Genomic DNA, 72,089 nt, shown 5'->3' with positions numbered 1-72,089 from the left:
GATAAAAGGTGGCTAAAAAGCTGGGGGATGGCCAGTGAGGCAGGGAGAAGGGTGGACATAAGGGGGGGCGGGGGCGGGGCAGCATCCCCAGCACCATCTCAAGTTTGTGGGAAGCGTTATCTAACTGCTTATTCCAGGCCAGAAATTCAAGTATCTTAGCATTTCTCAGTGTGAGGTTGAGTCCCATCAGTATCAGCTCTCTGCTGAGGAAATTAGCCTGGGAATCACCAACCACCTGTGGTGCCTGGGCAGCCCTGGGTGGTGGGATCCAGAGTCCCCAGAACCTGGCCCACCAGCCTGCTAATCAGCAAGTGGTGCAGATCACCCTCCAACCTGGGCCTGTGCATCCCCATTGTGGGTGAGCAGGGACGACCCCCAATACACAGGATCTGTGGGTCCTGGGATTCCCCATTCACTGCGCAGCTGCTGCCCAGTCTTCTCTCCCTCTCTGTTATCGCTTCCTGGAGCTGCAGATGCTGGAGGATTCAAGGGGTGAAGGGGATGTGACCTTTGTGTCCTCCTTCAGCCTGGAACCATCCACAGAACCCACTTGGTCCGAGACATCTATTTTATCATGGACTCGCCATTCAGGTGTTCATTCATTCAACAGATCTTTCAACAACTGCATCTGTTGTTGCAGTTGCATCCTGCATCTCTTTCTACACCCTGAAGAAGCTGCCCACAGCCTTCCATCCTGCCTCACCATCCTGCCCTTCACTAGGGTCTCACACACACAGGGAGTCCCGACTTCTGTCAGTCTTCCCACCAGCCCCTCTCCCCCACATTGGCTCCCCACATCTCAGCTGACACTTATCTGTATCATCTAAGCATCTTGAACATACTGAGTGTTCAATAAAGGGGGATAAAAGTTATTAATAACTTTTTTGCATGAGATCATGCAACCTCATTTTATAGATCAGGAAAGCAAAGCCAGAGGAGAAAGTGACTTTGTCTAAGGTCACAGAGCTGTTCAGTGACAGATCCACCAGAATCTTCCGGTTCCTGGCCAACTTTCATGACCTGCTCCCATTTTACCGTGATGCTTCTGAGAACACGGAGATTAGAAAGTATCAGTAATTTCAAGTAACTAAGAGCTGGCTGATATAGGAAATATAGTGTGCCTAATAACATGAGTAATGATACCTAACACTTAGTGAACACTTATATGTTTCATGTGATCCTTCCACTAATCATTGGAGGTTATCCCCATGCAGATGAGGAAAGTGACATAGAGAGGAAAAGCAACTTGTGCAGGTTCTTGGGTAGAACTAGGATTTGAACTCAATCTGCCTGACTCCAAAGTCCACATTTAACTCTTATACTTATAGCTTCCCATAAGATACACTGATAACGATGCTTAAGAATGAGCCCATGGCCTTTGGTGGACATTTCTCTTCTTGTCTGTCCTGCTCTCTTCCATCCCACAAAATATATTTACTGTTCCTCTCCCACACAGTCCCAGATTGATATTTGGTTGGGGGCAGTGCAAGTGCAAGGCCCTTAAATAATTTCAAACTGACAAGGAATCAGTCAACAGGCTTAACAAAAGCTAAGCTTCCCTCTCCAAAGGCACAGCCTGCCACTAGCCTCTAACAGACTTCCTGCTCACAGGCCATCTATAAAGCTTCTTCAACCCCAAGTGCACCGAGAGACTGCCAACCCAAACAGATCCAGTCAGATTGCGTTTCTGAATTTAATCATCACATTCTGTGTTCTTCTTGTCCCCACAGTTCCTGTGGAATATGTGCTAAAGGTAGGCAAGCAGAGCAGGGCAGATCATTTTAAGACTGTAAACAACAACCTATTGGATTTAAATAGATGTTTTCATTTATAGTGTTTTCACATATATTATCTGAGTAGATGCTCCACCAACCCTGTGGAGAGAAGACAGCTATTTTTATTCACATCTGCTCCTGCCCCACCACCATCTTTTCAAAAGAAAGAGAGAGACAAAAAGAGATTTAGCTACTTGATCAAAATCCACAAAAGGAATGGAAGTCTGAGTCCAGAACCCTGGGAAGTGCTGAATATCATTTGACTCAGAAAGGGTCACCTTCTACCTGTGTCTACTGTTCCACAGTTCTCCAGGCACTATCACATCCACCACATCACATTACAAGAAAGGGACTCACATCTACTAAATAGCTACTGTAAAACAAACAAACAACAACAACAAACACAGGAAATAAAGTGTTGGTGAGCATGTGGAAAATTGGAACCCTGTGCGCTTTGTTGGTGGGACTGTAAAATGGTGCAGTCACTGTGGAAAATATTATGCTGTTCCTCAAAAAATTAAAACTAAAACTACCATATGACTTCACAGTTCCAGTTCTGTACCTCAGAGAATGGAAAGCAGAGTCTCTAGAGCTATTTGTACATTCATGTTCATAGCAGCAGCATTCATAATAGCCAAACGATGGAAGCAAGCGTGTCCATGGACAGGTGAATGGATAAACACAATGTGGTATCTTCACACAATGGGATATGATGCAGCCTTTAAAAGGAAGGAAGCATTGACACATGCTGCAACATGGATGATCCTTGAGGACATCATGGTAAGTGAAATAAGCCAGACAACAAAGGACAGATACTGCATGATTCCACTTCTATGAGTATCTAGAGTAGTAAAATTCATACAGACAGAGAGTAGAAGGATGATTGCCAGGGGCTGTGAGAGTGTAGCATTACTGTTCAATGCGTATAGAGTTTCCTTTTAGCAGGATTAAAAGAGCTCTGGAGATGGATGGTGGTGGTGATGGTTGCACAACATGAATGCACTTAACACTTCCAAACTGTACACTTAAAAATGGTTAAGATGGTAAAGTTTATACTATGCTATCTTACTACAATGTAAAATAATACAACAAAAAATAAATTTAAAAATAAATAAATACATGGAAAAAGACTAAAAAGTTTGGGGATATTGAGCAACTCTCCATGGAATATCATCAGTGTATAATTGAGCCTCACAATCCAAAACCAAACTTTCTTCCACCTGCCCCTTCACCCCAACTCTGCCTCCAGTCAAGGGTCCTGCTTTAAGGATCTCCTGTAGCCTTACATCAGGGTTGATTTGTTTCCCTTTTATGCCACCTGCCACAGTGATCTACAACTCTGACCTCCCATGATGACTTCTCTCCTGCACAAGGAGCTCAAAAAGCCCCTTTCACAGTTCATATGATATGAACTCAGACTAATGTTCAAATCATGTGTCTGAAAGCTGAAACATCAAATCAATACATATTTATGAAGAGCAATGATGGAGACTTTGAAGTTACAACAGAAAGACAGGACAGTTTCTCCCTTCAAGGTGATCAAAGACTAGCTGAATAGAGAAGACCTTAATTAATTAGGATTTATAGAAAAATTCAAGAGAGCATGCAAGGTCACAGTGTGTATATGGGTGGCACTCAGCTGGACGTTGGAGAATATACTAGTCTAGTGGTGAGCAGGAGAGACTGGAGCCTATCCTCATGGGAGAGAGCTTTGGGAATCAAGTCTTCTCTCAAACAAACACATAATTATCAATCTGCTAAATGGCATAAGCACAGGGAGCCTTAAGCATATATAGCAAGAGATCTCATCTGTCTGGGTGGTCAGGGAGGACTTCCTAGAGGAAGAATCACTTTTCAGCTTAGATCTGAAGAAGCAGGAGTTAAATCATCTCTGTAGAGAGTTTGGGAAGGGGAGGGGCTAGAAGTAACAGGTTCCATACAATGTCAGAAGAGGGGAGATCATCTAGTCTCATGGTCCTAGAAGTTTGAGATGAGATTTGAGGTGGGTCTTGGAGGATGGGTAGATGTAGAAAGGGGAGGGGTATAGAAGGCATTTCTTGATGGAAGCACTGTGCAAGTAGAATACAAAGGCAGTAAAGCACAAGTCCTGCTAATCCTAATAATTTACCGGGATCCCATGAGGACTGGACTAGTCCTATTTCTTGACAACAGCAAGACAAAGGGGTCCTATTGATTTCAGTCCTTCACCCCATGTCACATTGTCACAGTAGTAACAAACTAAATACTCAGGGAAGCTATTTAGATGGACAGGACAAGAAGAGTGAGGGCGCAGGGGCTCTGAAAGGACAGACATCTATCAGGCAAGCAAAGAATGTGACCAATAGAGCCATAGCCAGGAAAAGCATGGGCACAGGGAACCAGGGAGCAACAGGATCTGGAGTTCCAGGCATGCCATGCTGGAGGGAATGGGCCCCCTCACTGAAGGCCTGAGGTTCTGGGCTAGACTCCAGGTCAAAGAGAGGAAGAAGTTAGCAAAAGTAAGGAGCTACTGGAGCCGGGAAGGAGTACAAGGCCTGCCTAAGGACAGCAAGCCTCCCAAGGATGTGTATATGCTAAAGTGTATGCCCTAATATGCAAATAGGCCCTTGCTAGGTGCTTATGGTAACAGTAAAGATCCAAGTACAGTAGGTGCCTAAAGAGCTCATTTAGTTATTAAACTTGCAGCCTTTAGAACTGAGGAGGACCTTAGAGATTACCTGCCATACCCCCTCTTTTTACACATGAGGAAATGGAGATCCAGAGACATTAAATCACTTGATGAGGTCACAGCTAATTAGCCATAGAGCTAGGATGGAAACGCAGGTCTCTTGACTCTTAATCCACTTCTCGTCCCTCCACATACTTCTCGTTTTTAACTTTTAAGAGTTAGGTTTAAATTAGGAAAGAAGCAATCTACGACCGGTCCCATGACGAGCGGCAGGTTTTCTCCTCTCAGCTGCATTGGACTTTGATTCTGAGACAAGTTCACTTTTTGTCTGTGATCACTCTCTTTCGTTTTATAAAATTGGGTAGAGAATTTGTTCCAAATGTGAACAGGATTGCTTTTAAATAGCAGTATAGGCCGTTTCTCTCTCTATGATCACTCGTATTAAAGTTTTCATGTTTCCATGACTTTAGAAAGATGGACTATAGACATATGTGCTCACCTGCATCTTCACCTTGTGCACCTGGGTGAAGACCCAGCTGTGGCTAGACAGTGTCCCGGACAGTTCACTGACCCACAGCCTCCAGGTCTGTCTTTGGGTCCCAGCTTTGTCACTTTTACCAGCTGAGTGAGTTTGAGTAACTGATCTAGCCCCTCAGAGCCTCAGCTTCCCTCACTGCTAAGTGACAGTGGGACTTGCTGCTTGCCTGGTTCCTGGAATCCTTTTAGGTTCAAAAGTCCCATTTGGCCACACACTGTCTTCTTTTGGAGCAGCCCGTTGCCTAGGTCTCCATGGAGCACAGACAGGGAGACTGTGGGTGACATCAATGCCCAGCACATGACAGGCCTGCCATCTGGCCCCTGACACACTCGACATTCAGAAACAGGTCTCTGCCTTGGCTTTATTCCTATTCTGCCAGAAAAGATCAGGAAAACCTGCTTAAGAGTGAATTTCAGCAGAAATATATTTGTGAGTTAGGTCATCTCTAGATAGATTTGTATAAGGGTCTCTGACAATATCTTACACCAAAATCCGGTATAAACTGAGAAACACAAAAAGATAATTAAAGCCCTCAGTCATTGGCCAATAGGATCAGTAACTCCAAACCTTCAATCAGGTGCTTTTCATGGTGGCTGCCTGCTTAGCTTCTTTTCCAGATACATACAAGGTTTACTCACCACATGTTCAGTTGTTAAGAGCTATGGGTTTTAGCCTCAAGCTCCTCCTATTCTGGCACAGTGAACTGGACTCATTTGGAGCCTGAAAGGCTCCATTGGAGTCAGATTAGAGATAGACTTTAAAGAAGGACTTCATGTGTCCCATTCCATCAGGCCAGCTGTTTACTGAAAGATGTTCTGTGAAGCATTCGTTCTGTGAAATTTTACTGGAAAATGCTTTTTGTGATCAAGTAAGTTTGGGGAAATTAATTTTTCCATTTAATTGTTTTTAATATTTTTATTGATTTTTTTAGACAGAGAGAGAGAGGAAGAGAGGGGAGAAAGAGAGAGACACAGATGTCAGAGGGAACCAGCTTTCAGCTGCCTCCTGCATGCCCTCTATCGGGGATCAAGCCTGAAACCTGGGCATGTGCCCTGACCAGGAATCGTACCCGCAAGCTTTTGATGCACGAGAAGATACCAAACCAACTGAGCTACACTGGCCAGAGCACCCTTTAATTTTTTTTCATTTATTCAATAAATATTATTTAGTCTCCTGCTTGGTGTCAGGAACTGTCTACATACTTTGCCATAGAGACTATGACCAAGGCCCTCAAGCAGAAAGCTCATACAATAGTCTTCAATGCTGTAACTATAAGATTCTGCAAAATCCACCCATAAAGAAATGTGCCTGACTTTGTGTAATCCGGCATTGCTCCAACTTATTTGAATGCATAACCTTTTTTACTTAACATTCTATGGACACGAATAGAGGAAAACTGCCCTAGACCTCATCATTGTTGTCGCTTGGTTTTCTAAAGGGCATTTTGCCAACAGAAGTTGCCCCTAGACCTAAGTTGCTGCATCTGCATGATGGAAAAAGAGAGAAAGAAGAGAGAGGTGGGAGGAAAGTGGTCAGAGGAAGAGAAATATCCCTGTCTAATCAGCTTCTAATCTTGTTAGTCCTGTGAGCCAGCCAATGGCCTTCAAGGCCTCTTCTCTCCTTGTGCACTGTTTCAAGGGTTGCCCTGAATCCCATTTCTTGCCACCAGCAAACTCCTCACCCTCTGCCTGAGAGCCATACTCTCTCTGCCTTGTCTGACCCTTCCTTTTGCATCTGCTCTCAGACTTCTTGCTGGGACTTGATGCCGCAGACCTTTCTGGGCCCTCCCTTTCCTGGAGGCAGAATCTATTTCCACTGTACACCACCTGGTAGACGTAGGCGGATCTTACCCGCACTCTCAGGATCCCTGGCCCCTCCTGGCATGGTCCCAGCCTACTACTACATTGTCTGGCCATATTGTTTGGCCAATTTTATATAACTACAAAGTCAAACTCACTTTCCCCTAACTTGGACCCTACTTGGCCTTCTGAAGGATGGTCTCAAACATAGGCTGGGACTTCACAACCCTGGGCTACTTTCCCCTACCTTCCATTGCTCTACAGTGACTGCTGACAGGGCAACAAGAGGCAATGAATCCCTATCTTTTGTCCGCAACCACTTCCCTTGTCCATGCACAGGTGGAGCCAGGAGCTGTCATCTGAGCCCAGGACGCAGCACATGCTGGTTTCAGCAGCCCCCTGCAGCCCCATTCCTTCACCGGACACCCTTCTGTTTCTTGGCTACAGATTCACCTGTATCTGGAGGTTCACAAGGCACAGGTGGCTTTCTGGGGTTCATACTTGGTAGAGATGGATAGACCCTCTCTTCCAACCCATTTCTGATGTCCCACAGCAAGATCAAGATACTTTACATAGACGCCTCGCTCCTCAAAACACTCCTGCAAAGTGGGTTTTACTAATCCCATTGTACAGACAAGGAAACTGAAACGTAAGGTGTCCAGGGACACAGTGGTGGTTAGTGTGGAACTGTCAGTCAAGCCCTGACTCCACTCGCCATGCTGGCTCCGTGATGCTAAGCTGGAGACAATGAGAAAACTGCCCGTGGTAGGGCCTCGTAGGCTGGGGTTCGCATGTGCCAAACACATACATCCCAGATACAGCATGCCACCCCACGCACGTTTCCTATTTCTAAGCTAATTCTAAGCAGAGGAGCTCCTGTCTGCTGATCATGAGAGACTTCCAAGCTGGCAGAATGGCCTCCCAGGAGAAACCCAGGGGGGCCCACTGATCCGTGCATTTAAAGTGGGCTGGGATAAAGCTCCCAGAAACACTCCACAGGAACAAATCTGTAATTGGGAAAGAAAGAAACAACCAAAGTGGTCTTTCTAAGCTCACATGTCTGCCATTAAGTTTCTCCTGGGGGAGAGGGTGGAGAAACCAGGGCAGATTTGGGGAAAGGTTGGTCTAATTTCCTCATTACAAAAGTTGTGTAGTTCTGAGTCAGTGGGGAGAGACCACTGTTCATTGCCCGTACAGAAACCTGCTCACCTCTGTGCTGCCCCGCCACATGTCAGTTTCTGAGAGGAAATTCAAGGAGAGGATGACTTTGAAATAATCCCAGAAAAAGGAGAGAAGGTTAGTCCCGCATGGTGCATGGAAACAATAATTTGTTTCTGTTAATGTACACTAAAGTTTGCAAATAATTTTTCCTGTTCATCAGAGAAAATCCAAAATTTCCCCATCATTCTCACTCTAATAGCCTTTTGAGAGTAGGACAGAACAGAATGAAGTAAAGGTCAATGACATGTCAGCAGCTAATAGCTTTGCCCATGGGACAGTGTTGGAAATGTGAATACATCACTTCTAGCCAGATGGGAAAACATTTGAGGCCTACATAGTCTTAAAGTACCTCTTTCCCCAATACCATAGCAGCCTCTCCTTAGTTCTCCAGGACTGAATATAATTTATTTTTTAGTGTAACTTCTTTATTTCTAAATAACAACAACAACAACAAAAAACACCCAAGAGTTTCTATTTCTAGCCAAGAAGTGTAAAGGCATAAAGGTGATGGTTTAGACCCACTTCCTACACAGTTTCATAGGGTGACTTTGTGAGAGTCATTTCCTGCCTCTAACCATAGGAATTTCACCTACAAGATCTGAGTAATTGGCCATCCCCTCTGTGGATGTTGTGAGGGGGATTGCTCTGATGCTCAGATGCAAAGTAATAAGAGCTGGTGTTATTAGGAACGTACTCTGAGCTAGGTGCAAAACAGACATCATTTCAGTTAATCCACACAAAAGTGCTACCAGAGAGGGGTCATTATGCCTATTCTACAGAGTGAAACTAAGACTGGGGAAGGAAACAGGCATGAAAAAGTGCTTTGACAGGTATAGGGAGCTGTAACCCTATATAATAAAAGGCTAATATGCAAATCAACTGAACATCTGAACTACCGGTCACAATGATGTGCACTGACCACCAGGGGGCAGACGCTCAATGCAGGAGCTGCCCCCTGGTGGTCAGTGCGCTCCCACAGGGAGAGTGCTGCTCAACAGAAGCTGGGTTCATGGCTGGCAAGCACAGCAGCAGTCCTAAGGATGTCCAACTGACAGCTTAGGCCAGCCGTGGGCAAACTACGGCCCACGGGCTGGATCCGGCCCATTTGAAATGAATAAAACTAAAAATAAAAAAAAAGACCGTACCCTTTTATGTAATGATGTTTACTTTGAATTTATATTAGTTCACACAAACACTCCATCCATGCTTTTGTTCCGGCCCTCCGGTCCAGTTTAAGAACCCATTGTGGCCCTCAAGTCAAAAAGTTTGCCCACCCCTGGCTTAGGCCCTCTCCCACAGGAAGCAGGCCTAAGCCATCAGTCGGACATCCCCCAAGGGCTCCCGGACTGCGAGAAGGTGCAGGCCGGGCTGAGGGACCCATTACCCCTCCCCCGAGCGCATGAATTTTGTGCACCAGTCCTCTAGTTAAATATAAAAGACATGGCTACTTTGTGATTAGCAGCAGCAGCACCATTATTGACACTGTCAGCTACACAATGGTCTAAAAATTATGAATTGAAAATAAAACATAGTTTTCAAACATAAATGAAACCAGTCTGGAGAGCCAATGAAACATGGGCTGTGGGGAAATATTACAGAGGTTTCCTGCATTCATTCTTTTATACTCCGCACTGGGGTCCAATAATGAATATAACTGGCCCCAAACTCTCTGCCCTTATAGAGCTTACATTCTTGGCATGCCCACAGAAAATGAAATAAGTGCATTCGTGAAAATCAGAGGGTGACCAATGGTAAGAGAAAAGCAGCAGGAAACGGGAGAAAAAGTTGCAAGTTTAATAAGCGGTCAGGAAAGGTCTTCCTAAGAAGGTGTCACACTTGTCACGTTCAGGTGAAGGAGGGGTGGTCTGTGCTGATGTTAGAGGAGAGCCTTCTGGGCAACGCTGCCGACGCAGCTCTTCCCAAGGCACTCGTTGTCCTGGGACAGAGTCGCGGTGAGTCCTCACTGCTGCGTGTTCCGAAGATGCAGAGCGTAGTAGGAAGAAACGCAGTTTGTCCACTAATGAGCCTACCGTCCCTGGAAAGTTTTTCACTTGCCCTAGCGTTTGTAAAACAGATATCATCCCACGTATTGCTGAAGAAGCTAACAGTGCTTATTTGAAAGTCTCCCAAACACAAATGACTCACATTGGAGTCCCATTTCAAAGACCCACACAAAAAATAAACATTACTTGAAAAATACACAGACACGGCCAAGTTTTCCCTGCAGCTAGCTGATGTCTACAAAACTGAGTGGAAGTGCATGCGCTCTGGGGCTGACGGAGCTGGCCTGTTGAGAGTCTGTTGCTAGACAGGCTAACCTGCTTTCGAACCCAAAGCATTTCTGTCCCTATGAAAGCCCAACCAGACTTGCCCCGCCCCGCCCCTCACAGCTTGGGTGTCCTGCAGGGGGCAGAGCCGCTGTCCCAGCCGCCTCCCTTCCCCCACTCCGTAGTAGGTATGCATTTCAGATTTTGAATGGATCTCCTTGTCTGGCGTTAATTGACAGTGAAAGCCGGGTTTTCCAAGCCGAGGTACAAGCACCGAAGGTAAGTGATCAGAGGACTGCCCTTGTAATAAATCACCACAGCGCGGGTCACTGTTTGGAGTGTGAATGCAGTGTTCAATAAAGAAACACACTCCACCTTTCAGCTTCAAGCCGACCTGCCTAATTGACCTCATTGTAGTCTCGCCATTAATCATTCTGGCACATGGGGCAAGAGGCAGTTTCACTGCTTAGGTTTGCAGGGAGGAGGGGGACCAGGTCCACGTGGGGGTGGGTAAGGGTTGAGGGGGCAGTTCTAATGTAAAAGGAAATCAGAGACAATTCTCCCTTAATTAACTCATTGCATTTCCAGGTTGGCCAGATAGGGTTTACTAGTACTTTGCTAAAGGAATGTGGGGAATAGGGACCTTCATTAACTTCCCACCAGGACGCCGGGGTTTGGGTCTCTAACAAAAGCAGATGTGAGCATCTGTACCCCATCCAGAGAACAGCTCTGCCAAAAGCCAGGGGGTTGGCCTAATGCTACATAATCATTCAGTGTCATCGATCTCCCCAGACCCTGATTAATAAATTGCAGCAGAAGTCTTTACAGGGGTGACTACAATTTTATTTCGCCTATTTAGAAGCACGGTGCAGCGTGCCCCAACTGTCTTTCCTTCCTCTTACATCCCGCGCCCCCTACACACACACACACACACACACACACACACACACACACTCACCCTTCTGATCCTGTCCATGGCCCTGTGCTTGCTTTGCTGGGGAGCCTCCCATGGGTTTATTTTGGTTGAGAGACATGGGACACTTTTTGTCCAGCCCTCCATCCGGCGAAGCCAACTCAAGCCGACAACAGTGAACAGAATGGGAGCTCCAACACAGGGTCAGTTCACACTGCAGCTCAAGGCTTGTTTCTTCAGTGCAATTCAACAGACATAACCTGGGCACCTGTTCTGTGCCAAATGTTGCACGGCACTGGAAACACACACACACATACACACACACACACATACACACACACACACACACACACACACAAGGAGTTGGTACTGGTCCTCAGAGATCTTGTCTGCATTGATCCATTTATATTTTTAAAATGCAAGGTCTGCCTTTCTGTGCCAAGCTGCTTTAAATTAGGCCTGTTTAAAACAGTCTTTTCCCCATGATTAGTCACTATTATTCAGGAACGCAGTAGTTTCACAGTTCACAGGGGTAAACAAAGCCCAGAGGGTCAGCCACTTTCACTTTGAGAGGAGAGGGAGAGAGAGAGGAGGTGAGAGAGGGTGAGGGGGAGTTGTTGCTCATTTTATACTCGTGCTTTTCCCTGCTGCTCATCTTCAGTTCCATTACTGGTAATGAACTTAATTGTTTGGTTTCAAAACGACAGCCTGAAGGCAGCACTCTCCTCCCCTCAGTGTGGAGACTCAGTCTTGCTGATCTCCAAATTAACGCATAAGCGAATACTTCAAGTCCCTGCCCTTCCTTGGCTGACAAGCACCTGGAGGAAGAAATGCAGGCCAAGATTCCAAGACAAATTCAGACAGAGCATCCAGAAAGACAGAGTGAGCATGTTCAGATCCCCGTTTGATAGCATGTGTAATTCAATTCCACTTAACTATATTTATTGCGTGTCTACTATATGTCTGGTAATTGTGCTAGTCATTGGGTTTAGAAAGTTGATAAAACACAGTCACTGACCTAAGGAGCTCACGGTTTCCAGCCCACAAAACGGATCACATTTCCTTGGTTCTCCCATCAACAAGACAACCACATCTACAGGACCTGAGAGTTAAGGCAGCTCAGCTTAATGGGAAAACCACAGGCTTTGGAGCCCTACAGATGAAGAATCCGAAGTCTGTCCATTCACAAACTACGTGGCTTGTTTGTAGTATGTAACCACGCAGAGGAGGCATATGTGTTTATCTTCCTGGGAAGATTGTATGAGGTAACATATGCAAAGTGCTGGTACTGCCCATTGTGACGACTGCATTATGCAGAAAGTTCCAAAGAATTATTGTAAAGACTCTCCACACAGATAATAATACCTTGGACCAAAATTTAAAAATTCCCTCTAATATGTCCCCTGCCTTCGTCCCTCCTCTGTAAACAAATCAGTTTGTCAACCTTAGCATCTGACCCAGAAATGGCACACACAACACCCAGCGGGAGCCCTCCCCACACTGAAGGCCCTCCTGTCCAAACCGGACCTTCTTCCAAGCCCATCACCTGCCCCGTCTGCTTCCAGCCTATCTTTCACTGCACTCAGCATCTACCACATTTATTTCTACAGGTGCAGGAGCAAAAACTTAAAAATGTTGGCACAGTGCCAAGAATCTTACTTTGATCTTCTCACATAAGGAAACTGAACCTTAAAGACGTTATGAGAGTTCTTTAAGTCTACACAGGTAGTTAGGATGAGTTAGAACTCAGATTAAGCTCTATCTCCTGATATGCACTCCAGTGACCTTTTTACTACATGAGGTTGGTTACACGAAACCGAATTCAGATCGCTAACTTGTTTTATGTTGCATTAACGTGTCCTCAAATATTTTAACGTACCATCATGCTTCCTTACTAGTCTCTGTGCTTCCTCTCTTGTCTCCCCTTAACCCAAATCTGCCCATTACTCTCCCGATTAAAATGCACAAAAAGGATGAAATTATATTAGACTTCTGTTTTAAGGTAATATTTTAATGATATTTCATTCCTCAGTTTCTTCAGGGGTTGGTGTGGGGGAGAGGGGGAATGAAAACTCACAACCAGAAGAAACAAAAATCTGCCAGACAAAAGAATGTCAAAGCAGAGGGAATCCTCAAAATTACAGACAAATGGAGTTTTGTTAAATAAAATCTGCCTCATGAATTGCAATCTTGGCCTCATAAAAAGGAGACCATTTAGAGGAAGGAAAGAAAGAAAGAAAGAAAGAAAGAAAGAAAGAAAGAAAGAAAGAAAGAAAGAAAGAAAGAAAGAAAGAAAGAAAGAAAGAAAGAAAGAGAAAAGAGAGAGGGAGGAAAGAAAGAAGGGAGGAAAAGGAGAGGAAGGAAGGCAGGTCAGCCCTCCCTCACCATTGCCTCCTGGCTCAGGGATTCGGAAGTTGTAGGACCCCCAAAACAGGTGGGTGTTGCCTTTTAGTCTTGGCAGAGTTCTGTTCAACTCTGTCACATACTCTCATCCAGCATTTGTTTTACAACCATTCTGATATAACAACTCCCAGAAAACATCTGGAAAGGAAATATGGAGAAGGTGGAAACATAGTGCACCCTAGAAGAGCACTTTCCAGCAATGAAGCCCTGTGGGTTGGAGCCTAGGTGGGAAGAAATAAGGTAGCCATGACTTTTCAGAGCAGAGCAGCTGTGGGGCCATTGCAGTGGAAGTTCTTTAGATCCAAGTGGAGGGAAGGAAGACAGCACCTTTACACAGCAGCCTCACCCATGGCTTCAATACTAGCACCTCCATTAATATGTTCCCAAATATTACTTGGTCAAATAAGATAAACCTGTGATAAATATCACAGTAACAAAAGAAGGAAGGAAAGGAGGAAGGAAGGAAGGAAGGAAGGAAGGAAGGAAGGAAGGAAGGAAGGAAGGAAAACTCATATATATATATATATATATATATATATATATATATATATATGCATATATAAATAATATCATATATGGATCAGTCAAAATACATTTTTAGTAAAACTTATTAATAAGCCCTAGTCAGTTTGTCTCAATGGATAGAGCATGGGCCTGTGGACCTAAGGGTCCCGGGTTTGATTCCAGTCAACGGCATGTACCTCAGTTGCAGGCTCCTCCCCAACCCAGACTCTGGTCAGGGCACATGCAGGAGGCAATCAATGGATGTGCTTGTCTCACATCAATGTTGCTTTCTGTCTTTTCCTCTCTGTCTCTCACTCTCTCTAAAATCAATGGAAAAATATCCTGGGGTGCAGATTTAAAAAAAACTTATTAGTAAAATGAATAGAAAATACATTCATAATTTGATTTCTTTTCTTAAAAGTCATCTGTGCTTAATTCAGGAAAATATATACTGAAATTTCAAAAGATACAGTCATGGATGAAAACTCTTCATATCTTACTTTTATATCTTACTCAAGAAATGCTCATGAAGAAGAAGACAATATCCCTTTGAAAATAGCATCTAATCTATATATATATAAATGCCTAAGCAACCATCTGACGGTTCGACCATCCGACTAGTAGCTATGATGCTCAGTGACCACCAGGGAGCAGACACTCAATGCAGGAGCTGCCAAGCTGTGGTGACTTGGCAGATGCAGTCCTCAGGTGATGCACCTGGAACCAGAGAGGAGGGAACCCAATTCTGGGGTGTGTCGCCCGAGAATCACCCTCTTGAAATCCAGGATTCCTCGGGGGATATCGGAGAGCCAGTTTCGGCCCAGTCCCCACAGGCCGGGCCGAGAGACCTCACCTTCTGGAGGGACCCCTCCCACTCCACAGACGACCTTCTAGCCACAGCGTTGCCCAGGTGCAGCTGGCCAGGGAGGGACTACAGGAGGTTGGCTCCAGGGCGTGTCCAGCCCATCTTGCCCAGTCCTGCAGCACCGGCCACCTAATTTCCTTTCAATGTGCACAAATCTGTGCATCAGGGCACCAGTATCATATAAGGCAAACACATTATTTTAAAATCAGGAACTAAAACAACGTTGCATTTAACATTGTTAAGGAAGTTTTGGTCAATTTAATAAGTCAAAAGTACATTAAAGAGAGGTGTAATATAGAAAATAATAGAAAATTATCTTTCTATGCAGGTGAAATTATTGTCTATTCAAATATCCATGTGATCAATTAAAATAATTAAATCTAGTAAGACTTCAGTAAGTTGGTTTAGACCAGTGTTTCTTAACCTTTGCTTCACTTTAGAATCACCTGGAAAGCTCTTAAGAACTATGAATGACTCACCCCAGAAATTGATTTAATTGTTCTTGAGTGAGGTCTGGCTCTGTGTATGTTTAGAAAGCTCCCCAGATGACTCTATAATGTAAATCCAAGCTTGAGAACCACTGGTACAAACATAAGAAATATACAAAATCCAATAGATTTTTCGTTATGCCATCAAGAACCGATTACAGAATATAATGCAACAAAAGCTTACTAATAACAACAATATAAAATATTTATAATAATAAAATTACCATATGACCCAGCAACCACTTCTAGATCTATACCAAAAGAATTGAAAGCAGAGTCTAAGGAGATATTTGTACACCCATGTTCATAACAGCATTACTCACAATATAAAAAAGGTGGAAGGAACCCAAGTGTCCATCAGTTCATGAATGGATAAACAAAATGTGGTCTATACATAAAATGAAATATTGTCCAGACTTTTAAATGAAGGAAATTATGATATATGCTACCACATGGATGAAATTTGAAGACTTCATGCTAAGTGAAACAAACCAGACAAAACTGCATGATTTCATTTACATGAGTACCTAGAGTTGCCAAATTCATAGGAACAGAAAGTAGACTAGTGGTTGCCAGGGGTTGGTGGGAGGGGAGAGCTGTTTAATGGGTACAGCATTTCTGTTCAGCAAGATGAACAGAGTTCTGAAGATTGGTTTATGACAATGCAAGTGTATTTAACACTACTGAACTATACACTTAAAAATGGTTAAGATGGCAAATGGTTAGGATAGTTAAAAAAATGGTTAAGGTGACACTTTACCACAATTAAAATTTAAAAAGAATACTCATAACAAATTATACAAGAAATGTTATATGAGGAATATTTGAAATATTTATTCATTGCAGCATATTTATTGAAAGTCCAGCTTGCTCCTGCTGATGACACAGAGGTCAATGTTACTTCCAGACCCCAAGTCATTGAAGATGCCAGATGCAATGGCCTCGCTCACCAGCTTCTAGGCTTCCTCCTTTTTACACAAGAGAAAAAAATATTGAATGGGAAGATGAATTGTTACTTCATGAGTTGGTTCAACATTATAAATATCTATTATCTGTAAATTAATTTACAAATAGCCCAAGCCAGTTTGGCTCAGTAGATAGAGCGTCGTTCTGCTGACCAAAGAGTCCCGGGTTTGATTCCGGTCAAGGGCAGTACCTTAGTAAGTTGGTTGCAGGCTCCTCCCTGGCCCGGGCCCTTGTCGGGGCTCATGCAGGAGGCAACCAATCAATGTGTTTCTTTCACATCGATGTTTCTCTCTGTCTTTGCCTCTCTCTTCTACTCTCAAAAACAAAAAGAATCAATGGAAAAATACCCTAAGGTGAGGATTAACAAAAAATAAATTAATTAAATTAATTAATTAGTTTATAAATATGATTCATTCCCATCATATCTCATACATATAGTTGGTGACTAAATAAATTATACAGTTTATTGAAAAAAATAAACATCTATCACTAGACCCCCCCCAAAAAATAAGGCTACAAAGGGGCTTGAATTGCCCAGTATTAAAATGTATTCGAAAGATACACTACTTGAAACAATATGAAAATAGCGCAGCAAATGACAGACAGATTATTAAAGTGAAGTAAAAAGCTCTGAAATTCATCCCTAATCCATAAGAATTTATGATAAAGGTAAAAACACGGTTAGAAAGAACTTTTAATAAGCTAAGTTTAGACAATTTGTTTACCATTTTGGAGAGAATTTGGATATCTTTCTTACACCATACACCAAAAGAAATTTCATATGAGCTAAATGTTTTTCTGGAAAAAATACAGCTGGATATTTTGAGCAATAGCAGGACAAGAAAGACCTTTCTACATATTTTCTGAAAAACAGAAAACTGAAAGATAGAACAGGAAGCTTGAAAGCTGATTCTTCAGAGCTGGGGTGGGCTCTCAGACAAGGATATAGCTCTCAGGACTACAAGGGGAGCTGCACACTGATGAAGATCCCGCACATACCAGGGATCCTGAAGAGGCTGTCCCTCCATCAGGAGTGGCTGAAAAACTCCATCCCGCAGCTCAGGGGTGAAAAAGCATCTGCCTAGGGTTTGGGGAGCAATAAAACAAATCTCCTGGAAGAAAGTGAAAACCCAAGTCTATGTCATATGCAGGTGTGGAGTACAAAGGAATGCTAACTTTTTGGTAAAAAATAATTTTTTACCATACCCGTGATTTTTAAGAGCATATATGGATCTCATAAGAATTTTTTTTTTTAATGCTCACTGGATATGAGCTTCCAAAAATATCAGAAACTGAAAGAGGAAATAATCTTCCATGAGCAAGGTCATGACTCAGAAATGTTGGACATTTACTGCCCTCATCCCCCCCCCCGCCCCCGCCCAAAAAAAAAACAAAACTTCAGATAACAGAAGTTGTTTTTCAATGGGAGAATATAAAGTAAATATTTATTAAATTATTAAAATGATTAAAGCAGGTATAAAAACCATATTGAAAGAAAGGGGATGAAAACAGGATAGATTTGAAAAAAGAATAAAACAGAACTTAAAGAAAAAAATATTGCCATTAGACTAAAGGTTCAAAGAATAAATTAGGCAGCAGGTGAGTCCCAGATAAATAGAGTATTAAAGAGTTGGAAGGGAGTTCTGAAATAATTACCCAGAATGAAGCATGAAGATGTAAGAAATGAAAAACATAAATGAGTGAATAGGAGATATGAAAGACAGAATAAGAACATCCAACATACATTTAAAGAGGAATTCCAGGAAAAGAAAATAGGGAGAATGGGAAGAGGCAATATTTAAGGAAAAAATGGCTGAGAATTTCCCAGCATGCATAAATTCATTCTACTTATATATTTATGAAGCTCTACCATGCGCCAGATACTCTTTTAGGTACTGGGGAGAGAGCAATGAATGAAACAGACAAAACCCCTTGCTTTAATAGCATATACTTTCAAGAGGAAAAGATAGATCATTTTTGTTCAACACAATATATAGCATGTGCTGCCTGGCCAGTGTGGCTCAGTGATTGTCGGTCGATCCATGAACCAATAGGTCATGGTTCGATTCCTAGTCAGGGCACATGCCAGGTTGTGGGTTCAATCCCCATAGGGGGCATGCAAGAGGCAGCCAACCAATGACTCTCTCTCATCATTGATATTTCTCTCTCTCCGTCTCCCATCCTCTCTCTAAAATAAATAAAAATATAAGAACAAACAACAACAAAAATAATATAGCATGTATATTAAGCTTTTGCTGGGGGTAACAAACTATCCATAATCACCATCGTTTATAATGAAATTTATATGTCACTAATGTTATAAGAAGATTGCAGGTTGCCTGCAGCTCTGCTCCAGGCTCTGAGTTGACTATAGATCTAATCCATGCCAGGACATAGGCTGAATGAAGATCCCCTCTCTGGGAAATGCTCTGATAGTGGCAAAGGGAAAAAATATAAAATACCAAGCCAATCATGATGTTATATATAAAGCTTCTGCTTAGCAGTGGCATATGTCATGTTCCCTCACATTCTATTAATAAACACAAATCACATACCCAAACCTGACAATGGTATGAGGAAGTTTACTGCATCTAAGATGAGCATGGCAAGGGTGGGTACACATAATCCTATTGCAGGGGATGGAATAAATTATCATGAACAAAAATATAAGCTACCATAATATGTTCAGTGGAGGTAATTACTATGGAGAAAACCGAAACAGAAAAAATAGATTGCCGGGGCTGACCAGCAGACCCTGAGCGACGGATGAATGATTACTCTGACACACATTTCTGTGAAAGAGAGGGCTAAGGGACTGCCTGGCTAGAGAACCAAACAGCCCCATTCACCTGCCTCCTTAGGCTTTTATTGTAACAACAGCTTGAACTAAAATTAACTATTAGATACTATCAGCGGCGTAAGCATCCTTGAGAAGACACTGTGTCTGTAGCGTCCTTTAAGCAAGGACGTCTAAAGACTAAACATAAAGATTCCAGTAAACACCCTGGGGCTCAGACTTGTTTGGAAATGTCAAGGCAGGGTCTGTCGCTTTCGGCAAGGTCCCCGTAAAGGCCCCTGACCTTTCAGAGATTCCTCCTTACAGACTTTCCAACCAAGTCCCATGCTTCCCCACAGTAGATAGGAATTATTAGGAAGACTGCAATTTTAAATAGGCAACTTAGGGAGGGCACCATAAAAGTAATATGTGTTTAAGACCTGAAAGATGTCAGGGGGTGGACCACACGGATATCTTGGAGAAGAATGTGCCAGGCTGAGGAACAGCAAGTGCAAAGGTTCTGAGTCAGCAGCAGCCCTGGTTTGCTTGGGGAGGAGCAAGGAGGCCACTGTGACTGTCATGAAGTGAAGAACAAGACTTTCAAGGGGTTTTGCTGAGAAAGAAGAGAGGAGGATGGGGTGCCAGCTGGAGGGGAAGTGAAATAAAGGAGTTCATTTTCAAGATGGGAAAATAAAATCATACTTATGTGATAGAAAAGTTCAGTAGAGAGATGAGAGTGGATATGTAGGAGATTGGGTAGGGTTGCTGGAAGGGTGCCTGTGAGGAGGCAAGAAGAAAGGCCATCAAGTGTATGAGTGGAAGGGCAGCCTGAGCCCAAAGTAATAAAAGAGAAGGTAGTGATATCTTATTGATTTGCATTTTTCTGATGATTAGTGACGTTGAGCATCTTTTCATGCACCTGTTGGCCACTTGAAAGTCTTCTTTGGGAAAAAATGGCTATTTAGTTCCTCTGCCCATTTTTAAATCAGATTTTTTGGTGTTTTGTTATTAAATAGTATGAGTTCTCTATATATTTTGCATATTAACCCCTTATCTGATCACCTCACACCTGTTAGAATGACTATCAAAGAAAAGACAATAGATAAATGTAGAATGTAGAGAAAAGGGAATCCTTGCACACTATTGGTGGGATGGTAAATTGATTCAGCCACTATGGAAAACAATATAAAGGTTCCTCCAAAAAAAAAACAGAAATAGAACTACCATATGATCCAGAAATTGCACTTCTAGGCATATATCTGAAGGACATGAAAATAGGATATTGAAGAGGCATCTGCATTTCCATATTCATTGCAGCATTATTCATAATAGGTAAGAGGGAAACAACCCAAGTGTCTGTCCGTGGGTGAATGGAAGAAGAAGATATGGTGTATATACACATACATACAATGGAATATTACTCAGCCACAAAAAAAGAAGGAAATCCTCCCATTTACAACAATATGGTTGGACCTTGAGGACGTTATACTAAGTGAGATAAGTCAGAGAGAGAAAGGCAAGTATGATCTCATAAGTAGAATTTTAAAAAGGCAAACCCATAAAAACAGTAAAATGGAGGTTACAAGGGACAAGGGATAAGGAAACAGGAGAAATGTTGGTGAAAATTGAACTTCACCAAAAGTAAAAACTTTCAAGACACAAATTATATCAAGAAAGTAAAAGATAGCCCAGCTGGCATGGCTTGGTGGTTGAGCATTGACCTATGAACCAAGAGGTCACCAAGAGGGTGCAAACTTGCAACTGGTATATAAATAAGTCCTGGAGACCTAAGGCTCAGTACAGTGACTACAGACAACAGTGCGTTACAGACATCCAACTTGTGAAGAGGCTAGATCTTAATTATTTACATGAAAAGATGCTCAGCATCATTAGCCATCAGGGGAAATGCAACTTAAAACCACAACGCTATATCATTTCACACTTCCTGGGATGGTTATTTAAAAGAGAAAAAAACATTATCACAGGTGTTAGGGAGGATGTGGAGAAAGTGGAACCCTCAAACATTACCAGTGCAAATATAAAATGGCACAATCACTTTGGAAAATAATTTGGCCATTCCACTAAAAATGTTAAACATTGACTTAGCGTATGACGCAGAAATTTTATTCCTAGGTATATGCCCAGAGTAATTGAAAACATGTGTCCACAGAAGAACTTATACATGAATGCTCAGCATCGTTATTCATAATCACCAAAAGTGAAAACAACACAAATGCTTACCAACTAATAAATGGATAAATAGACATAGCTTATGCACATACTGGATTATTATCCTATCTAATAAATAGGGAATATGCTAATTGACTGCACCGCCCTCAAAGATGGTGGTGCCCACAGACAATAAGGAGGAAATATGCTAGTTGACTGCCCCACCCTCAAAGATGGCAGCACCCACAGCCAATAAGGAGGGAATATGCTAATTGACTTCCCTGTCCTCAAAGATGGCAGCTCCCACAGCCAATAAGGAGGGAATATGCTAATTGACTTCCCTGTCCTCAAAGATGGTGGCGCCCACAGCCACCAGATAGTGGTGCCCAGTCCCCTCAGCCCCACCAGGGCAGTAGGTGCGCAACAAGGCTCCACGCACCTGCCTCTGGATTGCCCCAGTCCCCTCAGCCCCCCAGCCACCCAGGGCTGGCCCAAGGCACAGGCAGGCCTTGGATGACGGCTGCCCAGCCACCCAGGGCTGGCCAAGGCTTGCGCTGCGGGCAGTGGCAGCAGCAGAAGTGTGATGGGGCATCACCTTCCCCTGATCACCAGCCTGTCCCTGAAGGCTCCCAGACTGTGAGAGGGGACAAGCCAGGCTAGGGACCTGCCCTCCAGTGCATGAATTTTCATGCACTGGGCCTCTAATTCAGCCATAAAAAGGAATGAAGTCCTGATACATGATACAACATGGAAGAACCTTAAAAACATTATGTCAAGTGAAAGAAGTCAGTTACAAAAGACCACATATTGTATGATTCCATTTATATGAAATGTCCAGAATAGACAAACCCTAGAGAGAGAAAATAGATTAGTGGTTGACAAGGGCAGTGGGGGGAGGAGGGGAGGATGATAATATTAATGATAATGTTCTTTTTTGGTCCTTTTCCATCTGACTTATTTCACTTGGCATAATACTCTCAAGATCCATCCTTGTTGTCTCAAGTGGCAATATTTCATCTTTTTTATGGCTGAGTAGCATGCTGTTGTATATATCTCATAGATACACAATAGGATGGTGGTTCCCAGAGGGACAGCGGAGTGGGGACAGCAAAGTGGGTCAAGAGGATCTAATATATGGCAACGGAAGGAAACTAGACTGCAGATAGTGAGCACACAATAGAGTACACAGACAGTAAACTATAATGTTGTACATCTGAAAATTATATAATGTTATCCAGCAATGTTACCCCTATAGATTTAATAATAAAACATATCCGGAGAGGGACGGAGGTGAATGGGGTGCAGAAATGGGGCCGTGGGCTTCTGCTGTATTCTATCACACTCTATTTCTTCATAACATGATGGAAAACTGTTACTTCTATTATATCTGGCAAATAAATTCATAGGTGTCTATCTTTTGTACCATTTTATGTTTGATATTTTTCTTAATTAAAAGGCAATAAAAATAGCATTGGCAAGATTTCAGGGAAATGGCATTCCCCTTCTACTAATAACCGTGTAAAACTACAATGTGAAGGGGGAATTCTGACAATATGTAGCAAACATTTTTCAAACCCTCATATGCTTGGTTGAAGCAGTCACTCCTCTGAGATTTCACTCCAGGAAAATGCTCATGTGTATGCACACGAATTTAACCATACTGGTGCTTGCTATAGTTCCCTCTATACATGCGCATATACGCATAAACGCACACATGTGCGTGGGGAAACAGAACATCTATTAGCTGGACGTAATATTCAAAAGTACTGCTATGTTCATCGAAATAATTAACTGGAGAAACAGAAGGTCTTAGGCTTCTAAGAATGTGATGATAGTTACCCTCTGAAGAAAGGCAAATGCACATAACACACAAAAGAATTTGCAGACAATTCCAGTGGGTCCCAGAGTATTGAAAATTCAGACCTTGCCAACTAATTCTTAAATCTCCTTCAGATGCCTCTTCCTCCAGGCAGCTTTCGCTGTTTCCTGCCCTCTCCATCCTACCCAGGTGAAATAGGCACCCCCTTCGTTAAGACCCAGTACAAATCTGCACCCTGCGTTTATCTCACTTTGTGCTGTGATTGTCTATTTCTTTTCCCTCTTCCCCGCCAGCCTCTCTGTGAGCTGGGCACATAGCTCAGTGTGCGGCACCCCCCAGCACAGCACAGGGCCTGGCTCAGGCATGATAAACACTTACGGACCAGAGGACCAAGCGAAAGTTCCTGCAGGAGGGTGACATTGCTGTAAATTGTATCTAGATAATTCCTCACAAAGGCAAACACATACCTCTCACATACTCATTAACCCACAGTCAGGGTCAACAACCTCTCTAACCAGGCTATACACACGCCAGCGATAGCAGGTTGTTTTTTGAAATTAAAGGCAGCCTCATCTCACAGAATGAGATGTCATAGACACTGCGTATAAACTGCAAATGAGGCACAAAAGAAGCGAGGCTCCACGTTTCTCCACGACTCAGCCCTAAGCAGCAGCAGAGGACAAGCTCTTGATCTTTTTTGAACTTATTTCCCTTCCTTCCCCTCCCATTTTCCCCTGTTTCCATCAAGCCGGGCCCTTGAATGCTTTTCCCCGCCAGCTATTCAGGCCAGTCCCCCTGGAGCTGGCAACATAGAACCTATTAATAAGCAAACACATTCTCCTCGTAGTGAAATTCCTCTGCCACCAATTTCTCAAACACTTCCCTTTAGGGTTTTCCTGCGGAGTCCCATTCATTTAGAGGAAATGTGGGAAATTGTTTAATGTTTTTCGTTGTAAGCAAATGGTAGTAAATACCAGTTACACGTGGAGAGTAAAATGCTGCTCTTGAACTTGGCTTCCAAACCCACCTCGTGGCCCTGGCGAAGCCACTCCCTCCCTGCAGAGGCCACCCTCCCAATGGGCCAATAGGGAAGGCTGTGAAACGCAGAGCTTTGGTTCTGTGGGTATACCTGGCCCTTACTGTGCACATCACTTACGTCACTCTCCCATTTCTGGCCTTGGGTTCTCCAACTGTAAAATGATTGGAAGGCATCATAGCTCCTCACATATTTGATTGAATCCAATCTAAGGACACACTGTCAAATGGTGTAGTTCTATTTCTTCCACAACAGCATTAAATTTTATCAAGAAAACAGCAAGACTGGGAGTACCATCTGTGAGTAAAACCAACCCCAGATTCTGAGCCCTTCAGCTACTCTTCTTATTCTCCCTTTGTTGTCTAACCTGCACCTTCTACCCAGCTAAGCTCTTGACTGACAGGGCACTGCGTGACCATTTGGGTCCCTTTAGCTAATAGGTGATATGCAGAGGTTGTCACCCACAGTACAACCTTTGAGGCTTCATTCACTTGGGCAAAGTGAATTCAAAATCCAATTTCTAGAAAAATCTCATCTTTTATATTTTTTACATTTTTATTAGTAGTAGTATTTTAAATATATTTTTTTATTATTGATAGTATCACAGATATCTCTTAAATTCGAAATCCAGATAGTTTCCCTGTCCTTTTCTTTACCTAAGTCTGGCCTGATTTACCTTATCTCTTGTTGAATTCTTATTCAAATTACTCAGTTGAGTCCATGCGGACTTACGTTTCACATTTGGCTTTGTCACTTAGAAGTGTGTGTGTGTGTGTGTGTGTGTGTGTGTTCTCTCCCATGACTTCTTTTTTTTTTTATTGTTTTATTGCTTAAAGTATTACAAAGGGTATTACATATGTGTCCTTATTTTTTTTCCCCCGCCCTTGACAATCTCCTGGCCTCCCCTACCCCCCAGTGTCTTATGTCCATTGGTTATGCTTATATGCATGCATACAAGTCCTTCGATTGATCTCTTACCCCCCTCCCTCCTGCCCCCCAACCTTCTCCGGCCTTCCCGCTACAGTTTGACAATCTGTTTGAGGCAGTTCTGCCTCTGTATCTATTATTGTTCATACGTTTATAATGGTCTTTATTATCCAGAAATGAGTGAGATCATGTGGTATTTTTCCTTCATTGACTGGCTTATTTCACTTAGCATAATGCTCTCCAGTTCCCTCCATGCCGTTGCAAATGGTAAGAGTTCCTTCCTTTTTAGAGCAGCATAGTATTCCATTGTGTAGACGTACCACAGTTTTCTAATCCATTCATCTACTGATGGGCACTTAGGCTGTTTCCAGATCTTCGCTATGGTGAATTGTGCTGCTATGAACATATGGGTGCATATATCTGATTGGTGTTTCTGGTTTCTTGGGATATATTCCTAGAAGTGGGATCACAGGGTCAAATGGGAGTTCCATTTTTAGTTTGTTAAGGAAACTCCATACTGTCTTCCATAGTGGCTGCACCAGTCTGCATTCCCCCCAGCAGTGCACGAGTGGATCCCATGACTTCTTAATGCTATTCCAGGTTCTCACTATGCTAAAGGTAAACAAAAGATAGAAAAAAAAAACTCAATGCAATTTTTATGTTGGCAAAAACGAAGTTTCTCTCCAGCACCTTCCCACCCTTCCCTCACCCACGGCTACATTATTGTCACATACCTACTCATTTCTCCTCCCGGCGCACTTTGCCCAAACCTCAACCTCATCTCGAACGTAGGGGTTGTTCAGGAAGCATTCATTAGCCAATATCTGAAATTCTTTGCAGTTCCAATTATAACAGTTACCTTTCCTGGACTTACTTTAGAAACAACGTTGAAGCTTAAATAAATATGTATGCCTGAGCCCCACCTCTGATTTGGAATCTCAAGGATAGTTTCAAGACTTTTGTAAACTTTTTATGTTTCAGAAAAGATTTCTCATTCACACTCTGGGTTGGGGACCAGCAACAGAGCAAGGGAAGTGCCCTTAATCAGAGAAGAGAGACCTTTAAGATGAAGAATGATATGAATATCACCTCTTAATTCCTCACCCAAAAAGCCCTGAGACATCCTTCTTTGGACATGGTACACTCTCACTCCCTCATTCACTTTCCATTTTCTCAACAGAACTTTACTGAGCACGTGTCACATGCCATAAAACACACACTGCACCAGGACATCAGGCAACTGCCTCTAGTGGAGAAGAAAAGACACACAGAGTTAATCACAATATAAAGGCTGTGCAGGGGAAGTCTCACAGCAATCCAGAAAAATGGGATGTCCTTTCTGGCTGGAGACATCATATTGGCTTCATGGAGTAGATGTTCGTTGAGATGCAGAATTTCAACAGGCAGAGATGGGAGGAGGCAGTCAAGGAGCCGGAGGATGACTTGAACAAGGGCTCAGAACAGGGAAAGCCCAGGCGGGTTTGAGGGGAGGAGTTCCCACAAGATTTCTCCAGAGATGGAGAGGCAGGCAGCGGTGACCCGTGCGTGTCACCAAGGAGCCCACTTTTCACTGAGAAACCCTGCAGCCCACAGCCACTTACCTGGTATACTCAGTTCAAGCCCAGAAGTGTCCTGGGTAGGACTCCTAAAGCCTTTTGCAATTTTCATTTTGCCATAGTTGACTTCTCATTTCAAACAAATGCCAACCCCTGAACTGTAACCTCCAATTCTTTTTCCTAATAAATCGTGCATCTCTCTGTACCAACAGCTAACACTGAGGACTCATTATGTGACCAGAATCAATATGTTTGATCCTCCTAAAAACTTGGGTGCTATCTTTATTATTTCCGTTTTGCAGATGAGACACCTTGAAGCCAAGGAACTTTCCCAAGATTTTGCATAATGAGCAGGAATCTGGATTTAAATTCAACTACTCTGGTCCCAAAGTTCACACTTTCATTTTCACATTACAGTGCCCTTGGGCAAGATAAACATGCTCTTTTTCCTTGCATTTGCTATTGAGCTGCTTTGAAAACCATCTACCTTTTTTTTTTTTTCAATGTCACCTGTCACTATCATATTATTTAAAACATTAATACTGAAGCACGAGAGAAAACGAAATGGGCTCACTATAATCCCATAGTAAATTAAGACTAAAGTCTAGGTCCAATTTAATTTTGGATCTGCATCAATAATCTACTATAGTGTACAGAATTATGGTCCTCCAAAGATGCCCATGTCCTAATTCCCAGAACCTGTGAATAGGTTAGGTTACATGGCAAAGGGAAATTAAGGTTGCAGATGGAATGAAGGCTGGCCTTAAAATGAAATATTATCCTGGATTATCTGAGTGGGGCAGATGTCATCACAGGGGTCTTTAAAAGTGGGAGAGGGAGACAGAAGGGAGGGTCAGAGAGGGAGATGTGACTACGGAAGAGGTCAGAGCAATGCACAGTGAGGGCTTAACCTGCTGTTGCTGGTGTGAAGGTGGAAGAAGGGGTCACAAGCCAAGGAAAGCAGCCTCCAGAAGCTGGAAAAGGCAAGGGGCTGGACCCTCCCTTGGAGCCTCCAGAGAGAACATGGCCCCGCTGACACTAATGTTAGCCCAGTGAGACCCACTCAGACTCCCAACCTACATGACAGTACAATTGTAAATCTGTGGCCGTTTTTATAGCAGATACATTTTTACAGTGGATATATTCACTATACCCACTATGTGAGCCCACTCAACTATTATTCTTCGCATGCAGTTTCATGTTAATAATAATGCTTTTGCTAATGTTAAAGAAAGTCAATATCAGCAAGCCTCCTTTTAGTAGAGAAGCTGTCCCCTTGGTCTCTAAGTTAAGTCCTGAGGTAGGATAGAGGAAGGAAGCAAAATATTTTGTGAAGTCTGTAGACTTTGGAGGCTAGAAGACATCTGTTCAAATCCCAGTTATACGACAAACTGAGAACTTGGGTAATTTACTTATTTTACTTCTTTTTTAATTGAATTTATTGGAATGACATTGGTTAATAAAATCATATGGATTGCAGATGTACAGTTCTACAATACATCATCTGTATATTGTATTGTGTGTTCACCACCTCAAGTCAGGTCTCTTTCCCTCACCATTTATCCCCCTTTACACTTCTCTACTTCTCCCCACCCTCCTTTCCCTCTGGTAACGGCCATACTGTTGTGTCTATGAGGTGATTTTTTTTCTTTGCTTAATCCCTTCACCTTTTTCACCCAGGCCCCAGGCCCTGTCAGTCTGACAGCTGTCAGTCTGTTTTCTGTATCTATGAGTCTGTCTGCACTTTGTTAGTTTATTTTGTTCATTAGATTCCATATACAAGTGAAATAATATTGTATTTGTCTTTCTCTATCTGGCTTATTTCACTTACCATAATACTCTCTAGGTCCATCCAGGCTGTCACAAAAAGTTTCCTTATTTTTTATGGCCAAATAGTATTCCATGTGTAAATGAATATCAGCTTCTTTATACACTCATCTACTGATGCTGCTTCCAAATCTTGGCTATTGTAATAATGTTGCAATGAACATAGGGGTGCATATAGTCTTTTGAATTAGTGTTTTGGATGTATTCCCAGAAGTAGAATCACTGGGTCATAAGGCAGTTCCATTTTTAATTTGTTGAGGAAACTCTATACTGTTTTCCACAGTTGCTGCACCAGTCTGCATTCCCACCAACAGTCCACAAGCGTTCCCTTTTCTTCACATCCTTGCCAGCACTCGCTGTTTGGGTAATTTACTTAATATGTCTTAGCCTCGCTTTCATTATCAGTAAAGTAGAATAACAACATATTTTACATGATTGTTAGAAGAATCAGAGCTAGTAAATTTACTGACACCTAGTAGATGCTCAGTGCATGTAGGAACAAATAATAATCTTTCCGATATGGTACTCTATATTGTAAACAAAATACGGTAGCTATTACCACTGATCACCAATATTCAGTTCTCCTTTCCTTCCTGAGCATAAAGGGAGCCTCAGTTTCCCGCCCCCTGGCAGTCCAATGGGGCCATGTGACTCATTCTGGCCAATTAAATGTATGGAAATGGCATGTGTCTCTTCTGGGTTGCTGCAGCCACAAGTCTCTTTCCACTCTCTGGTCCCCCTTCCTTTGCCACAAAGAACATAAACATTCTAGATGGTGGCACCTCAGTTGGCTGGGTTCCTGAGTGATTATTTGAAGCAGACTCCGGCCAACCTTCATTGTCTATGGAGTGAAAGCTAAACTGTATCTTTATACATAGGACTACAATAATTGGGGAGAAAAAATTACTGTAGAATAATCTAGCTTACTTTTACTAACTCACAAAATGATCAATTCTTAAAACTCTCCACATGCGTAAACCATTAGAGTTAACATGTCATATGGAAGTACCTGCATTGAAGTAAACATTAGTTTTCCCCAAGTACAAAATGTAGTATTTGGCAGACAAAAATCTCAAAGAACCCACCTTGTTCACACTCACCAAAAAGAGAATCTTTAAAAAAAAAAAAAAGAGGTAAATTAACATGTCAAATTTTAGAGACATAAACCACACTATCAACTTATAAATGGAATTTTTACAACTTAAAAAAATGCACATAAACAAGTTAAAAAGACCAAAAGGATATTTGCCAAAATGCTAACATCTGAGTTGTAGAAAAACTGGTTATTTTTTTTTTCATGTTCTCTGTACTTTCAAAGATATTTACAATGAATGTGCTTTTGAATTAATTTTTTATTGTGGAAAGAAACAGAAATTATAAAATGCATCATCATAAGCAATTTCAAGTGTACAGTTCAGTAGTGTTAAGTGTATTTACATTGTTGTAAAACAGATCTTGCAGAATTGAAATTCTATATCCATTAAACAGTAATTCCTTTTTGCCCCATTTTCTCCCCACAACCATCAGCTCCTGGTAACCACCATTCTACTATCTTTCTCTAATATTTTGACTACTTAACATATCTCATATAAGTGGAATCATACAGTGTTTGTCCTTTGTGACTGGTTTATTTCACTTAGCATTATTTCAGGATTCATCCAAGAATTCCTTCCTTTTTTAGGCAGAACAACACTCAATTGTATGTATGTATATGTATATGTATATGTACATGTATATGTATATACTAGAGGCCTGATGCACGAAATTCATGCAAGAGTAGACCTTCCTTCCCCCGGCTGCCGGCTCCCGCTTCCCTCTGGCACCCAGGACCCGGGCTTCCCTCACAGCCCTGGCTTCGTCCAGAAGGTCATCTGGTCTAATTAGCATATTATGCTTTTATTATTATAGATATAAAACATTATCATTATGCATTCACCCATCAAAAGTGGGTGCTACCACTTCTTGGTATTTTGAATAGTGCTGCTAATAAACATGGGAGTGAACATATCTCTTTGAGATCCTGGTTTCAATACTTCTGTACATATGCCAGAGGTGGGGTTGCTGGATTAGATGGTAATTCAGTTTTTTTGAGGAAGTGCCATATTGTTTCCCATTGCAGTTGCACCATTTTACAATTCCACCAACAGTGAACAAGGGTTCCAACTTCACATCCCAGCACTTGTTCTTTCCTGGTATTTTTAATAGTCATCCTAATATGTATGAGGTGATATTTCATTGTATTTCTGATTTGCATTTCTCTGGTGATTATTGATGTTAAGCATCTTTTCATATGCTAATTTTCCATTTGTGTTTCATCTTTGGAAAGATTTATAATCAAGTCCTTTGCCCACTTTTAATCATGTTATTTGATTTTTTTTGTTGATGTGTAGCAGTTATTTATATATTCTAGATATTAACCACTCTCAGATGTATGTTTTGCATATATTTGCTGCCAACCCATAGGATGTCTTTTTGTTCTGTTGATTTTGTCCTTTGATGAACAAAAGTTTTAACTCTGATATCATCTCATTTGTCTATTTTGTCTTTTGTTGCCTATGCTTTGGTGTCATATCCAAGAAATTGTGGCAAAATCCAATATTGTGAAGCTTCTACCCTGTTTTTCCTAAGAGTTTTATAGTTTGTGGTTTTACATTTAGGTTGATAATTCATTTTGAATTAATTTTTTAAATATGGTGTAGAGATAAGGGTCAAACTTCATTCTTTTGCATTTGGATATCTTATGTTCCCAATACCATTTGTTGAAAAGATTGTCTTTTCATCAATGAGTGGTCTGAGCAGCCGTTCAAAAATCATTTGACCATGTACATTAGGGCTTATTTCTGGACTCTCTATTCCATTGGTCTGTATACCTTTCTTGTGCCAGTACCATACTGTTTTTATGTGTATGTGTTTTAAATATGTTTTGCTTTTTCTGAGAAAGGAAAGGAGAGGGAAAAAGATAGAAAAACATTAATCAGCTGCTTCCTGCACACCCCCTACTGGGGATCAAACCCACAACCTGGGCATATGTCCTGCCCAGGTATTGAACCAGCGACCTCTTGGTCCATGAGACAACACTCAATTCACTGAGCCACACCGGCTGGGCAGTACCATACTGTTTTGATTATTGTAGCTTTATAATATGTTTTGAAGTCAGGAAATGTGATTCCTCCAACTTTGTTCTTCTTTGTAAAAATTGTCTTGGCTATTCAAAGTTCCTTGAGATTACATATAAATTTTAGGATAATATTTGTTATATTTCTTCTAATAAAACACCACTGGGATATTGATAGGGATGGGTTGAACCTTGGATATTTTTGGATGGTAAAGACAATATAAACAATATATTTAAAATACATAAAGTCTTTTGATCCATAAACATGGGGTGGCTTTTTGTCTGTATATTCTTTATGCAGACAAAGTTATATTAGCACTGTTTTATAGTTTTCAGTGTATAAATCTTTCATCTCCTTGGTTGGGTTTATTCCTAAGTATTTGGGGTTTTTTAATACTATTGTGCATGGGATTGCTTCCTTAATTTCTTTTTCAGGAAATTCATTGTTAATGTATAGAAACACAACTGACTTTTTACATTGATTTTTATATCCTGCAATTTTGTTGAATTTGTTTATTAGCTCTAACTGGTTTTATTGTATGGTATCTTTGGGGTTTTCTATATATAAAATCATGTCATCTCCAAACAGAGATTTTACTTCTTTCTTTCCAATTTAGATGCCTTTTATTCATTTTTCTTGCCAAATTGCTCTGGATAGGCCTTCCAATATTATATTGAATAGAAGTGGCAAGAACAGACATTCTTGCTTTGTCCCTCATCTTACAGGAAAAGCTTTCAGTCTTAACTATTTTGTATAAATTTAGATGTGGGCTTTTCAAATATGGTCTTTATTATGTTGAGCTAATTTCCTTCTCTTCCAAGTTCATTAAGTGTTTTTATCTTAAAAGGGTATTGAATATTGTTAAATGCTTTTTCTTCATCAGTTGAGATAATAATGTGGTTTTTGTCCTTTATTCAGTTAGTGTAGTGTATCACATTGATTGATTTTTGTATGTTGTCATATCATTGCATTCTGGGAATAAATCCCACCTGGTCACAGGGTATAATTCTTTTAATGTATTGTTGAATTCAGTTTGCTAGTATTGTGTTGAGAATTTTTTTCATCAATATTCACCAGGGATATTAGTTTGTAGGTTTCTTTACTTAGAGTATCTTTGCCTGATATCAGGATAATGCTGGTCTCACGGAATGGGGTTGGATATATTCCCTCCTATTCCATTTTTTTGGTACTATTTGAAGAAGATTGGTATTAATTTTTCTTTGCACAGGTGGAGATCTCTACTGTAGTCATCTGGTCCTGGGTTTTTTCTTATTGGGAGGTTTTTGATTGCTGATTTAATCTCCCTACCAGTTATTGATAGCTTCAGATTTTCTATTTCTTCATGATTTAGTCATGGCAAGTTGTATGTTTTTAGAAATTTATCTATTTCTTCTAAGTCATCATATTTGTTGTCATACATTGTTCATAATAATCTCTTATAATCCTTTTTATTTCTGCAGCAATGGTTGCAATATCCTCTATTTCATTTAAGATTTTATTTATTTGAGTTTTCTCTTCTTTTCAAGTTAATATAGCTAATGGTTTGTCAACTTTATCTTTTTAAAAAGCAACTCCTGGAGCAACTAAGATGGCGGCATAGGTAAACACCGGGAAATTGTCGCCTCCCACAACAATTGAAAATTACCGCAAAGGACTGAGCAAACATCATCCAGAACAACAGGAAGGCTGGCTGAGTGTAAATTCTACAACTAGAAGGAAAGAAAAGCACGCTGAGAGCCAGAGGCGCTGCGGAGGTGAAGTGCAGAGGTACGGCGGCTCGCGCGCGCGCGGGAGGAAAGGGGGTAGCACCTGAGGACGCGGCTGTCTTTTTGAATCACAAGCTCCTGACTGCTCTGAACTCCGGTTCCGGGAAGTCTCTGGGGACCCAGGGCTCATACGGGGAGAGGCTGGTCTGTCCAGCAGCGGGCGAACTTGAGGGCGGCTTTCCCTCAGAGGTGCTTGCAGCCGTTACCGGGACACTGAGACGCGCGACTCCGGGCGGAGAATCGGCCATAGCTGCTTTCTCCGCCCTTTGACTCCCTGAGACCCCGCCCCACCCAGGCTGCGGCAGAGGCTTTTGCATGTGAATGTACCTAACTGCAGCCGAACCAGGCAGACCCTGAACTTCCAAGAGAAGGCCCAAGGCCCCGCAGCGGCTTGCATTGCTTCACAGCTGAGCCTCTTCGTGGCTCCTGCTGTGTGGCCTCAGGCAGAGGCTGAATTAGCACCTCCTTAGATCCAGGAGCCACTGTACCCAGTGGTCAGAGGGGGTCCATCCAGACTGCAACTCCTCAGATCCATAAGGGACACACTCAGGGAGCAGACTCAGTGAGCACCAAAGCCCCACTGAAGCAAGTCTTGCCCCAGAAGGGTGTCTTCAGCACAGAAGTTCTCCCACTTTAGACACAGCTGATTCCCACAGCCAATTGGCCTGGAGGTCAATTCCTCCCAGTGATTCTACAACAACCAAGGCACCAAGAGTGCACCAAGAGTGTCCACCCCAGGTAACTGGGGAGGCTGAGCTACTGGGCCCTACAGGACACCTGGCGCACAGGGCCACTCTATCAACACAGGGAAGCTGCCAAAATGCGGAGACAAAGAAACAGGTCACAAATGGCAGAAATGGAGGAAAGCAAACGATTGGATATAGAGTTCAAGGCCACTTTTATAAGGTTTTTCAAGAATTTTATGGAAACCGCCGATAAATTTAATGAAACCCTCAATAAGTATAGTGAGACCATGGAGGACATGAAAAAGGACCAACTAGAAATTAAGCATACACTGACTGAAATAAAGAATAATTTACAGAGATCCAGCAGCAGACAAGAGGATCCCAAGAATCAAGTCAAAGATTTGAAATACAAAGAAACAAAAAATACCCAACCGAAAAAGAAAAAAGAAAAGAGATTCCAAAAATATGAAGATAGTGTAAGGAACCTCTGGGACAACTTCAAGCGTACCAACATCAGAATTATAGGGGTACCAGAAGGAGAGAGAGGGCAAGATATTGAAAATCTTTTTGAAGAAATAATGACAGAAAACTTCCCCTACCTGGTGAAAGAAATGGACTTACAAGTCCAGGAAGCGCAGAGAACCCCAAACAAAAGGAATCCAAGGAGGACCACACCAAGACACATCATAATTAAAATGCCAAGAGCAAAAGATAAAGAGAGAATCTTAAAAGCAGCAAGAGAAAGACAGTCAGTTACCTACAAGGGAGTACCCATACGACTGTCAGCTGATTTCTCAACAGAAACCATGCAGGCCAGAAGAGACTGGCAAGAAATATTCAAAGTGATGAATAGCAAGAACCTGCAACCAAGATTACTTTATCCAGCAAAGCTATCATTCAGAATAGAAGGTCAGATAAAGAGCTTCACGGATAAGAAAAAGCTAAAGGAGTTCATCACCACCAAACCAGCATTATATGAAATGCTGAAAGGTATTCTTTAAGAAGAGGAAGAAGAAAAAGGAACTCTTACCATTTGCCACAGCATGGATGGAACTGGAGAGCGGATAAATACCACATGATCTCACTCATTTGTGGAATATAATGAACAACATAAGCTGATGAACAAGGACTGATCCAGAGACGGAGAGGCATTGATTGGACTGTCGGGACTTGGAGGGAAGGTAGGGGAGGGTGGGGGTAAGGGGGAAAGATCAACCAAAGGACTTATATGCAAGCATATAGGCCTAATCAATGGACATGGACAACGGGGGGGTGGGGGGTAGAGGGTAACGTGGGGACAAGGACACATATGTAATATCTTAATCAATAAAAAATATATTAAAAAAATAAAAAATAAAAAGCAACTCCTGGATTAGTTTATTTTTTCTATTGTATTTATATTTTCTATTTTATTAATCACTGCTCTAATCTTTATTATTTCCTTATTTCTGCTAATTTTAGGTTTAGTTTGTTCTTTTTCTAGTTCCTTGAGGTATAATGTTACATGTTCATTTGAGGTCTTTCCTCTTTATTAATGTAAGCATTTACAGCTATAAATTTTCCTCTTAACACTGCTCTACTTCATACCATAAGTGTTGATAAGTTTTATTTTCGTATGCATCTCAAGATAATTTCTAATTTCCCATGAGATTTCTTTTTCAAACCATTGGTTGTTTAAGAATTATTGTTTAATTTCCACAGTTTTTGTAAATTTTTCAGTTTCTTTTTGCTATTGATTTCTAGTTTTACTTCATTACGATTGGAAAATATACTTTTTTATTTATTATAGCTGACATACACCATTATATTAGTTTCCGTGTACAACATACTGACCCGACATTTATATACCCTACAATGTGATCACCATAATAAGTCTAGTAATCATCCGTCATCATACAAAGTTATTACAAAATCATTGACTCTTTCTTATGTTGTACAGTACTTCTCTGTGACTTATTTATTTTGTAACTGGAAGTTTGTATCTCATATTCTGGAAAAGATACTTTGTTTGATTTCCATGGGGAGCAGGCCTAAGCTGTCAGTTGGACATCCCCTGAGAGCTCCCTGACTGTGAAAGGGCACAGGCAGAGCTGAGGGATCCCACCCTCACCCCCCAGTTTATGAATGTCATGCAACGGGCCTCTAGTACTATATATATATATATATATATATATATATATATATATATATATATATATATATATATATATCTGTTATGTCTAATTGGTACATAGGTTTGTTCAATTCCCCTTTTCCTTTACTGATCTTTGGTCTGGTTGTTCTATCCATTAGTGATAGTGGGATATTTAAGTCTCCTAGCATTATTGTACAGCTGTTTCTTCCTTCAATTCTGCCAGTGTTCACTTCATATATTTAGAAGCTCTGATGTCTGATGCATATATGTTTATAATTGTTTTATCTTCTTGGTGAATTTACCCTTTCAATATTATATAATGTCCTTCTTTATGTCTTGTAACAGTTTTTGACTTAAAGTCTATTTTTTCTAATACTAGTATAACCCCTTCAGCTTTCTTTTGATTACCATTTGCAAGAAATATTTTCCCCATCATTTCACTTTCAGCCTGTGTATGTCCTTAAATCTAAAATAAATTTCTTATAGATGGCATATAGTTGGATCCTTTTCTTATTAATCCATTCAGCCAATGTATGTCTTTTTATTTGGGCGTTTAATTCATTTACATGTAAAGTATTATTTATATGGAAAAACTTACTATTTCCATTTTGTTAATCATTTTCTTATGTCTTGTAGCTTTTTGTCCCTCCTTTTCTCCCTTACTGCTTTCCTTTGTGTTTTATTGATTTTGTGTGTATTTGTGTGGGTGATGACATACTTTTATTCTCTTCTCATTTTCTTTTGTGCATATTCTATAGATATTTTCTTTGTGGATACCATTTCAATTACAAAAGACTTCTTTAAGTTATAACATTCTATTTTAAACTGACCACAACTTAATTGCAATCACATGAGAACTTTAGTCCTATATTCTCCTGTCTCCACTTTATGTTATTGATGTCACAATTTACATCTGTATATGTTGTTGGGAAAGGCAGTCTCATGCATAGTTATTCAACTCTCAATCAGCCATATAAGAATGGGTCATGCACCTGGAACACTTCTTTACCAAGAAATAAAAAGCCCACACAGTCTGTTCAAGGCTTGTCAACTTGTATGGGGATATCTTTCCTTGTTTCTAGCACTATTAACATTCCTTTGTTCTGGTTAATAGTATACATCAATGACCCTCAGGTACACCATCAGCTTTGAGTATTTCAGACTCCATGTGAGAGGTGAAGGGGTCTATCCACTGCAGCATGAGAAGGATAAATAATGTGTCTTGATGTGGGCCTTGTTGGATTTATCCTCATTAGAGGCTTCAGCTTCTTGAATTTGTATGTGCATTTCCCCCTCCAATTTGGGAAGTTTTGGCCATTATTTTTTCAAATAAGCTCTCTTTTGACTTTGCCTTCTGTAATTCCCATAATGCATATATTGAAATTCTGATAGTATTCTCTAAGTCCCTTAGGCTATCATCATTTTTCTTCATTCTTTTTTTCTTTTTGCTCCTCTGATTCAATGATTTCAAATTACTTGTCTTCAAATTCACTGATTCTTTCTTCTGCCTGTTTAGGTCAGCTGTTGAACCCCTCTAATAAATCTTTTAGTTCAGTTATTATATTTTTCAGCTCTAGAATTTGTTTGGTTCTTTCTAATAGTTTTTATCTTTGTTGGTATTCTCATTTTGTTCATGCCTCATTTACCTGATTTTTTAATTGTCTATTTGTGTTATCATTTAGCTAATTGAGCATCTTTATGACAGTTATTTAAAATTCTTTGTCAGGTATCTCAGAGATTTGTGCTTCTTTAGGATTATTTCTTGGGTTCTGCTTTGATTCTTTGATTTGGCTCTGTTTCCTTGTCTTTGTGTGACTTAGGGCTTTTTATTGAGACTAGGGCATTTGAAGAAACAACTATCTCTTTGAAACTTTTTAGACAGGCTTTATGCAGAACACCTTACCAAGAAGCCCATTTAGAGATTCTAGGATCCCGCAAACCCTTTCTGAGGATGTAACATCTGCTGGGTATGTGCATGTGCTTTTAGTCCTCTCAAATTCCCTAAACTGCTTATCCCTGCTTCTTCTCAGAGGTCCATAATCCCTTCCTCCCCCTGGTGTCTGTCTGCAGAACTGCAGCTCTAATGTGCTGTGGTAACACTATCTGTTACCTGCAGATTCCAAACAAAGCTGCCTTCTCATTGCACCACACTAGGTCAGAAAGAAGAGGGGCACAGGTAACTACAAAATACAGCGACCTTTCCTACCACTGTCACTAGAATCCTCCTTGGTTTTATGCGGATGTGAGTGTTGGTCTCTAGAATTCTCAAAAAAGTATTCTGGTCCATGTACTGTTGATAAGTGGGTGTCTGTGGGAGAATGAAGACCTAATGCTTCTTACTCAGCCATCTTGCTGACATCACTCTAAATGTGTACTACATTTATAGTAAGAATGAAGTATTATATTTTCTAAAAGAAACCTTTCCTCATTAAACAGGTGTCTCTCCACTTTACACCCCATAGCATGTGGTTTTGATCTTTCCACATTACTTATCACAGGTGCCTTATGGTTATCTTTGACATGTATTGAATCTCTCTAGATTAAGGCGTAGCCTAAAGAGTGTGTGTTGGTGTGTTTCAAGTGGGAAAAAAAGAATCAAAATTAACAAAGTGAAAGGTCTTCAAATAACAAAAGTCAAGAATGGTAGTGGATTGGGGGAAAGTAGGTGCTCCAGACACAGAAAGAGCATAAACAAAAGAATAAAGGAGCTGGTGATGGAGAATGGGTAACTCAGAGGTAGCTAAGGGAAGGTGATTGAAAACCTGGAGAAATCTGGCAGAAATCCACAAAGGAGCAGGAAAAAGCATCGTCTTAGTTTGTAACTAACAGAGGCCCGTGGGTATTGGAATGCTCATAAATGCCCTCTACACATTTTTATTTTAGCTGATAGAGAAATATGGGCCTACTGCTCTAGAATGTCTTAAAAATCAAGTTTATAGCATGCAAATAGTTTGCTTGAAATTTTTTCTCACACAGGAAATGTTAAGACACATTGACATGAAAAAATAAACATATTGGCCTTTCTCAGATTTACATAAACAACTGCATGCTGACCACCAGTCCACTGAACAGGAGCCCTGTTTTAGTTCCTGGTGTTGAGTCCTGGGACCCATTTAAGAAAGTACAAGTGAGGAGGGAAGGCAAGGAAAAAACACCCAGGTGCCCTTGCTTGCCTGTCAGGACTGAGTTGAGGGCTTGTCCCCCAAGATTCAGGGTGACAGAGAACACCTCCAGAGGCGCCTGATTCAGTGGAGTCAGAGGAAAACTAACTCCACTGAAACTTTTATCAACGAAATCAATATGTAGAAACAATAGTTACTAAATGTCACTGCTGTTGAAGACACACACATGTAACACACACACCAACATGAACACCTCTGATTTGTAACAATTTAATTCCTCATTAACGTACAATAAACAAAGTTCACGGGTAGGTCATTCTTTGAATATTTCCCATAACTACCCCACGGCACCTTCCTAAGCCTCAAATGGCTGATTTCTAATAGGAAAAAAAGGAGTCTTGGGAGGAGGTGGGGAGGGATGATGGTGGTAGTAATTTAGCTTGTTTTAACAATGACATGTTTTAACATCGGTGGCCAGCCCTACCCAAAGGGAAACAGATCGTGACAGTGTTCTTAAAAGGACCAGAATTATTAGCCTAATATATTGAAACAGCGATGCACTAGACACGACAAATCACAACAATCACACGAATGCTGACAACACAGGCAGGAAACAAAAGAACATTGCAGGAACATGAACCATATGGCTTAATAACTAACCACACTTCTAAGTGTCGTTATTGCTGTTATTGTTTTAAATCTGGCTCACATTTGGCCTCTCTTATTATAACTGAAATGTTATCTATAGCTGCAATCTCCCCTGTATTTCAAAATGTTGTTTTTAAGGCAAGATATGAATACATCAGAGACTTGTTTGTACCTTGCAGAGGGAAAGTTCAAATGGGAGCGTCTCCGTAATAAAGCCTACCCAGATATAATAAATGGGGCTGTCAGGCGGATTCTCACTTGAGACACCAACTGTAGCTAATATTACTCCATATGCAGATGTTTTCTGTCTCTTTCTCTTGGACCTAAAAAAAAAAAACACACAACCAAGCATTTAAATGGAATAATGATAAATTGGTATTAATATGAAGAGGCTCTGCTACAGTGTGGCAGAGGGCTACACAGGGCAAGAGTTGGAGTCACACGTGAGTGATGGAGCCCTCACCTCTGTGCAGAAGGGTCTCAGGAATTTATTAGCGGAACTACTTGCTCTGTCTCAGGACCACACAACACTGTTTTAAAACGCGAAAATAAAAGCCTGAACCATGCTAACGCTTCTGCTGGGTAGAAACAAGGTCCCCTGCAGAGCCTGGAACTCTGCACTGCGTTGCACACAGTAGGTGTTTAGAAATTAAAGGGCACAATTCTGGCAGACGGGTAAAAAATTAGAGAAGCAAATCCTGACAATTCTTTACCCAAATGTCAGAGTTAATGCAACTTCTCAACGGATTCCCCAGTCCCTGGACGGGCCGCCTGTCTGCCTCCTGGATTCCATTCGCGGCACCAGCTGGGTCACCTTCACATTTGTTTCCACTTAAGTTTCCGCCGCCTCGCTCGCCTTCTTGCCCACTAGCCTGCAGATCCGCAACACTGCGGAGGAATGTGAAAACTTCATCAGCTTCTTTTCCAGAAAGAAAGCAAAGAAAACGAATGAAAGGATCAGAGGGCAAAGGGTCTGATGAGGCACCCCGTCCCCCGTACCCCCCCCCCCCCCCGCCCCAAATGACGAGGCTTTTCCTCCGAGAGAACACTTGGGGAACTCTTAGTAGGCGTCTCTGGGCGGCAATCAAACGCTCTGTGAGTCCTCGGACCCGGAGTCTGTAAACCTGCAGCGCAGCCTTTTATTATGCTTCTGAGAGTTCACTTTGGACAAATAAGTTAGCTCCATGGGGGCAGGGACTGTATCCACCTGAAAACAGAGCACTGTAATATCCATCCACTAATGAATAAATTGGGCAGAGCTTAGGCATTCATTCACTCTGATATCTTTTATTAATGAGGGTCAGAAACCAGAAGATAGCCATGGAAAGCAACCCAAATATTTATCCGTCAGGACTTTCTAAATGGCTACACACCCAACTCTCCATGTTCCCTGGAAATGGTCTGGATCATGCAAAGCCTCCAAATTATACCCTATATATTATAGACTTCGTCCCAGAGCATCTCTTTCTCAAGGTTTATCTTCCTGGTTCCATTTAGGTGGGCCAATGTTAAAGATTCTCAGTCCGGGCAGGCACCAAGCGTCCAGGCTGGGAAGGGCGGTGAGGGAAGCCAGGCTGCACGGTGAGTTGCCAGAGGGATTTCATTGGGTGGGAAATGGCCTGCAACTGACCCACCAGATTTGCAGGGTCAAGTCTTGCCAAACTCAGGAACAGAGCCACTCAATGTGCTCATGGACTCCCGATTCCAGAATTAAGCTCCTTCCTGACACAGGTCTACCGAGGCCGCTCCCTTGTCCGTTGATCAACCAAGGGGAAGAAGGGGAGCTATGTTTGTCTGAACCAAACCTATCGATGTTTCCATCTCTCTATCTCTCCCTTTTTCTCTCTCTTTAAAAATCAATTTTAAAAAACATATAAAACACACACACATACACACCAAAAAAAAGGGCACCCTGTATGTAAAGCTGGTGGGGAAATCAGCTAACAGAAGGAGCCCTGAGGTTCCTGAGGTTCCTGAGGTCTGGGCTCTATAACACCAAGGGTTCCGTAGGCCCCACATAAAGGGAGCCCCAGGTACGGCTACTGTCAAATGGGAGTGGGCACAATACCTTCCCCCAGCTGTCGCTGCTTCAGCAGCCAAGGGACTGGATTCAGCTCCCTAATGTAAGAGCAGCATGACCTGGGACAAGTTATGCAACGTCAGCCTTCGCTCTCTCATATGTAAGAGTACCTGCCTCACTGTATAATCGTGAGGCTTAAAAGACACGGTTCAATTCAAGCACTTAGGAAAGAATTTGTCACAAATTAAGTGCCATGTAGATGTCGGCTATCATTTTTCCTTGAATTTTTATAGACTTCTAAAAGGATAGTATGTGTGCCAGTGTTTTATGAGTCCTGTGCTGAAACAAGCCCTTTGTACTCTACTCCTTGAAGCTTAGTGTGAGCTTAGTCTACAGGTTTCTGAAAAATGCAGGAAGACTCTCACTATCCCTGTTTTACCAGTGACTTGCTTCTCACAAGAAGACCTCAAAATACATTTGGGTAGAGACTTTCCCTGGAGTTATAAACAGAAAAGAAATGTTTTTGCTACCATATGGCATTAACCAAAAGTGCCATGGGCCCATCACTTTCATAATTTCTTGTCTAAGCAAGAATTATTGTTATTCCCATTTCACAGATAAGAGTGGAGGCACAGCAAATACAGACCTAAAGTAACCTAGTCACAGTAAAGGAATGACTTGGGTCACACATGTCTTCATTGCTTCCTTATTTTTCCTCTGGTGTTAAAAACATCTTCTTCTGTGTTCTCATTCCCTTCCAGGCCTCAGGGTAACTTCTCTGGCCAGAGACTAACTGGTACAGAATTTTGACTTTAAGCTATTTTTTAATACTAAATAGTGTCTATAACTGAATCGCCTTTTCCCAAAAGTATTTACATCCTGCTAAAGACCCAGACAGAGCAGGACAATGCTGAACCAAACAGCCTCATCACTCGGAGCTTTGCTGGTTTTAGGCAGAAGGTACTTTCAAGGTGACCAACCACCCAAGTTTACATGGGACATAGGAGGTTCCTGGCACACGGACTGTCAATGCTAAAACAGAAAACAATCTGTCATCTTACTTTCCAGGCCCACTCCCTGCCCATTGATGAAGCCAACTGTGCCTGGGTGACCCCCAGAGGTAGCGCCCTGCTGCTTGTGGTCTGGCCTGCACACCTGCTGTTCAGTCCACCAGGAACATTCTACACCCTCCTTCCCACACCGCCTTCCCCCACTAATTCCTCCCCATTCTTAGAATACAGTTCAATGGTAACTTCCTTGGGTAACCTTTCCAGCCCACTCCACCCCAAGCTAAGTGAAGTTTCCTTATTCTATGTTTCGGGTCATCCTGCACTTTTCCTCTCTAACAACTACACTGTAATAACAGCTTAGAGAATTATATTTTTTATTTGTGATTATTTCAGATATGGTTTCCCAACCAGACAATAAGCTCTACAAGAACAGGCACAAAGAGAATAAGTCCTTGGTTGACTATGGCGTGAAGGAGTTGAGGGAATCGGGTTCTCTTGGTGGCATGTGTCTGCCCAAACCAAAGTAACAAAAGGAGTGACACTGGGCTTCTTTATGGGGACGGGTTCCCAAGATCAGATATTTTAAATCTCAAATCGAACCCTGACATCCAGGGCTGCCTGGGCACCTGTCATCTCACCTGCAGTCCTGACTAGGGCAAGCGGAGATTCCAGAAAGAATCAACTCCAATTCAGCTCTGCAGGCCTGCAGCTCCTCTGGTGGGAGTCAACCCTGCTACCAACTGCTCCCCGGGCTTTCCATGGCTGTCCACTGCATGGCGGTTTACCAAAATAAAATATGCAAATTAATTGATAAACTAAGTGGAGGGTAGGAGGGTAAAAAAATATATCTTCCTTCTGCACCCTAGCTTAACTTTATCTCCCTTTAAAGCATGCCCAGATCTTCAAGCTTCCTAGAAATCTATTCCAAGAGGAGCAACCACATGTACGCACTCAGAGCAGGGAGGCAAGGGCTTCACATGGTGTGGGACTCTGTCCCCAGATGCAGGGCTCTCGTAGCAAGTAACTAAATGATTCGCACAGTATGATACAACCTTGAATGAAACCCTTCAATAGCTATGCCAAGGGAAAGAATGAGAACAAAGAGTGTTTGCAGATGGTAGTTTTGGGTGGTGAGGTTGGGACAAATGTTTTCTTCATTCTGCTTTCTCTAAATCTTCTATAATAGGCATGATAAATTCTATTTAAAAATAAACAAATATGGAACTTGTAGAAACTTTCCTGATGCGTGGCTTAAGGGCAGCTATAAAAAGGGTGATGCTAGTTATGATCTCAAACAGTGACAGCTTTGCAACGCCCACCACTGTTGCTAGGCTCCTGGTATCTTACCTCCCAGACAGCTTATTTCGTCCACAGGGACCAGTCCTTCCTCACCAAATCCCCTCTCCCCTTACCCACAACCACTCAAAGAAACGGAAAATACATCCTGCAGAAACTACCCCCTTCACAGTTACTCAGGAGATGGGTCTTACTTACATCCAACTCTGCAAAGGCAAAAAAGTGTCACATGGGTGAGAGTGAAAAATACAGGAGAAAGTGTTCTTCAAGGTAAGGTCAACACTCCTGCAACTCATTTGTCAAAGGACACATGGTAACTGACTTTAGGAAACACAGGAACTGGTGGGAAAAAAGAAAAGACTATTCATTTCCAGATCTTGCTAGGAAAGGTCATTTTAAAGCCCATGAGCCAGAGGCACAGACCCATACAAACAAGAGACTGAATTGTATTCTAGATCTATTCATGACTGCTGTCTATCCTGCCACCAGCCCTCCGCCTCCTTGAAGCCCTCCGTATCTGTTTCTGAATATCCCAAGGAACAAAATGAACGAGTAGTCTCTTTTTTAATTGCCACATTAAGAATGCAAAGATTTTTCTGTTTTTTATAAAAATGTATGAGGGCACAGAAAGCTTTGAAAATCTAATTTAGAGCAGTTAGATTTCAGGATTTAAAGCACTTATTTAATTTCCACTTATTGAACATCTATTATGTTCAGGGCGCTGTGGAAGAATAAAAAGATGGTTAAGACACAGTCCCCAACCTCAAGGAAAATAGAGTGGTGGTAAACTCAAGGACATTTTTGGTCCACTAGGGCAACAATCTCATGAGACAGCCGAGGAGCAGAGGGTGTGCCCAGGTGAGCTTGAAGAGATCTGATCTCCACTCCACTCACTGAGAAACACTGGTCCCGTACTGTTAGCACTTGAGGCCTTGGTTTGTCCACAGTGAAAGAGAGTTGAGACTCCGTGCCCAGCCTCCTTCTGTGAGACTGTGATGAGGAGCAAGTGAGAGCTGGGTGGGAAAGCATCCTGAATAAGAAAAGTTTATACAGCTATACAACTATAGGTTGGTGCCATTATCCTTATGAAATTCTTGATTCCTGTAACACTTAAAAATGCTATAAAAGGGCTTTTCCTTTTCCTCATGGATGCCATCTTCCTCTTAGGATGCTTTTGAATGTAGTTTTGCACCGTGAAGAAGAAAATGAATGACATTTTACCTGAGACTATTTTCCCTCCTGAGTAGGTGTTGATGTGCCCATCACCTTTCCTTTTATAAAAATGCCTTTTATTTTAAGAGTAAAAGAATTTACAAATCATCTACTTTGGTCCCTGGAGAAACTTCAACAAGGTGGTTTGAGGAAGAAATTTTTGTGTCATTTTCCTCTAAATGTCTCTTTTTGAAAACAAAAGGACTCAGTTCAAGGACATAACAGTATTGACTGTTTACACAGCTCAAAATGGTTTGAAAATGAAAAAGAGGAGACATTAATTCAATAGCTGATTGAAATTCCCCAAACATTCTGTCACCTTACCTAAGTCTACAAATTTAACTTTATTCTTTGGGAATTTTATTGCTGTTTTTATTAAAAATGTATGCTTTGCTACATCAAGACAACTCAATTTCAACTTTTATTTTTGGTGTTCTAGTTTCTGTTTATTTTTTGATTGGCAAATGACTTGAGCTGATCAACAGATATGGCAATGAGAAGTGAAATCAGAGAGATGGCCAGGTTCGTATTGTAGGAGGGCATTCCAACCCCTACACATCAACCTTCCGTATTCCCTTTGTGGCCCCCGCACTGCCACACACAAAGCTGCCCACCACCACCACCCGCCCATGGTCACCATGGCACACACTTTCTCTGCCTCTGTGCATTGTTAGCCTATGCTACCCTCTCTACTTGCAAAACCTGCCCTGCCACATGCACCTGGCCAAACCCTACTGCCTATAGAAGGCCAGCAAAAAGTTGCCTCCCCATCTGGTCTTCCGGGATTACTCCAGATTAACACCAATGTTCCATAATCTTTTTCTTTGTAACTCTCCCATCAATTATTGCATTCTGCCTTGTTCAGTCATTTATTTATGCATGTTGCAGAGTGTCCTACTGCAGACATAGCCCGTGCTTTGTTTTCACTGCTTTAACAAGAGGGGATCTGGAGGTTATTCCTGCTCATTCTTTGGAGGGTGACTCATCCTGAGAAAGAAGGCATTTCCCTTATGTGACGGAAAGCAATCGTGTTGTGATTCTGAGGTCTAGAAACACCTTAGAGGCAAGGAGTCCGCTACATGGAGGCAATGAGTGGGTGGAGAGGCTGCTAAGAACGCCTCATGTTTCTGGGGTTGAAAGGCATAGCAACCACCTTCTGGACGAGTTCCCAAGATTGAGGAAGGGAGGGTCTGTTAGCTCAGCAGTGGGCTGACTCCTGAACTTCCTGGGGTACGACTATGGGAAGAAGGGCTGGAGAAACTTCAACAAGATGGTTGAATAACCCAGAGGACTGGGCATTAAGGCCCGTCATCCAGAAACCCGGCTAGGAGAACAGGTCACAAGACATGATAGAAGTGGGATCAGCTGGAAATTACCCTCACAAAAAGCCACTCTGGCCTGTGGCAGCACTCAACAGTGGCACCATGTGGCCATGAGGAGCTATGGCAGGAGCAGGGACCGTGACAGCTCAGGGACAGGCCTGGGTTCCCAGCTGTGCCCAGTGGGCATCAGAGGGCCTCCTGCCTGGGAGAAGTTTTAGGTGGTGCTGGGGATGTGGGAGGGATGCTGGAGAGGGTGATACTGGACTCCTGGCCAAGTTGGTGGGGTTGGGAGAAAGGACAGGAGACAATATTACTTTAGAGAAATTAATAAAGTCTTAAATCTCTACTAAGTGGCAAGCTTCTTGAGGACAGACACCAGTTTCATCTTGGTGCCTTGGGTGCAGCTAGGCACTGAGTTAAGGCCATTGAATGTAAATATTTTTACTTTACATATATTTGAGGTCTATATAAATGAGTCCATGAACCCCAGAGAGTTGAAACAAATGATATAACCATTTCCAGCCGGGAGTCTCCCCAAATGTTGTTCACCTGCTTGAAAGTGATACCTTTGCTTTTTCTTGAATGAACACCAACAGAAAACGTGTTTCATCAAAAGATTAGATGGTTGGTCTACATAGGTATTTTCCATGACCCTCTAGGACAGTGGTTCTCAATCTGTGGGTCGCAACCCCTTTGGCGGTTGAACGACCCTTTCACAGGGGTCGCCTAAGACCATCCTGCATATCAGATATTTACATTACGATTCATAACAGTAGCAACGTTACAGTTATGGAGTAATAACGAAAATAATTTTATGGTTGGGTCACAACATGAGGAACTGTATTTAAAGGGCCAGAAGGTTGAGAACCACTGCTCTAGGATCTAACCTTTGTTGGATTCTGTGATGCTTACCCAAGGAGTACTTTTCATCTTCTTCCAACTACCCCGTTGAGCCAGCCTGACCTGGAGCAGAGCCCGCTTGGACGCCTCAGTCACTGCTTGGACAAGGCCCAGGCTCTTGGCACCTGCCACACCTCAGTTACCCTGCACCAGGAGCAATAGCATTCTTTTCTTCTTTATTTTTTTATATATTTTATTGATTTTTTACAGAGAGGAAGGGAGAGGGATAGGGAGTTAGAAACATCGATGAGAGAGAAACATTGATCAGCGCTGCCTCCTGCACACTCCCCACTGGGTATGCGCCCACAACCAAGGTACATGCCCTTGACTGGAATCAAACCTGGGACCTTTCAGTCCACAAGCCAACGCTCTATCCACTGAGCCAAACCGGTCAGGGCTCTTTGTTTTTTTTAAGGAACGCAATTGTGATGGTGGTAGTGCTTCTTCTTTTAAACATTTTAAATATTTTTTATTGATTTTAAAGAGAGAAGAAGGGAGAGAGATAGAGATATAGAAACATCTATCAGAGAGAGAAATTGATCGGCTGCCTCCTGCCCGCCCCCTCCTGGGACTGAGCCTGAAACCTGGGCATGTGTCCTAACTGGGAATGGAACCCAGGACCTCTTGATAACACTCAACCACTGAGCCACACCGGCCAGGCTTTTCTTCTTTATAAGCCACATTGATACTTTCGGCTCACAAATACTAGTACACATTTGCACATTCTTTCAGACTTTCTTTTCACCAGGATGGCACTGTTTTAGGTCCTTAATCCCCTCCCTTGCTCTGCATGGCAAACCCTTATTCCTCCTCAACTAATGGTCTCCATCCCTAGCAGAACTATTTCCAAGTATCTGAGAGAAGTGGGACTTGAAATATGGAATATATCGTCATCTCCTCTCCCATGATGAATAGCTGCTGTGGTCATTTATTGTTCCCCTGTTCCCAAATCTAAAACTGCTTTACAGATGTTCTTGAGCCGAACTTCCCAACATCTGTGCAGGGCAGGCAGGGTGCAGAGTTACCAGCTCCATTTTGCAGATGAGAACAGTTATGGGAGGCCCAAGGGGCGGCAACTCGACGTTTTTAGGACGTTGTGATGATGCTTTATTAGATTTCGTCATAACATACCTGAGCAGCCGGCAAACAGTGGGTCAGTGTCTAGCACAAGCTCATTCTATAAAGTCAAAGAGAGTTAGAAACGGAACCCGAGGCTTGGGGACTTCCTATCTCAAGTTGCATTCACTGTTTTCCTAAACTAAAGAGATGAGCATAAAATCATACATACGTACACAGAGGCCCAGAAACGAGAACACACAATTGTACAGGGCAACAGAGTACATCGCTTTACTCCCAAGGAGCCAGGCATCCCTCTCTGCCTCTCTGGTCTCCTCCATGACAACTGACCTCAATCCAGTGGGCTGCCCAAAAGACACCATCCCCAAGTAGGGACTGTCTGTCTTCAGGGCTCCTGAGGTCTCCACGGAACGTAAAGTAGGACTGTACTCTTGCTGCCTGTCACTGGAGTCTATCCAAATAGGAATCAGGCACAAAAAGTCCTAAAACATTACACTGGGATTTCCACATCGTCACTTCAGAGAGAGTTAGATGTTCTCTCAATTTTTTTCCTAAATGAGGTCTATTACCTCGAGGTATTTCCCGAGATGCCGAAATCTATTGTCTGTGAGCGCTGAGTACTTACAAGGCCAGGGTGTGGGGTGCACGGTGCAGCTGGTTGAAAAATGCATTAACCTATGTCCCAGGGTGAAGACAGCCAGTTCCCTGGATGCATCCGGGACAATGCCACATTTCTAATTATTTCACCCTTCCTTCCTTGGCAGGAGTCCTGGCGCTCAGGCCGCACATCAGCTTAAGGAGCATGTTCAGGGAGGCGTGGCTGCCTCCGCTCACCCCATCCTCCGGCCACCGAGACCACGACAGCTCTGCAGACACTCGGACCCTCGGGTAGACAGCGGGCCCAGCTGCAGCCTGAGCAATGCCCAGGTACGTTACTGCTCTGATTCTAGACGCATCACTGGCCTTGGGCAGGGCAATAAGCATTATGTGGGTCTGTGACATTGCTCTCTATGCTCAGTTGGGTTTGGAAGCAACGAAACCTTCTATTTCCTCCTCCACATATTGCCTGCAATTAGGGTACATGCCATCAAGTTAGTGGGGGTTCCTGTTGTTACCCCATAATCTGAAAAGTGGACTTACTTTAAGCATGTTCCACCCAACATGGAAATATTAGCAGGCACATCCTGCGAGAGGCCTGCTTCTCACCTATCCCTAGAGCTCCTCAATGCAGCCACACCAAGGAACAGGCTGTGTTAAACAGGCCAAATGCATAAAGTAGTAACCACCTGGGTATAATCTGGGTCCTTTCTCACTGTTCCTGAGCCATCCTTGGTGATTTAATCTAGCCTTAATTTATCTTCAGGCTCCCTTAAAAAGCTTACTTGCTGTGTCTTACTATGAAGCATTCTCTCCTAATGAGTCATTTGTAGGAAAGAAATGTAGCAGGCCCATTTACCATAAAGCCCTACTGGGTGTAAGATCGCTTCTGTCGAGCTGTTCTCTGCCCACCCCTACCCGGCCTGGTTGTGGGAAAAGTCTGGTTTGTCTGGGAGTCAGGACTGGACCAACTTGCCACGCCTGCCAGAGGAGTGGCTACTCCTGCAAGTGACCTTGCCTATATGTGACTTTATGAAAGTTTTGTTTTATAAGCAAGAGGAGATATTTTTCTCCTGTCAGATGTAACAGATTTTCTGAGGGAAGCCAACAGTGGTTTCATCACTGCACCCTAAAGCAAACAGTTCACAAAGTTCCCTCTGCTTCTTTGTTAGTTGCAAAATAAGCACCAGAGGTCAAGTGCGACTTTCCCTGGCAGCCGGGCACAGACGCCCCGGCCAGCATTTGTCCACCAGGCTTTGGACAGAAGCCGTGTCTGGCTTCCCAAAGAGAGTTGTAAGAAGGTTTCTATGTTACTTTCTGTTTAAGGCAGCTAATGAACCTCTTCTGCCAGGGAGAAACCCTCTCACTCTGCAGCTGTCAGAAGGAAGGCTTATTTCAAGTTGTACAAGAGGAACCCAGATGTTCTCCCGGGTCAGCCCACAGGATCCCATCCTCACCGCTCCACACACCGCACTGGTCCACACATCGCACTGGTCCACACACCGCACTCCTCCGCACACCGCACTCCTCCACACACCGCACCGGTCCACACACCGCACTCCTCCGCACTCCGCACTCCTCCGCACTCCGCACTCCTCCGCACACCGCACTCCTCCGCACACCGCACTCCTCCGCACACCGCACTCCTCCGCACTCCGCACTCCTCCGCAAACCGCACTCCTCCGCACTCCGCACTCCTCCACACACCGCACTCCTCCGCACTCCGCACTCCTCCGCAAACCGCACTCCTCCGCACACCGCACTCCTCCGCACTCCGCACTCCTCCGCACTCCGCACTCCTCCACACACCGCACTCCTCCACACACCGCACTCCTCCACACACCGCACCGGTCCACACACCGCACTCCTCCGCACTCCGCACTCCTCCACACACCGCACTCCTCCACACACCGCACTCCTCCACACACCGCACCGGTCCACACACCGCACTCCTCCGCACTCCGCACTCCTCCACACACCGCACTCCTCCGCACTCCGCACTCCTCCACACACCGCACTCCTCCACACACCGCACTGGTCCACACACCGCACTCCTCCGCACTCCGCGCTCCTCCACACACCGCACTCCTCCGCACTCCGCACTCCTCCACACACCGCACTCCTCCGCACACCGCACTCCTCCACACACCGCACTCCTCCGCACTCCGCACTCCTCCACACACCGCACTCCTCCACACACCGCACTGGTCCACACACCGCACTCCTCCGCACTCCGCACTCCTCCACACACCGCACTCCTCCACACACTGCACCGGTCCACACACCGCACTCCTCCGCACTCCGCACTCCTCCGCACACCGCACTCCTCCGCACTCCGCACTCCTCCGCACACCGCACTCCTCCACTCCTCCGCACACCGCACTCCTCCACTCCTCCGCACACCGCACTCCTCCGCACACCGCACTCCTCCGCACTCCTCCTCACTCTGCACTCCTCCGCACTCCGCACTCCTCCGCACTCCGCACTCCTCCGCACACCGCACTCCTCCGCACACCGCACTCCTCCACACACCGCACCGGTCCACACACCGCACTCCTCCGCACTCCGCACTCCTCCACACACCGCACTGGCCCACCCCTCTGATGCACTGGCTCACCCCTCTGATGCACTGGCTTACCCCTCTTATGCACTGGCCCACCCCTCTAATGTACTGTCCACTGCTCTAAGGCACTGGCCCACCCCCTAAAGCACAGAGGGTCATGTCATAGACAAATGCTCTCCATCAGATGGAAAATCTGGCCACGTGAAAACTCCAGTTTTCATATGAAACAAATCATGAAAACAAAATTATTTTGTCAATACTTCCTTAATTCATAAGACATTTACCACCTGGGTAAAGTGTCTGTGAGTAAAAGCACCTAAGTGTCCTTGCTGTGTTGTCTGGTATCCTATTATAAAGCAAGGGCTGATTCGGCTCCCTTATATAAAAGAGATTAAAAGGGGGAAAATCGGAACTTTCCACAGTCCTGTGTTGGGGGTGGGGACATGCAGAGCCGCTGTGACTTCAGGAGTCTGGGAACAGGGTATTGGACTTGGTCTTAAAGGGAAACACTGTCACACAGAAGAAGGTCAGATCCCCCCCCTTGAACCCAAGCATTTGCCCAGTGGACTGAAGATGTTCTACTCTGCAGGTGTGGCCCTATATCGTCACTCTGGTCCACACACCACCATCTAGCCCGCATCAGGGAAGCGGGAGGGGAGGAGACGCCAGGGAAGCACCAGGGTCTAATGTGAAGACTCACAGATTTGCAGAAATAAATCCACTGTTCACTCCAGATGGTGGAAATCAACACAATTTACCTATTTCTCACCAAAGAGCAGTAACCCCAGTGCAGAAGTTTGCAAAATAAGTGTGAGCAGACTCCTTGCATCTTCTTTTGGATTCTTCTCTTTAGCAGCGGTTCTCAACATGTGGGTCGTGACCCCCAGGGGTCGCCTAAGACCATCGGAAAACACATATATAATTACATATTGTTTTTGTGATTAATCACTATGCTTTAATTATGTTCAATTTGTAACAATAAAATTGGGGGCCACCACAACATGAGGAACTGTATTTATTAAAGGGTCGTGGCGTTAGGAAGGTTGAGAACCACTGAAAGGGAATGCGAACTCCTGAAGTACTGCCTCGCTTCCCCCATTCTTTTTCTTTTTCACTCTCCTTTTTCATTTCTTCTTCTACTCCTCTTCCAACTCCTCTCTCAGAGTTGAGCCTCAGGGAATGGGAGTGAACACTAATAAAAGTTTGGGAAGAAAAGTTTTCCAATTTCTGGACCTGGCCACAGAGCCTGAAGAATTCTTGCGGCATTAAGTAATTAACCTCTCACCACCTCTGAGTGTGAAGAGACGCGTGCTGCCGTTATCTCCCATTTTATGGTGAGCACAACAGAGGCAAACCAAGGTTTAAAGACTCGTCCAAAATACCAGAGTCAATAAACAAGCAAGAAACACACACTCCCTTCTGCACTCATGACTCACTTCCAATAGACTCATTTACTGTCAAATGCTTGCTGGCTTTGTTCAGTTTTAATCCCCACGCCATTAACATGGGAGCCTGGAGCATGTTGGCTTCTTAACAGCTCACAGAACCACAATCATTCCGCATGGAAAGTAAACAGCACTCTGTTGGCATCAGGGGAGACGGGAGGTCAGCAGAGCAGCACACCACAGTAGTGAACCGGCCAGCGGGAGGCGGCTGAGTGCAATGGCTCTCAGCACCAGGCAGGAGGACCAGTCTGGGTCTCTGGTCTGTCTCCATCATCTAGTTCATCTCCTGGTACCACTGAGGGAGGAGCTGCTCAGACCCCAACGCTTTAAGCGTCCCTCATTTTTGCCACTGGCACACATCCCTATGCCTCTTCTTAAATGCTATGTCCTACAGTCCACACTCTGATGAAGGCTAATGCTTAATTAGGAACAAAGTAACGCAACCAAGAAAAGTTAGGATCTGGAGTCAGGCAGACCTGAATGAAATTCTGACTCCTCCACTTGCTGGAGAGGTACAGTGAGAGGGCAAGTCCAGGAGCTCCAGAAGACTCACTCCCCTTGGCTGTGGGGGCGATGGTGCGGGGCGGAGACTCGCTCTGTGGAATAAGGGCTGGAAAGGATGTGTAGAGTGGCTGCCCCACGCCTGGCCCGGGACAGGGACTCAGAATTCCTTTGTATTTTCCACGTTTCACTGAATAATCAAACTTGGTTCACTTTATCCAGTGTCTCTGTTACTTTACCCTGTAGCTGTTACTAATGGCTAAGAAAAAAATATTCTACAAAAAATAAAATTACAAAAAAGGAAGGAGGGCAGAAAGGGAGCGAGTCAGGAGGAGGGGTGATTGAGAGAGAGAGAGTGATTGAGAGAGAAGAAGAGGAAGAAAATAAGGAAGGGAGGGAAAAAAAAGGAGGGAAGGAAGGAAGGGAGGGAGGGAGGCAGGGAGGGAGGGAGGGAGGGAGGGAGGGAGGGAGGGAGGGAGGGAGGGAGGGAGGAAGGAAGGTGCCTGCCAGGCAGTGCAGTGTTGTGCAAAGTGGCCGGCTAGAAATGCTTAGGGAGTCTGAAAACAGAGCTGGAAATCTTGTTTCCTAACATAAGCTACCTTGCTGACCTTGGGCAACTTACCCTCTCTTCAAGTTTCTTACCTTTTAAATAGGTTTATTATAATAATAATTCCTACCTCATAAGATTATTTTGGGACTCAATGCAATAATGGGCATAAAGGTATCCAATGGACACAGGGTTTGGCGCTTGACAAATGCAAAAAAAAAGTCAATTGAATTTAAATGTCAATTTTCAGATTATTCACATAAGCCCTCCCAGGGAGGATAACTAAGTTTCCCCTTCCGAAATAATCAGAAGAGCCGTGCTAGCTCAGAGTGCGTGGTACAGAATGTCCTAGAGGGACGCGACAGCTTCACTGTGTAGTTGCAATATTAAGTTGTTTTTATTAAAATAAGCTCAGCAGACTGCATGGGGACAGAGTCAAATCCAATCCTTCTACGGCAGGGCAAGAAGCAATCAGTCTGATCCTCAGCAAGAAACGATAAATAATTCAGCGAGATGGAGATGCTAGTATTCTTCCAACTTTTTCTTCTTCTGGTGATGAATTCTGCTCATAGTTCCCCAAACCATAAGTGGAATATAATTTTGCAAACTGAGGGGAAATAAGGCATGCTAGCATGCAAAGACATTTTCACAATTTCTTCCTGACTAATACCAGTCCCTGGTGAGCTTTTCCTTGGTTTGAATTCCTTTAGCACTGGGTTTGCCTTCTGTATGCCATTGTTTATCAAACACCTTGAAATGGCTCTCCTTGCACCTTGTAATTTTCTAGTAACAGTAGTAAGAGTTAACATTGATTGGGTACTCACCCTGCCAGGCTTCGCTTTATCATTTAATTTTCACAGAAGTCCTCTAAATTGGTACTACTATTATCCTCGTTTTAAGGGTAAGGACTGAGTCCCAAAAAGGTTAAGTAGCTTGTCCAATGTCACACCATTAATGGTGGCACAGATAATATCTGGACCCAGACAGTCTGATTCCAGAGCAAATACTCTTCATCATTCCGTGGTGCATGTTACCAAAGTGCATGCAGGCCTCTCAAGGGCCAAGGGGACATCTTCCACCAAATGTGCTTCCCCATACTTCCTAGAATAGCACTGAGAATGAAAACATGCCGAGTGGATGATTGGCACATTGAATTTGAATAAAGGCATTCACAGGCCTCCACTAGAAGACTTCAGCATGCCCACTTTACCCTCCAGGACCAGGGCATACAACCACACTGGCCATGCCCTGCACAAACCTAGGGGGCGCCCTTCCCAAAGACCACAATGCAAAAGAACCTGCTAGAACTACACAGAGCCATTTGCCTCTTGCTATTTCAAACCAGAACCATTTCCCAAGCTCTCTTCAGTGCTCTCCAGCCAGTCTCATCTCCCTCCCAAACAGGAACATTCAGACTCCTGGGAGTAAGCGGAATGTTACATGCGGTTGACCCTTGAACAACACGGGGGGTTGGGGCACCAACCCCCACACAATTAAAACTCTACAATAACTTTTGACTCCCCAAAACTTAACTACAGTTGGCCTGCTGTGCTAGTAGTCTGCAGGTGACCAGAAGCCTTAACTGATAACAAAAACAATCAAGACATATTTTGTATATGTATTACATACTATATTCTTACAATAAAGTAACCTAGAGAAAAGAAATCTTATTAAGAAAATCATAAGGAAGAGAAAATACAATTACTGTATTTATTGAAATAAATCCATGCATAAGTGGGCCCTCAAAGTTCAAACTCATTTTTTCAAGGGTTAACTGTATATCTTTTATATTTCAACTAGAGGCCTGGTGCACAAAAATTTGTGCACAGCAGCGGGGGGGGGGGGGGTCCCTCAGCCCGGCCTGTGCCCTCTCACAGTCTGGGACCCCTCAGGGGATGACCACCTGCTGGCTTAGGCCTGCTCCCCGGGGGATTGAGCCTAAGATGGCAATCAGACATCCCTCTGGCAGCCCAGCAGCCCTCAGGGGATGTCCACTTGCCAGCGGGGAGCAGACCTAAGCTGCAGTCAGACATCCTTAGTGCCGCTGAGGAGGCAGGAGAGGCTCCCACCACCACCGCTGTACTGGCAGCCATCAGCCTGGCTTGTGGCTGAGCAGAGCTCCCCCATGTGGGAGCACACTGACCACCAGAGGGCAGCTCCTGCATTGAGCATCTGCCCCCTGGTGGTCAGTGTGTGTCATAGTGACCAGTCATTCCCAGTCTTTCTGCTGTTAGGGTCAGTTTGCATATTACCCTTTTACTATATAGGATAGAGGCCTGGTGCACGGGTGGGGGCCGGCTGGTTTGCCCTGAAGGGTGATCCGGATCAGGGTGGGGGTCCCGCTTGGGTGCCTGGCCAGCCTGGGTGAGGGGCTGATGGCTGTTTTCAGGGTGGTCACACCCCCTTTAGGGTGGGTCTCCCCACTGGGGTGCCTGGCCAGTCTGGATGAGGGCTGTTTTCAGGCTGGCTGGTGACTGAAGCTCCCAGCCTCTCCTTTTTCTCTTTTTTTTTTTTATTCTGGGATTTATTTACCTTCTATAATTGAAATTTTGTTGCCGTCACTGGAGCTGAGAGCCGGCTCCTGTTAGCTCCAGCTCTGAGGCCACAGCCTGCTGAAAGCAGGTATCTGGGGTTTGTTTAGCTTCTATAATTGAAACTTTGTTGCTCTCAGAGCTCAGAACCAGGCTGCAGCAGGCAGGGAACCTTGGCTTCCTCCATCACTGGAGCAAGCAAATCTCCTGCTCGTTTCAGCTGCGTAGCTGCCGGCCGCCATCTTGGTTGGGTTAATTTGCATATCTTGCTGATTAGCCCACGGGAGGCGTAGCGAAGGTATGGTCAATTACCATGTTTGTCTATTATTATATAGGATGCTCTCCACACAAAACACATTTGGTGAAAATGTACCATACAAAAAGAAAAGAGAATGTCTGTGTCATTCCTATTTCTCATTTTTTCTATACCAAAAAAAAAAAAAAAAAAAAAAAATATGAGTTTGACCTGTGATGGGGAATGTTTATAGCCTTGAATGTTTCTCCTGTGATCAGATATGAACTACCCTGATCAGGAATGCTTGATCACGAATCTATTTTTATTCACTTCAAAGCTATCTAAATAGGTCATCATCTTAGTAGCAGTACAACTGATAGCTTTCCATCAGGATCACAGCCATACAGCCTACAGTGGTCTGCAGGGCTTGCCAGCATGCCCCGCAGTGGGGACACAGGAAGGGAGAGCATGTCATACGCCTGGCCAAAGCCTCTGAACATAACCACGGGGCTCATGGTTTCCCCCAAACACCCTGTGCCTCTGTGGATCAGGTGAGCCCAAGTGTGGGACTACCAGTGAGAAGGTTTTAGGCAGTGCTTGACAAACACAGATTCTTGAAGAGAGTAGCCAAAGAACATTTACACATAGCCCATGGACAGAGACAACAGAGTGGTGAAGGCCAGGGGAGGGGTGGCAGGGCTGGATAGAGGTGGGCAAAGAGTGGGAGAAATGGGATTCATCTGTAACAGTGTCAACAATTGTTAAAAAAGAAAAACACAGATTCACAAGGTAGGAAAATCTTCATCTCAGTTGCCTTTTAATGATTCTAATTAAACCAAAAGGAAAGTTTTACAAACTTTTTAGCCCTCATTAATCACCCTTTTTTTTTTTAACAAAAAGAGAGTAGGACTCAACTTCAGAGCCCTCAGCAGGCAAGAGAATCCAGCTGGAATTTAATAACATCATTCTCCTTCATTGTTTTATAGTTACCTTCTTTATTGGGCAGTGGTATTGTTTATCAACTTATGGTAGTGCTATAAAGTTTTAAGTAAATGTATTTAAGTTAAAAAAAAAATTTTATTTGAGTCCGGCCAGTGTGGCTCAGAGGTTGAGCGTCATCCCCTGCGCCAAGAGGTCAGTGTCAGGGCTCGACCCCCAGTAGTGGGTGTGTACAAGGCAACCGATGGATGATGTGATTCTCTCATTGATATTTCTATCTCTCCCTTCTTCCTCTCCCTTCCTCTCTCTCTAAAAAGCAATAGAAACATTTAGAAAATGTTTTTAATTAGCTGATCTAAAGATGAATATTGCTCACAGTCTGTGTACAGCTATTGCAAAAATCATAAAAGTGACAAATAGCGAATGAAGATTAGGAACCAGGGCTCACAGCCAGTGAACACACACAGAAGTTAACACAGGGACTCCAGGAGCTGGAGAGAGCGGGACGAGTCAGGAAAGCTTAGAGGATTAGTGAAGGAAACAAATGCTCTAGCGCTCCATGACCTCGATCTGGGCTCCTGGGTCTGAGCTCCTAGTCAGGCAGTTACAGGAGGGACAACCACAGGACACAGGAAAGGTGAGCGTTCCCTACGGCCCTCCCTCTGGGAGATAGCAGCCTAGGTGCCGGAGGAGATAGCAAGGAAGTGGGAGGAGGATGGGACGCCTGGACAAGTGTAAAAGCCCAATTCAGCCCAGCACTGCGTGAGGGTAATAAATACATCAAGGAAAGCCCTCAGACCATGGAGAGGCCATTGAACTGGGAGCCAAGAGACCTGGTTTGAGTTCCGACTACTCTGTCTCTGATTGTGTGGCCCAAGACAAGCTCTCTTTCCGGGCCTCAACATCCTCGCCTGTGAAACATCCCTCCCGGTTACTCCTTTCTTTGGTCCTGCATCCTTTACTATGTATATCACCATTTCCAGTTTGGTAACCGGGCACAATTTAAAAGAGACAATATATTTGCTTCAAGAATACCAGCTCTTCCCTAACCAACCTCCCCCTGACGCACGTGTGCATGCGCGCGCGCGCGTGCACACACACACTTGCAGTTAGAGTTATAATCATTTGACTGTTAATATAATCACTGGCAAATGTTGGTCATAAATACTCAGTGCTAACGGGGTCAGATTCCCCAGGGACGTTGAGGAATGTGCCTGGTGGGTGGTGGAGGGAGCCACTTTTCCAGGGAAGCAGAGGGGAGTTAACCAGCCATCGATACCTCCAGGGCTCCTGTTGGGGTGAGAGCAAGAGGCAATCAATTGATGTGTCTCTCTCACATCGATCAATCTCTCTCTTCTCTTTCTCTCTCTTCTCTTCCCCCTTCCTTTCCACTCTCTCTTAAAATAAATGGGAAAAAAATATCGTCAGATGAAGATTAACAACAACAAAACACACAACACATACACACAAAACTAATGGTGCCACTGCCTTGCCTAAAGCATTTCAACAGCTCCACCTCTAAATAAAGTTCACATTCCTCACCAAAAGGAAGGGTGACTGCATGAAGGAGGTGTGGTTTGACTTGAACCTTTAGGGTGGGTAAGATTTCAAAAAGAGAGATTAAACTATGGTCAATAGTGTAGATGAAATAGTTTGAACTATATCCAACACATGAAGGGTGTTCAACTAGCTGTAAACTAATAAACAAATAGATTAAAAAAAATAATGAGTAAGTGAATGGCTTTTGTGATGAAAGGAATGATAACATGAATTAAAGGCAGTTTTCTAAAAACATAACTTGTGCCCTTTATCAGCACCCCAAGCACATGGTAATAAATGCGTGGACGGCAGTGGAAGCGTTATCGAGAGTTAACAAATAGCCCATATTTCCCATGTCCCAGGTCATTTCTGACACCCTCCATCCCTACTTCCACCTGGATGTTTTGTTGTTATTTTTACGATATCCAAGAATCTAGAAAAATGTCTTCCAGTGGCTGTGGACTTTAAAAATATATAAAATGAGGTTTTTTCCATCGTCCTCACCTTCATACAAAAAGAAATGCCGTCGGTCTACCAAAACTATATTCAGAACAGAATAGACTGACAGTTATTTCAATGCCGATCTCAAAACATTTTTCAGACATGATGGGCTCTGAGATTTACCCTCTTCTCAAATGCAGTGGATTATCCTGGACTTTTTTATTTGGTTTGCAATTTTCCTGACTAGAAGTCCTGATTAATAGGGGACGCAGAGCCCTGTTTAGAAAAATTCAATACATTATCCTCTAGTCTAATATGCCCTCAGCGGCTCTGCAAACCCGCACTGTGCATGCACATTCACTCTCTCCTCTGGGGGCTGAGGGGCCAGGAAAGGGAGAAATGAAGAGAAAGAAACCAGCGTCTTGGCAGCTTCTCAGCTGTAGCTGCAGCTCCCCGGCCCCTTCAGAAAAAGTCCTCTCAGAGCTGCTCTAACCGAGAAAATATGCATAGTTTCCTGACAGACTGGATCGTGCGGAGATTTGAGAAAATTGTGCAATTCCCTTTATTTTCATTTCACCCCCAAATGCTGTGGGTGCAAGTGCCACTTCCACCCACACACAATAGCAGTCATTTCACGTCCTCAGGCTGCCGAGTGGGAACGGGGAGCTGTGGTGGAGAAGAGCCACTGGTTCAGGCCGGGGCATCGGAATGGCACCGAGTCTGTTGGGGCGGCCCCTTCGGTCGGTGTCCGGTGGCGTCCGGGCTCTTCCAGCAGCAGCACCCGCTGACCCAGCTTCACTGAGACTAGTTATTCATGGACAACACAAGGAAACCTTCCAACTTGGACGCTGGAGAATCAGAAGGAACCTAAATCCCAGCTCACAGTTGCCAAGAAACTCTATATGATGCAGGTGCAAATCATTTTCCCCCTCTTTTAAATTCAGACTCATTAAAATATGTATTTTGCAAGGGGATTAAATTCAAACATCTGGGAGAGGGGAGGGAGTATCCACAACTCTCGAAATATTTTTTAACTGGGTTTCAGGTTGTTTCGTTTCTGTCAGGTTGGGGATAAGAGGCTGCTCACTGGTGGGATGACAGAAAGGGGCAAGGAGAGAGTTAGAAAATGACTTCGAAGGGCCCGGGACTTCATCAGCAGCCGTAATTGTGGGAAAGTAACCTGAAGATGCCAAACAACAGGAAATTACCAGAAGAATCTGTCAGCACAATCAGCTGCTATTTTCATTGTTCTTTGGCAAATTTATACACAGTCGGGAACACCTGGGCTGGCCCGAAGCCCAGGTTTGACTAATTGCCAGGGGAGAGGAGTCGTCATTTGTCTTCGAAGGGATTTCCTCCATTCGCTCCTCAAAACATGTGGTTTCACTTTTCCCCTCTCTCTGCAGGAAATGGCAGGACAGTGAGACGCAAAATAAATGAGTTCACTTCCAAGAGGTTGCCTCCTAAGAGGCCACTCCAAAAATAACTGTCTTGTGAGAGGTTGTTAATAATCAAGATTCTATATACTATCCTCAGAAAACAACATTTCAAAGACACAATGATTTCCACCACCACCACCACCTCTGCCCCTTTCCTTCCAAACACAGGGCACCTTAAAAATAAAAGCCGTGGGAGACGGGGAGAAGCAATCAAGCCCTCCATCCCGTGGAGGTAGCGAATGTCACTCCTCACGACTTTGCAAAGCCCCCCTCCTTGGAGTATAGCCTGACCCCAGTCCTTTTCCCTGAAAAGGGGAAGGTGAAACTGGATCAGCCAGAGATGTCCAAGCTGAGACTCCCTCGTCTTCCTTGAGGCCCATCCTCTTCCCTCTGAAACCCAACGTTTCAGCTTCTCAGTCAGAGCCAAGTGGTGTTCCTCAGAGGCAGGAACTGAGCCCCTCGTGTAGAGCCGGCGTTAGCTCAGTATCCTTGACTGAAGATCACTGTGAGGTTTGCAAGAATCACCTGCTTTGCGGCATGCAGCCCAGGAATGGGTGTCGATATTTATAAATTTCTTAAACTTCAAGAGATCACCTTTTTACGAGAACCACCTGCCAGAGTGACAGCCTTCTCCCCTAACCTCTCTCCATATTTTTATAGGTTAACATAGCACCACACACACACACACGCACACACATGCACACACCCCTTCTACTGCACACCCCTCTGATTATTGCAAGCTCTGGCCAAGATATCCTACTTGGGGAGCAGATTCATGTTTTATATTCCTTCCTGAAGCCCACAGAGCTTTCTAACCTAATTGCCTAGTATTTTAAATGTGCTGATTGGGAAATGTCACAGTGACGGCATGTTTCCTATTGAAACGTGCATCCGCCTTTGGTACATTTTCACCTGCGTTGTGTTCAGCCTGTGCAGTGATTTAGGGGTTCTGGCATCACGTCGCAAAGAATCAACTGCTTTTCCCCTTTTCCCTTCTTTCTTGTTTAAAGCATTCGGAGCACGCGGCAGATCATTACGAGCCTAGGTGAAGCCAGCAACATTTGGGTTTGATTTGGTTTCGGTCGCAGACCCCTTTCTCAAAGTGGAGCTGCACTGTAATTCTAAACTGACCCACCTTCCCCCTCGCAAAGGTGAAAAAATGTTATGGAGAGTTTTACAGCCCACAGCCCATCATTTATGCCGAAACACTGGGAGAGTTCAGACGTGGCTTATTTTCGCTAACTTCGAGATGTTTTGACATGTTTATTTGTTTAATTTGTTTATTTTGACTAGCTCTGATTATAATTGGCAGCAGCGTGTAGAATTAACATTAGACAGTGTCTTAGACTTGTCTGTTACAATAATGCAAAAAGAATGTGAAGAGAAACCTACCCACTACATGACAATAGCAAGTGGGCAGGAAAACTGCAAGAGATTTCTTTCCCAAAAAGAAATGCAACCGCGGTTTTAAATTTTATTTTAAAATATACATGACGATTGCACAAACTATACTTGCATGCTAACATTTCTTTTCTCCCATAAGCCTGCCCCCTCTGCTAATAGACTTGTACAGTGGCTCCTAAAAGTGGAATTCTTAAAAGTCTAACCTTTGGAATTTGTTTTTTGAGACTTTTTATTGTTCTACCTATGGGTCTTTAAAATTAAAGGTGCAATAACTATTCGATAACATTGCAGCAATGTTGGAATAGCACATAGTAACTAATGCAGTTGTGTGGTTGAAAATGTTCTTTCTGAATTCTTTGTCTAAAAATCCCTGAACAATGAGATTTGCACCTCACAGAGTATCTGACTTAGGGCATTTTTTCCTGGATTTTTGGCATATTTGCCAAGACAATGGCCATAGCACATTAACCTTCTTCTTTGTGCTTGCAAGGGTGTACTCATGAGACCCGTTTCACAGTGTTGATCCACTCTCTACATATAAAAAATATATAATGCATTTTGGAAGAGAAAAAATTCTGTGTTCCTGGTTCAGCCAGAACACAGAGGGAAGTCCTGTGTCCTTCACAAGCATTAGTCCTGCGCCGGCCTCATCCCTTGCCCTGGCCTATGTTCCCAGGCTCATCTAAGAGGGCATCTGGCCACAGCTCCTTAAAGGGGAAAATAAGAAACCAGTTCATCTACATATTCTACTGCCAATTATGCACAGAGCACAAACATGCTTTGCTCACATTTATTATCCCATAAATATTTTCCCCATGCGCAGTATGGTATGCTGCTGTGTGTGATCCTGACTTGGAACACCATATGCGCTCTGAGACGGGGCCAAGTTCAGGTTGCCATGTCTATGCCAAGCAGCCCAGAGGTCTCTGCTATGGAACACTTGCTCCAAGAAGCCTAGAGTCTCTAGGCAATTGATCCCTCAGCTTCTATTACCCTTTAGCTTAAATCAGACTTCTTTGAGGGCAGGCAAACCCACCCTAAGAGCACAGGAGTGGCCAGTGACACTGTGCTGGCCCGGAGGTGTTCCCGGCTGGGCTGTATTTGAGGTACCAGCTCATGTTGTTAAAGGGAACTGGGAAGATAGATTTCTCCCAGGAGGCACTGAAATGTTCTCTGTAGGACACTGAAAATATATACAAATATAGGAATTGTGTTTCTACATGGTACAGGTTACAAAATCAGGCTTTGAGGGCAGTTTAAAAAATATTATATGGATATAAACATCAAACTTACTAAAGCCGTGGCCAGGTGGCTCAGTTGGTTAGAGCATCATCCAGATACACCAAGGTTGTGGGTTCAATCCCTGGTCAGGGCACATACAAGAATCAACCAATGAATGAATAAATAAGTGGAACAACAAATTGATGTCTCTCTCTCTCTCTCTCTCTCTCTCTCTCTCTTCCTTCTTCTCTCTCTAAAATCAATAAATAATATGTATATAAATTAAAAATTTGCTAAGAGATAGATCTTAATTGTTCCCACCACAAAAAAGAAATAATTATGTGACATAATAGCGGTAATAGAGGTGCTACAATGGCAACCATATTGCAATATGTAAATATATCAAATCAACATGTTGTACCCCCTGAACTTACACAATGTTATATGTCTAATATATTTCGGTTTAAAGAATACAACATGGAGGAAGCAAGAGCAATGCGGTCTGCCTTTCCCAACTTGCATTTCCCAAAGGAAGAGCCAAGTGCTGAGGTAGAAGGACAGAAATCCCAGAGTGGCCACTGGCAGTGCCCACGGCACAGCCCCCACCCTACGTGCCCTTTCACTGTGGCGAAGCCTTGTAGCATGAAGTCGCCCAGCCAGCCCTTCGGAAGAACTGGATTCCGGGGGAAAGAGAAGAGGAGTGGAGGTAAATGTCAGAAACACAGAGGTTCCTCAGTGTTTGGGGTACACCTAGAGATCAAAACATAGGCATTCCCATGTTGTTACTGGACTCAAGGGGCTCACCACCTGAGGTGTTCTATTCAAAAAACAGCCATGGCTGCTGTAAGGTGGTTTTACTTATGTGCAGCAAGGAAATGAGATGGGATTCACGCAGGAAGCTCTGCCTCCTGGAAGGGAGGCCCAGCCACTCCTTAGGGGCACTAGTTGGTCAATAACACGTTGATTGCAGTTGGCTGCACTGATTGGGGTGGGTTCCTCTGCAGCCCACCCTGCTCACAGACGGTCTGCATACTGCGCCACATTTCACATTTAGCAAGGTAGCATTCAGTAAGAACTGCCCAGACCTTGGGACCCTTGTCCTATCTAACAGTTTCTCGTGGTTGGTACCTCAGCAGGTCTGACAGTGAAGAGCAGGGGAACTAACCATCAAGGAGAAATTCAGCCAGGACTCCAAACTTTGGACAGACAAATAACAAGCATTGAAAGAAGGAGGCTTTATTATGTAACATTCATTTCACTACTTCGTTCAAAAAAACTCAAATGCCTCGCTCCTGAGTACTGGGTTCATCGGGACTTCATGTGGCATTCTGCACTGTCTCTGCTAAAATCTTCAGAGAAGTATCCAGATGTAAAGATAAGGAATTCAAACTAACATCCACAACCAGAGGCAGGATTTAGAGCAGTGATGGCAAACCTTTTGAGCTCGGCGTATCAGCATTTTGAAAAATCCTAACTTAACTCTGGTGCCGTGTCACATATAGAAATTTTTTGATATTTGCAATTATAGTAAAACAAAGATTTATATTTTTGATATTTATTTTATATATTTAAATGCCATTTAACAAAGAAAAATCAACCAAAAAAAATGAGCTCGCGTGTCACCTCTGACATGCGTGTCATAGGTTCACCATCACTGATTTAGAACCTTTTCCTTTTTAGTCAGGAAGGAAGGAAGGAAGGAAGGAAGGAAGGAAGGAAGGAAGGAAGGAAGGAAGGAAGGAAGGAAGGAAGGAAGGAGGAAGGAAGGAAGGAAGACAGGAAGAAGGAAAGAGAAAGAAAGGAAGGAAGACAATGCATAGATTTGTAACAAGGTACAACAAAAGGAGGTCACCTTCCACTTTTTAAAACATTGACCGTCACCACACTTGTACCCAGTGTTAATGGAAGGGTGACAGGAGGCTCTGAAGTTCTGTCTCCAATTTGCACCCTGCCCTCATTTTACTAGACCAGTGGTTCCCAACGTGGGCACACGCCCCATAGGGGGCCAATTTGATTTTTAAGGGCAGCAATTCAAGAATGAGTTACTAACAGTGACTTTTTGCATTTCTTATGGTTCTAGGGGCCTCATATACAGTATATAAATATATATCGTGACATATTTATGCATTTCAGTTCTCTATTGTATGATTGAAACTTTATTTGCTATTTTTTCATATCACTTTATATTATTATTTTTTAACAACTTCTTAGTGATTTCTTCCTCGGTACTTCAACTGTCTTTTCATTCTTTTATTTTTCTCTTTCATGGATGCCATGTTCTTTGGAAGCTTGTTTAGACCAAGTTAATGGCCTTTTAGGCTTCCTCCATGTGAATAGGAGTTCACTTTTGAATAATAAGAATTATATGTCACAAGGGGGGGGCATCAGGATTTTAGAGATGCTTAGGGGGGGCATGGCCAAAAAAAGATTGGGAACTACTGCCTTAGACCAAGCACCTGCCTTATCTGTTCTTTATTTTCTCTAGTAGTTCAGTTGTTCAAATTACTTTGGGCTTCTTGGAAGAAAAATGTGTCATACAGACAAAGTGTTATTATTATTATTACCTCTCTCCAAGGGGAGAGCTTAAATTTGTTAATATGAAATGAGTTGACTTTCTCTTTGGTTAAACTAAGTAATGAAGCACAGGCCATAAGTGTTTTTAAGCTCCTCACATAGGGAAGTTATCTAAATACAAAGCAATATTATTGAAATGAAACTTCTTTAGGGTGTTTGCCAAGGGACCCAGTGTTAAGAATATCTTACAAGAGAAGATTAAATGAGAGGCAGTCTAATGAAGTCTTGCTGCGAGGGGGCTCCATCAGGGCCGGGCTCACTCCCGGGACAGCTGGGAGATTTAGAATGAGGAGAGCAACCAAATAGTGGCTGACTTGAAGAAGAGCTTTAACACCATTTACCACCTGCCAATGTAGCTCTATGGCTTCAGAGAGTTCCTGAACTCATTACATTGAAAATTACCAAGGCATATTCAAAGAATCCTTCAGGATAGTAATACCTTATATGTGTTCACCTATAAAAAAATTTAAAAAAAAAGACTCCCTCCTCTAATCGTCAGGTAAAAACCTCTGGCTTTTAGAATCAGATTCCTTTGCTAAAGCAGAGTTCTTTCAGTTTACTATCTAATCCTCTCATGATACACAAAAGCTGTGTCTGAAATAAATGAAACAACGGTCGGAGCAGGAGGAAAGCCAGGTTCTGGCCAGGACTGTGGATGTCAGGGGCTTACTCCAGAGCTTAGGAGATGGAATCAGTCTATAGCTTTTGCATTGCTGACCACAGTTGTTCGTAAGGAAAATAATACAATAATAAGTAATAATACAGTAATATACTGTGTTTCGAGTACACACAACTGTAAACCTACGTTTGCCCAGTCTGTATAAGGTTTATATGGTTATACAAATACAAAGCAGCGTTATTTGATTCAGTATGAGGTTATATGCAATTCAACAGCTGTCCGCTGAGAAGTCAGTCTTGAGCAATCTGGGCCTCCTCACCTAAGAGTCTCCTGGATATTTACACTCTAGCATTTCGACAGCCTTATTCAGACTCTCCTTTCTCCTTTACTTTTTTAAAAAAATATATTTGTATTGATTTTTAGAGGGGGAGAGAGAGAGAGAGAGAGATCAATGTGAGAGAAAAACATCATCAGCTGCCTCCCACAGGCACCCTTAACAGGGATTGAACCTGCAACCAGGAATGGAACCGGTGACTTTCAGTGCACAGGATGGTGCTCAACCAAGTGCTCCATACCAGACAGGGCTTCTCTTTACCCTTGTTATTCATTCATGCCTCTTCTGCCACCTGCCTCTCCTTGGACCTCCCTTCCCTCGGAGCTCCAGGTAAAGGGACAATCAGTGGCTGGCACTGCTCAAGATGGTTTCGGGTCCTGCACAGTCCTGCTCCAGTTCTCAGGGACACAGACTCTGCTTGTAGATGTTGTTTGGATTCCCACTCTGAGCCTCAGGCTGTGGATTCTCAGGCTGCTCATCCATCAGCCATTTGGGTCCTTAGCCAGCCCTCGGCCATCTTGACTTCCCAGTGGTCAGAATTTGGCTATTGATGTGCCCTACACACAACCTGGGCAGAGAGCCAGGAGGGCAGCTGCTGACCCCAGGGCAGAGGCTCTGGGGTTCCAGTGAGGGTTGTCTGAAAAGCATCAGGACCTACATCATAACAACATTCCAGCACTCTTCTATTCATTCTTTCTCCCTCTCCTTTCTTGTCTGCTCTTTCTTCTCTACCTCTCTTTTCCCTCCTCTCTTTCCCTGAGTGATAGGCAAGCCAGTGGCACCTGCACTCACCGTCACACTCAGAACCAGAGGTCTCTGGCTCTCTCACACTTGCAAAATGGCTACAAGAAGCCCCGTTTTCTCTCTCTTCCCACCTTGCCCCAACAGCTCCATAGCAATTTTTGCTTTTAGGACAACCCCATCAATTAAGTTCCAGGAGAGCATCAGGCCCACAGGCCTTGGTGCTCCGCCACTTGACCTTCCTTGCCCTTCTCGCACCTCCCACAAAACCTCACATCCTCGGTGGTCAGACCACGCCAGGAGGCAGGGCCTCTCCCAAGGCAGGAGACCTTGGCCTGGAGTTTGACAGGACTCCGTTCACACTGTTGTCTGCAGGTAGAAGGCAAGCAATTTCATACACAGCAAGGCAAACTACTTAGTTCAATTTAAAACCAACCAGAAACAACAACAAAAATATTTTCAAAGAGCAACAAATCCTCCTGTATAAAGGAGAAAGAAGGCCCTGGCCAGATGGCCCGGTTGTTTGGAGCACTGTCCCATACATGGAAAGGTCATGGTTCAATTCCTGGTCAAGGCACATACCTAGGCTGTGGGTTCAGGGTGGGGTGTATAAGGGAGGCAACCCATCCATGTTTCTCTCTCTCTCTCTCTCTCTCTCTCTCTCTCTCTCTCTCTCTCTCCTTCCTCTCTCTAAAACCACTAAACATATCCTCAGGTGAGAAATTTTTTTAAAAGAGGAAAATGTTGCTTGGCACTTTACCCAAGAGGCTAAAACAGGAGTGACAGAATATAACCAAATCTATGTTTCTAACAATGAAAAATACATATGCAGCTACTATCGGACTTGGACAGATATAGGGCAAAAGGTGGAGGTAGGGTAGGGTGGAAAGAGCTAAGGATTAGACATCTCTTAAGCAACATTCTTGGTATATTGCCATTCAAAAACCAGAGGGGGTTTAAACTTCAGCCACTGAGGGACAGAGGCATAGACGGCTCTCTGTTGCCACCCAGTGGGAAAGGGCTGCATGGTGGCCAGGCTGGGCCCTGAAAGGGTTCGCTGCGTAAAATCACATTTTTTCCTCCAAAGAATCAGTGAAGATTCCAGAATGTCCCCTCTGCTTCCTTCTCTCCTCGCATCTCCCTCAATCCTGCCTTTGTCTGTCTTTGAGATAAAGGGGTCTTGGCTGGCCCCTCCTTGCTGACTGAAAAACTCAATACTAAACAACAAAAAGCAGCTTCTGCGGCTCTTGAACCAGACCTGCAGCTCCTTTCATTGGTTTAAGAGACGGGGAGAGGGATGTGGTACATCAGTGAGAACCAGGGAGAGAGACCTCGCCTCATCTGAGTGCCAAATGGTGAATAGGCCCTTTTTATGGACTCATTTGGTGTCAGTGCTACAGCGGCTTCTCCAATTGAGGGAGGAAGCAGACAAAAACAGGCCGTTTCAAGTGACTTTTGATTCTTCCTGAGGATGCTAAAGGCTGTGGCTGATCTGCAGAGCAGATAAAAGGGATCCCCGGCCACATTTTAAGACCAGGGTTAATTAACCCAAAATGAAGTGTCTTGTTCAGATTGTGCTGGAATTTCTGCCTCAAGAACATGCCTGGCTTGCCCCTCAGGAGTCTCCCATCCTCTGGCTCATGCTCTGACACAGCTGTATGCGCTCAGGAGCCAGGCCAGCTGTCCACGGGGTCTGCACCAGCAGGTCCCCAGGTATGTTGTCAACAGTCCGGGAGGCATCAGAAACCCCGGCATATATTACAGGTAGTTTCAAACTTCGTACCCCTAAACCCTAGGTTGCACTGGGATCCCACCAATGTTTGGCTCGATTATCTTTAGAAATTATTTTATTCTTTTAAAACGTGCAATGCACTACAGAATGTCTTACACATCCAATTTTAACACATCAGGACACCAATAAGTTAACTTGTGTGTCTACACTTTTTAAAAATCTAGGTCTATACATGTCTCCTCGTGCAATATTGTCCATGTGTGTCCTCTGGGTGCGCCCTGGCTGTGTTCGGGCCGCAGACAGGCAGGCGGGCGCAGGGGTAGGCGCGCTCCGCTGAGGCTCTGCTGTCCCAGCATAGCATCCGTTGTATAGCAACCAGTAAAGAGATGCAAGACTCCTGAGAACATCACATTACAAATCATTTTAGTACTTATTGTACACTTTGGATGCTTTTTATTTAACTTGTCTTTGTGATGAATGATATTAACAGATGTTAAATACTGGAAATAATTCAAGTTAAATTATTTTTAAGAATCCAACTATTCCTCTTTTGGGCTTTGCATCAATTTATTTGAAGAGTGTCTAGAGAGTGCAATATGAGCTAATTTAAACTGTTGCCATTTGCAAATACTTATCTGCATGAATTAGAATTTTCACAATACTGTTCTACCCACACAAAACAAATACTGTACTAATAAAGCCAGGATGATGTTTATCAGCAAATTTCATTGGCAAATGCAGCTATAGACTTCCATTGTCTGAAAAAGTGTATATTTAAAAAGTATAAGCTTCGGAGTCTGTTATAGGCTGCATATTGATAGGTTGAAGTCCTAAATGTTGACGTCCCAAAATTGACATGTTGAAATCCTAATATCCAGGGGCTGACAATATCACCATATTTGGAAATAAAGCCATTGAAGAGGTGATTACGTTCAAATGAAGCATTAAGGTGGGCCCTAACCCAGTCCGACTGGTGTCCTCATCAGGAGAGGGAATTTGGACTCACAGGGAGACTCCACGGGCATGTGCACACATGAGAAACTGAGGACGCAGAGTGGAGGAGGCCACTTGCAAGCCCAGGAGAGAGGCCGCGGGAGAAGCCGAATCTGCCAACACCTTGATCTCAGACTTCTAAACCTCCAGAACTGTGAGAAAATAAATGTCTGTTCTGTAAGCCACTCAGTGTGTGGTGTTCTGTACGGTAGCCTGAGCTGACTAAAACAGGTCGAAACAAATAGGCCTGACATTTCTTATTCTGCTGCAGACTACCTGCATGGTCTTTTTTTTTTTTTTAAATAGTTTATCTATAATAATAAAAGGGTAATATGCAAATAGACCAAAAGACCAAACAGCAGAATGACCGTCCGGACGACCACCCTATGACATGCACTGGCGCCAGGCCAGCCAAGGCAGGTGCGAAGCTATTTGTCGGGGGCCCCTGCCATCACCCCATGATCACCCCACAGAGGGAGGCCCAGGCCACCAGCCAGCGGGCGATCGATCAGGGACTCCACGGAACCAGGGAACTGGGGGAGGGGGGCCAGACGTGGGCAGTGCCAGGCCAAGGCGGGTGCAGGCGGGGGGCAGGGCTGGGGCTGCAAATCCAGCAGCCAGGGGAAGGAAGGCCTGCCCTTGCATGAATTTCGTGCATTGGGCCTCTAGTTGAAATATAATTTATATATCATAGTATGTTTCTGTTTTAAGTGTAAAATTCAATTATTTTTAGTATATTCACAATTTTTTAATCATCACATCAATACCTGTGTGATCTTAAGAAAGATACTTGTCGCCGAAACCGGTTTGGCTCAGTGGATAGAGCGTCGGCCTGCAGACTGGAAGGTCCCAGGTTCGATTCCGGTCA

The 72,089-nt window shown here is 43.5% G+C and overlaps 2 long non-coding RNA genes across 2 annotated transcripts; both read right to left on the bottom strand.

Annotated features, from left to right (window-relative positions):
* Positions 1-16,266: 16,266 nt before the first annotated feature.
* On the bottom strand, positions 16,267-23,610 carry LOC118657789. Its single transcript, XR_004968120.1, has 3 exons — positions 23,550-23,610; positions 17,407-17,519; positions 16,267-16,409 (listed from the first exon to the last, which is right to left on the bottom strand). It is a non-coding gene; the product is annotated as an uncharacterized LOC118657789 (long non-coding RNA).
* A 5,992-nt stretch (positions 23,611-29,602) lies between these two features.
* LOC118657652 lies at positions 29,603-40,900 on the bottom strand. Its single transcript, XR_004968066.1, has 3 exons — positions 40,703-40,900; positions 40,162-40,312; positions 29,603-29,629 (listed from the first exon to the last, which is right to left on the bottom strand). It is a non-coding gene; the product is annotated as an uncharacterized LOC118657652 (long non-coding RNA).
* Positions 40,901-72,089: the final 31,189 nt, after the last annotated feature.

Source organism: Myotis myotis, unplaced genomic scaffold, assembly GCF_014108235.1.
Source record: "Myotis myotis isolate mMyoMyo1 unplaced genomic scaffold, mMyoMyo1.p scaffold_m19_p_6, whole genome shotgun sequence".
In the NCBI taxonomy this organism is placed as follows: domain Eukaryota; kingdom Metazoa; phylum Chordata; class Mammalia; order Chiroptera; family Vespertilionidae; genus Myotis; species Myotis myotis.
The sequence above is the reverse complement of the archived record's forward strand: the minus strand, read 5'-3'. Positions and strand labels throughout refer to the sequence as shown.